General features: G+C 38.8%; 3 protein-coding genes and 4 pseudogenes across 3 annotated transcripts; 3 read left to right on the plus strand and 4 right to left on the minus strand.

The window, feature by feature from the left end:
* The first annotated feature begins 12,750 nt into the window (after nt 1-12,750).
* LOC146722374 (uncharacterized) lies at nt 12,751-14,858 on the plus strand. Its single transcript, XM_085484900.1, is given in 2 exon segments — nt 12,751-13,838; nt 13,840-14,858. Coding segments are annotated over 2 exon segments (1,233 nt in total). The 5' UTR covers nt 12,751-13,056; the 3' UTR covers nt 14,291-14,858.
* A 2,748-nt stretch (nt 14,859-17,606) lies between these two features.
* LOC146722375 (uncharacterized) lies at nt 17,607-19,050 on the plus strand. Its single transcript, XM_085484901.1, has one exon. It carries the CDS (start codon nt 17,607-17,609, stop codon nt 18,906-18,908), a length of 1,302 nt encoding a protein of 433 aa, XP_085341027.1. The 3' UTR covers nt 18,909-19,050.
* Nucleotides 19,051-23,195: 4,145 nt separating this feature from the next.
* On the minus strand, nt 23,196-25,856 carry LOC114944271 (uncharacterized; annotated as a pseudogene).
* A 1,310-nt stretch (nt 25,857-27,166) lies between these two features.
* On the minus strand, nt 27,167-43,124 carry LOC114945632 (uncharacterized; annotated as a pseudogene).
* An 8,123-nt stretch (nt 43,125-51,247) lies between these two features.
* LOC114942241 (uncharacterized) lies at nt 51,248-53,730 on the minus strand (annotated as a pseudogene).
* A 735-nt stretch (nt 53,731-54,465) lies between these two features.
* Nucleotides 54,466-57,089, minus strand: LOC114933937 (uncharacterized; annotated as a pseudogene).
* Nucleotides 57,090-68,508: 11,419 nt separating this feature from the next.
* On the plus strand, nt 68,509-69,036 carry LOC146722376 (uncharacterized). The gene has a single exon (XM_085484898.1). It carries the CDS (start codon nt 68,509-68,511, stop codon nt 69,034-69,036), a length of 528 nt encoding a protein of 175 aa, XP_085341024.1.
* Nucleotides 69,037-72,089: the final 3,053 nt, after the last annotated feature.

Below are 72,089 nucleotides of genomic sequence, written 5' to 3' on the forward strand. Positions count from 1 at the left end.
TAAGGAAAGAGATTCGAGTCTGGATGGAAGATGAGCTTAAAAAAACTATATGTAACACAATAAGGAATGAAATACACGAAGTCGTTAAAAAAACGATGTTGACAGGTAATACGGAATTAACAGTAGGAGGAAAGAAAAGTTATAGTGATATAGTATCTGGCGAGCAAGAGACAGTATTAATCATTAAGCCAAGGGAAGAAGAAACTGGTTTGAGTGAAAATACGAAGAAAGACTTAAAGAAGAAGAAGAACATTAATGTGTCTGAGTTAGGAATAGGAATCACAAAAATGAAAATTATAAGTAATGGAGCAGTTGTTATAGGATGTGAAAATAAAAGTCAGACGATAAAATTGAGAGAGAAGGTCACAGGAAATTTAGGAAATAAATACGAAATAAAAGCTCCAAAACAAAAAAATGGAAATTAAAAATTTTTGGTGTTGAGAGTGAGGATTGCGAGAATGAGCAAGATTTCTGGAAAAAGTTGGAAGAGCAAAACAAAATAAAGAAGGATAGTATAAATGGAAAAATATTGCATACAATAAGGAATACAGAAAACCAGCGAATGACGGTCATTGCTGAGATGAATGAAGAGTCACATAAGCGGATGCAAGACGCAGGAAAAGTCAAAATGGGCTGGAATATTTGTAGAGTACAGGATTACATAGGGATTGTGAGATGTTATAAATGTTGTGGATTTTATCACTTTGCCAAAGAATGCTAAAAGGAAGAAGTATGTGGTAACTGTGCAGAGAAGCATAAAACAAAAGACTGCGTTGATGTTCGAAAAAAATGTATAAATTGTATGGAAAAAAGTAAAACTTTTAGACTGAGTAATGTTAATTTGGATCACTCAGCGTTTGATGCGGACTGTCCTTGTTATAAAAGAGAGACGGAAATAATAAAAAATAGAAGAAGAAGTAGTTTATAGCAATTAAACAATAAAAAATTAAATATTAATGAAAAAAATGGGATAGTCTGCTTAAACGCTCAGGGATTTTTGTATCACAAGGATGAATTGGAAAATGTCTTAATAGATAGTTATAAGCCAAGTATAGTGGGTTTCACTAAAACGCACGTTACGCGAGAGGTGGAAGATCACGAGCTGCAAATACAGGGATACACATGTGTGAGGGGTGATTCAGAATCCAGTAGAACGGGGAGTGTACTGTTGTATGTTGATAAAAAGGTGAAATTTAAAACAGTAGCTATAGATATTGTTATGTCCGTGTCCCGCCCGTTTGACGATACATCCCTGTATTATACGATCGTCAAGATTTTCTATTAGGATCTTCTATCAGGGTCTTCTATCAGGGTCTTCTATCAGGATCTTCTATCGTCGCTAAGAAGCTGTTTATGTCTATCGATGCGTTTTGTTCTGGTCTAGCTGTCGTGCGGTGAGGACGTATCCTCTGACAGCTGATCGGCGGATATATTTGCATTAGGATTAATGCACGTAATATTATATTGTATCGCTACGGTTTATTGGCTTCTAATATTAAAGTTTATTGCTTTATTACGCGAGTGTATTCATTTCCGGCGTGTGAGAGTTTGAGTGCGCGCGACATTTCTTCGAGATAATCCGGAGGGTGGTCGCGGACGTAACATTTTGGGGGCTCGTCCGGGATCGTTCAGACGTAACACGAGCCACGAGCCGTAGTGAAAAAGACAAATATTTCGTGTGTGTGTGCGGTGAAAAGGTTACGATGTCTTTGGTGCATTCTCCGAGGATTACTCGTTCGCAAGCTTCGTCACGAGCAATGATCGGCGAAGAACAACAGTCGACTCCACTTCGAGCGATTAACAGCGAGGAAACTTCCGAGCGCGTGGACGCTTTACAGGAGGCGTTAGAACAAATTAGAGAATTGCGAGAGGAACGCTCACAACAGCAGGCTCAATTTTTGACGATGCTGCAACAGCGGGACGAGGAACTGCACCGATTACAGGAAAGACTCGCCTCATCGGAAAATAACCAGCTAAGTCACACACATAATAGAATTCCGAACAACACCACACGTAGAAATAGCGAATTGAACAATGTTTTACACAATAATTTTGAGCTCGGATATAAGCTCAAACCCGAGAATTTTGACGGGAGTGTACCCTTGCGCGAATTTATTGCCCAGTTCGATTTTATAGCGCGAGCTAATGGTTGGAATTCGTTTCAAAAGACCTTGGCTCTTGCCGCTTGTTTAAGAGGGAAAGCGCGGACCGTTTTGGATGGAATTTCGGAGATTGAAAATTTAGAGTTCGCGGATTTAAAGTCAAAATTAGAATTACGTTTCGGTGAAGGGCATTCGGCTCACAAGGGACATGTCACAACTGTCCGGAACCGATTTGATTCTCCTTGAAATATGTTGTTAAATACACAAATCTAAAAGACACGTATTTTTTTATACGTGCGCAATTTGAGTTTTAAGGGGTGAAACACCCCTTTAAAGAATAACGGTATTTTTCTTTAGGATCAAATATCTGCTAAACTATAAGAGATATAAAGAAAAAACGTACAACAAATTTTAATGGCTTGAAGAGTACTTTAAAGTTATATGAACAAAAATTTTTTTTTTTTTTTTTTTTTTTTAAAAAACCCTCACCACCTAATTTTTTTTTTCAAAATTAAAAATTTTGTTTTACCTAATTTAAAGCTTATTTTTTTCCAAATTCAACCATGTGTAATAAAGTTATGTTACGAAATATCATTTTCGAAAATTAATTATAAACGCTCCCGTATATACGCTCATCCGTGCTATGTGCGTAAGTAATTACCGTCGAACAATAAAATATATAAAAAATGTTTTTGTATAATTCTTATTTATGTTTTCTATGTATTTATAACTGTGTATTGTGTATATTTAGATTTTTTTAAAAATGTATTTGCATTTTATATTATTCACTCATTATACACATTACAATAATGATATTCGACAAAAAAATGTTTCAAACATAATGACTTCTTGCACCAAGAACATCTTACTACAGCTATATTATTGCAACCTTCGATATCACATTTTGTTAAAGTTTCGTCTAAACTAAAGTGTACTGGATTTTCGAATTCGTCTGGTCTTTCATTCGTATAACCACTTTTAAACCACGAATATTTAAATAAGTTTTGATATCGTGGGGATGACAATTGATTATGTATCAAAGATTGCAATTTTATTATATTATTTCGTTCATGTAAGTTTATATTACTTTCCAACAGTAAAACCGCATCTGAAAATCTTTTAGCAAAATTTTTCCAAATTCTGAATCCATAAACATCTAATGGTTGTATTTTCCCTGTAGTTCCTTTCGGTATTATCATAGTAGTAATATGTGTTCCAGGAGGTGTTAAATCCGAAATCATATTGGGGCAATGTCCAGTCCATGAATCGATAAGAAGAACGCTATTAGGACCAATGTTTGCGAAATAAGCTTCTTCTAACCACATTTTAAAATGATCTGTACAAAATATAAATGTTAATTTAATAGTTTTTTTATGACTCTTATTAAATTGTTAAATAAAATAAGGTTGTTAAAAAAAGTAATTATAAAAGGAAAATACCTGATGTCATTTTACCAGATTTCGATGCTTTTACAATAACATTTTCTGCTTTAAATAAATTTTCTTGTACTCTTGGTCCAAATTTACCATTAGCTTCTTTTAATACAATAAATAAAGGGGACAACAAATTGCCATTACAGGATATTATTGGTTGTATCGTATATGAATGGGTTGTTGATGATATGGATTGCACGACACGTTCTACTTTCTTTTCTCCCTGGTTAGACAATGATCTTCCAGAGTGAAGTTCCAATTGGAAACCACTTTGATCTGAATTGTAAATATTTTCAGATCCAAACTGTTCAATAAGAGGTTTTACTGTTTCCAGAAAATCATCAGCTGATTTTTGCAAATCAGCAGAATCTTCTAATGTTCTTCTAGTGACAAACTTCGTAACTTTTCTTGAAACAATTCGGTGAGACTTCTTAAATCTTGCTATCCAACTGTGAGATGCTTTAAATATAGGATTTAAATTTCCTATTTCTTCTTGAGCTTGTAAAGCCCATCTTTTTAAATCAATATCATGAACCATGAATCCTGATTCGACAGCTGCAGTAAATTTATCATGTGTAAATTTGGAGATGTAAGATAATTTTTCTGTACGACTTCCACCTGATTGTATTTGTTCTTCCCATCGCCTTAACTGACGTTCAGATGAAACTCTTCTAAATTTATTTTGTACTACTCTTAGAGGACGATTCCTTTTTCTGTCATTACTGTTTTCATCAGTGTCCCGAAATCGCCAATACTCAACAGCTCGTCTTTTATAAGAACTATCAAAATTTGTATCATCATTTGAACAATGAGGATGAGAATTTAAACTATCTTCATGCCATGCTTCTTCGTCATCTTCAATTATTTCAAAACTATGTAATTTATAAGGTTCTTCATAATCGAGATATATTTCTTCCGTTACTTCCACCCCATTATAATGAAAAACGCTATCCAGTAATATTTTTTTAATGTTTTCCTTTAATTCCACTTCTGCTTCAGTTACTGGCGTTTCTGTTAAATATATTGAATTTATTGACACCAATAAAAGTCTAACAACGTTAAGCGGATTGATAATCATATTCAAAGATGTTATATTTTGCTTTCTATTGCAATAAAAGAACAGTTTACACAGATATTATTACAACGAAAAGACTACACCGACTGTGAGAATTATGCTGCTACATGAACAATTTATATTAACTTATCAGAAATACGTCATCACATAATCTTATTTTATTATTTATTTTAACGTATTAAAGATTTTATTGTAAAAATTATAACTTATCTGGAACACGTACACATAATCTTATCTTATGATTCATTTAACGTAAGATATAAAATTTGTTTATGCCAAATATTGCGACATTGGTATTCGCAAGATTCAATTAAAAAATAATTTTATTATAAAATATAATTGTTTTTAATTTTTATAGAAGAAATTAAATATTAAAGAAATAATAAGAAAGCAGGGGGTATATTTAAAAAATTCTTATTAATTATATTTAAAAATTTTTTTTTAAATCTAAATATACACAATACGCAGTTATAAATACATAGAAAACATAAATAAGAATTATACAAAAACATTTTTTATATATTTTATTGTTCGACGGTAATTACTTACGCACATAGCACGGATGAGCGTATATACGGGAGCGTTTATAATTAATTTTCGAAAATGATATTTCGTAACATAACTTTATTACACATGGTTGAATTTGGAAAAAAATAAGCTTTAAATTAGGTAAAACAAAATTTTTAATTTTGAAAAAAAAATTAGGTGGTGAGGGTTTTTTAAAAAAAAAAAAAAAAAAAAAAATTTTTGTTCATATAACTTTAAAGTACTCTTCAAGCCATTAAAATTTGTTGTACGTTTTTTCTTTATATCTCTTATAGTTTAGCAGATATTTGATCCTAAAGAAAAATACCGTTATTCTTTAAAGGGGTGTTTCACCCCTTAAAACTCAAATTGCGCACGTATAAAAAAATACGTGTCTTTTAGATTTGTGTATTTAACAACATATTTCAAGGAGAATCAAATCGGTTCCGGACAGTTGTGACATGTCCCTTGTCAGTCTTATTACGCGCAATTTACGAATCGTAGACAAAAGAGTTCGGAAGATTTGGCTTCTCTTGGCGCGGATTTAGACAGATTGTCGCGATTAGCCTATCCTGAGTGTTCTCATGAAGTTAGAGATAAAATTGCTTGCGCACAATTTATTACTGCAATATCAGACGGCCTTTTGAAGAGAACTCTTCAATTAGAAAGCGTTATTTCATTAAAATCTGCCATAGAGAGAGCAATGGCAGTAAAAGTTATTCAAGAAAATAGTTTTCAAAAAAATAAAAATTTCCCAAATCAAAATTTTGAAAAATATAACAAATATAATAAATATAATAAATTTAATAAATTTGAGAACAAAGAGAAAAACGAGGAAACAAAAGAGAAACATAACGAGAAAGGGAAGTCGTATAATAATAAATATTTTCAAAGGAACGGTCCGAAGGCGAAAAAGGAATGTTGGCATTGCGGCGCTGAGGGGCACTTCCGTTCTGAATGTCCGTCATTTACGGAAAACAAGGTTTAGTCGAACTTCGCGGGACAGGTTCGGCTAATTGCGTGATAGCCCCAAATGTTTTACAATGTGCTAGAATAAGTAGAACTAGAAATAATTTTTATTATAAAGGAAAATTGGACGGAAAGATTTGTCGATTTAAAATAGATACGGGTTCCGATGTTTCTATTCTTAGAGACGGATTTTTGAAAGAATCGAAAGAATATTTGGAAATAAACAATTGTTATCTTAAATATCCTACAGGGGAATTAATTGAAGTTAAATATAAAGTTAACGTTTTGATTGAATTAGGAAAACATGAAGTAGAGATTCCTATAATTGTTGCTAACATTTCTGATGATTGCATTCTTGGGATAGATTTTCTTGAAAAAATAAATCTAGAAAAAGTTTTTGAATCCCAATTTGGAAATATTGAAGAGAATAATAGAAATGAATTTTCTTGTTTTCGAATTATTAAAGGGAAAGTCCCTGATTTTCTTGAGACATTTTTCGGGGAAAATTCTAAAAATTTGAATTCCTCTCAAAAAGATATTTTTGCCAATTTCTTATTAGAATTTCAGGATGTATTTTCTCAGGATTTGATTGCAGGGAACTGTGGAATTTTAAAACACGATATTAAGGTTACGGATTCTAGGCCGATTAAAAAAGCTCCACGTAGAGTTCCGATTCATTTAAGAGAGGAAGTCAATAAAATCATTAAAGAAATGAAGTCTCAGGGAGTTATTGAAGAATCTAAAAGTCCGTGGGTCTCTCCTGTCGTAATGGTAAAGAAAAAAGATGGATCATTAAGATTTTGCGTCGACTATAGGAAGCTGAATTCTGTCACGGTGAAAGATTCATATCCATTGCCTCGAATTGAAGATATTTTGGATCAACTTTCAGGAAATTCTTGGTTCTCTACTCTGGATCTGAAGAGCGGGTATTGGCAAGTAAAGCTGAACTCCAAAGACAAGGAGAAGACGGCTTTCTCTGTGGGAAATGGATTATGGCAATTTACTGTCATGCCATTTGGACTTTGCAATGCCCCCGCTACTTTTGAACGGTTGATGGAGAAAGTTCTTCAAGATGTTTTATCGAAGATCTGTTTAGTTTATCTTGACGATGTGATTGTTTTCAGTGAAACATTCGAGGGGATGATGGAAAATTTGAGGAAAGTCTTTCTTCGCTTTCGCTCAGCAAATTTGAAATTGAACCCTAAGAAGTGTTCGCTTTTTGGAAGAGAAGTAAAATATCTTGGTCATGTTATCTCTGAACATGGAATTACGACGGATCCTGAGAAGATTTCTGCCGTCAGAAATTGGCCTGTTCCTCAGAATAGGAAACAAATTCGAAGTTTTCTAGGATTTTGTTCTTATTATAGGAAATTTATTAAAGGCTTCTCTTTGATAGCCAAACCGTTATTTGTTCTTACAGAAAATCAAGTAAAATTTGAATGGAATTCATCTTGTGAAAAGGCATTCAATGAATTGAAAGAGAGATTAGTTTCTTCGCCAATTTTATCTTTTCCGAAGGAACACGGACAATTCATTTTGGATACGGATGCTTCGAATCATGGGATAGGAGCGGTATTATCGCAAGTTCAGAATGGTTCAGAAAAAGTCATCGCTTATTTCAGTCGAGTCTTGAATAAAGCAGAAAGGAATTATTGCATTACACGAAGGGAATTATTAGCAATTGTGGCATCAATGAAGTCTTTTCATCATTATCTATATGGAAGGAAATTCCAAATTCGAACGGATCATATTTCTTTGAGATGGCTTTTGTCATTCAAAGATTTAGAAGGACAATTAGCTCGATGGCTAGAGAGATTGCAACAGTACGAGTTCGAAATAATTCATCGAAAAGGACGACTGCATCAGAATGCTGATGGTTTGTCAAGACGCCCTTGTTCAGAACTCGGTTGTGTTTATTGTGCCAAAGTAGAATTGAAAGAAAATTCTGTTGCTAGAATTATTCTTGGAGAAAATAGTTCAGAGAAATGGCGGAATAAACAATTAGAAGATCCTATTATTTCAATGTTCCTTCAAGGGAAAGAAATTAATAGACGTCCTGATTTACAAGAAATTAATAGAGATATTTCTGCGAAAGTTTATTGGTCCTACTAGGATGCTTTGGTTATTAGAGATGGAATTTTATATAAAAGATGGGAATCCCCTAACCTTAAATCAGAAATTTTCCAGATTATTGTTCCTAAGAACTTCATCAATCAAGTTTTGGAGGAGGCTCATGATTCTGCGTCTGGTGGCCATTTTGGTGTAAATAAGACGTTAGAGAAGATCCGAAAGCGTTTTTATTGGGCTACATGTAAGAATGATGTGGAGGATTGGTGCCGTTCCTGTAAGGTTTGTGTAGCAAGGAGAGGTCCATCAGGAAAAGGGAAGTCACCTCTTCAAGTGTTTGATGCTGGATTTCCATTTGAGAGGGTACAAATGGATATACTTGGCCCTCTTCCGACTACCACAGCTGGAAATCGATATTTGTTAGTGATTATTGATTGTTTTACCAAGTGGGTAGAGGCATTTGCTTTAAAAAATATTAAAGTAAAAACGGTAGCTGATGTTTTCGTGAAACAATTTGTTTCTCGACATGGAGTTCCGTTGGAAGTGCATACCGATCAAGGTAAAAATTTTGAATCTAAAATTTTTCAAGAGGTAACACATCTTTTAGGGATTAGGAAGACGAGGACTACTGCTCTACATCCTCAGTCAGATGGGCAGGTAGAACGTCATCACCAAACGATTCTTAATTACTTGGCTAAATTTGTTTCAGAAGATCAGAAGGATTGGGATGACTGGATTCATATGTACTTGTTGGCATATCGTTCTTCGAAACATGAAGCTACGGGTGCTTCCCCTGCTGAATTGTATTTCGCACGAGACTTAAGACTACCTTTGGATTTATTACGAGGGAGTCCTCCAGTAGATAAAAAAGATAATTCTTCCGAAGAATATGTACACAGATTGAGGGAAAAGTTGGACAATATTCACAGAAGTGCTAGTCAGCGTTTGAATCTTCAATCTCTTCGTTCTAAAATACGACATGATCGTAGAGCTAGGAAGATTAATTTTAATATTGGTCAAGAAGTATGGTTTTATAATCCTCATAGAGTAAAAGGCAAATCTCCTAAATTACAAAGTAATTGGGAGGGGCCTTATAAAATAATCAAAAAGCTTAGCGATGTGGTTTTTGGAATCATAAGGTCAAATAAGCACAAATGTAAAATTGTGCATTCGGATAGATTAGCTCCTTTTTATAGTCGAAACTTGCATTAGAATCGGAACCCACGATAGGTTACTTGTACTTTTAATAAAATTGTGTATTCTTCAATTTTTCTGCCGTAAGATTTGTTTTTCAGGAAAATCTTATTTGGCAACAAAAAGAAAAAGGACCTGATGAAGATGAGAGAGATAAAAGAGATGAAGACTACCTCACAAAAAAGGGACGAAGACTGCCTCACCCCGTGGTTATTTTGATCCGTGGTTTTTCCCGGGGGCTTTGGGCAAATGCCGAGGCAGAGGCTTGAGGAGTCCTTTAAAAGGGCGTTGGGCCCACGGAATGTTACCCCTCTCTTGCCTGAAGAATTTTTGGGACTTTGAGGAAAATTCCTGGAATCAATGAAGTCGATTGGACCCAAGATGGTGTGCAGTTTGTTGTACCTGGAACAGCAGTTCGGGGAGAACATGGAGTCACATCGGGGACTGTAATTCGGCGAGGTTCCTGTAAGGAATTGTTCTGGATCTGTCCTATTGAATTAATTGTCGGGACGACAATTTTGAAGAGGAGGGGGCAAGTGTTATGTCCGTGTCCCGCCCGTTTGACGATACATCCCTGTATTATACGATCGTCAAGATTTTCTATTAGGATCTTCTATCAGGGTCTTCTATCAGGGTCTTCTATCAGGATCTTCTATCGTCGCTAAGAAGCTGTTTATGTCTATCGATGCGTTTTGTTCTGGTCTAGCTGTCGTGCGGTGAGGACGTATCCTCTGACAGCTGATCGGCGGATATATTTGCATTAGGATTAATGCACGTAATATTATATTGTATCGCTACGGTTTATTGGCTTCTAATATTAAAGTTTATTGCTTTATTACGCGAGTGTATTCATTTCCGGCGTGTGAGAGTTTGAGTGCGCGCGACATTTCTTCGAGATAATCCGGAGGGTGGTCGCGGACGTAACAATATAAACGAGAGAAATTGGTGGACAGTCAAAATTCAAATTTGTGAAATGGACTGTAAATTTTTACTTATGTTAATATATCGTTCACCGAACAGCAGTGACTCTGGATTCTTGGATTTCCTCGAAGATTCTTGTAATGACGATTTACTTAACGAAAATGTTATAATAATGGGTGATTTCAACATTGATATGAAAGTAAACAATTATTGTCAGAACAGATTAATTAAAATAACAAATGCAGCGGGGTTGAGGCAATTAGTCGATGAGCCGACAAGAATCACAGTTGATTCGGAATCTATTATTGATTTAATCTTTACAAACTTAGATGTAGAGGTAGAGATAAAGCATGAACCTAAAATAACAGATCATTCGGCATTAATATTGTATTACAAATGCACTAGGAAACAAGATGCGACTAGGTTACTAACGTTCAGAAATTATAAACAAATGGATAAAGAGGAATTTGCGCGATTAATTGAGTATAAATTTAAAATGTTAAATAATAGTAATGACTGTAATGTTAGTGATTTAGCTAACTTGGCTATAGATAAGATTGTCTATTGTCTTGATTTAACTGCGCCAATAAAAAGTATTAAAATAAAACAATGTAAGCAGAGGAACAGCTGGTTTACGGAGGATATCTATTGTCTTATTAGACTAAGAGATGAGGCACATAGGATGGCTCGCATAACTAAGAGTACGGATGACTGGGAAATGTTTCGTCAGTTATTGCAATGGGTAGTCTTGGAATGGAAAAGAACAATAGGGGAAGGGAAAGTCATAGGAGTTATCTTTCTTGACTTGAGAAGAGCCTTCGAGGTAGTGGATAGAAACATACTATTAAAAAAATTAGAACGATATGGTATTAACGGGTCAGTTCTGAAATAGTTTAGATTATTTAGATATTTTAGTTGCTATCTGCGTAATAGAACTCAAAAAGTGAAATTTAATGGTGTATTATCCGATCCGATTGATGTAAAATTAGGTGTACCGCAGGGTTCAGTATTGGGACCAACATTATTTCTGTTATATATTAACGATATAATCAAATATAAGAGAGAGAATTGTGAAATACGGTTATTCGCGGATAACGCGTTGATTTATACAACGGGATTGTATTGGGACCAACATTATTTCTGTTATATATTAACGATATAATCAAATATAAGAGAGAGAATTGTGAAATACGGTTATTCGCGGATGACGCGTTGATTTACACAACGGGATATTCAAGCTCTGATATAAATGAAATTATGACCGGTCAAATGCAAGATATTGAATTATGGTTAGAAGTTAATAGGCTACAATTGAATGTAAATAAAAGGAAGGATATGATAATAAAAGGAATAAGAAAGAAAGTGGAGGAGAGTAACCTCAAAATTATATTGGCAAATAAAGTAATTAAAGTAGTTGATGAAATAAAATATTTAGGTGTCATTATTGACAAAAACTTAAGATTTTCGGCGCATGTGAACTATATGGGGAAAAAGGTCGGCTCAAAATTAGGAGTTTTACGAAGAATTAGTGGGGATCTGACTCCATATACAAGATGTACGATATGTAGAACGATTGTAGCGCCGCATTTCGAATATTGTTCGTCATTGATGATCGGTATTTATGATCACGATCTGAGTTTCTTGCAAAAACTCCAGAATCGAGGTATGCGAATCATACTAAGGTGCAATAAACGAACTAAAATTGGTGCTATGCTAGAAGCGTTGCAGTTCATGTCGATTAAGCAAAGAATTATTTATAATATATATATGTTGGTTTTTAAAATGATAAATGAGATGTGTCCAAGTTATCTTGTAAAATATGTACAAGTAGTGCAAAGAGAGGGGATGGTGACTCGGCAAAGTAATAATTTATACATAAGAAGATGTAAAACGAGTGATGAACAAAAAATGTTACTGTATGAGGGATTTCTGATGTACAACAGACTACCGCAGTATATAAAAAGTGTAACCGAACTATGCAGTTTCAGGAGACTAATTATAAAGTTTCTCAGAAATGAAAAGCGGGAAGAAGTGTGATAAAAATCGATGTGTGTATATACATGTAGCCGAACTATACAGTTACAGGAGACCAATTATAAAGTTTCTCAGAAATGAAAAGCGGGAAGAAGTGAGATAAATGATTGATGTGTGTATATAAATGTATTTAGTATTGCTAAATTGTACTACTGTTATCTATTGTATTGAAAGTGTAGCTACAGAAGCTAATAAACTCTCTCTCTCTCTCTCTCTCTCTCTCTCTCTCTCTCTCTCTCTCTCTCTCTCTCTCTTTCTCTCCCTCTCCCTCCCTTCCTCCCTCCCCCCTTTCTCTCTCTCCCTCTCTTTCCCTCTCTCTCCCTTTCCCCCCTCTCTCTCTCTTCCTCTCTTTCTCTCTCACCCTCTCTTTCCCGCTCTCTCCCTCTTTCTCACTCTCTCTCCCTTTCTCTCTCCCTCTCTCTCTCTCTCTGAAGTGGAGAAGACGTGTGTCACATCGCTCCGTCAAAATACTGAGTTTTCACCGGTAAACAGTGGAAAAGAAGTATAATAAGTTATTCAAGTTACGCTGCCATAAAAAGGGGATAGCTATGAAAGTTATCTAGCCGGGATATGGCGATCTGTGACTGTGAGCAGTGAATTTATTCTTCGGGGCATTGAAGTCTCGTAAGACAAGTAGACATTATACGTGGACACAATAGTGCTGACGTGTGAAAGTGGATCACAGGTGAGTGATCGATTAGGCTGATATTAGCGGTTTCGGCCGGTAATTATCGGCATGGACGATGAATATGCAGAGTATCGATGCTCGGCATGTAGGAAGGCAATAAAGAATAAAGTCGTCAAATGCAAAACTTGTATAAATAAGCTTTTTTACCATCCAGGATGTGTAATTAAGCATAAAATTCTGGACAGTAGACAAGAATTAGTGCCGTGTAAAGGCCCATTTGAGGAGTTTTTGATTGATAGTAAAGAAACAAACATGAAGACGGCAGGAAGAGATAGGACATCGTCTACAGGATCCGTGGGATCTGCAGGATCGTTCACAAGTAAAGGATCAGGCATTGATGTAAAAGTAGACTGGATCATAAAAACTGTAAAGGAAATAAAAAATGAAACAGCCTGTAAAAATGAAATTAAACTAATGATTAAAGAAGTAGTTCAAGAAGAATTAGTAAATGTTAAGCAAGAACTGGAAAACTTGAAGAAAATGATACAGGGAGTAACATGTGTATCAAAGGAAGAATCGCAGATAAGCTACAGTGAAGCGGTTAAAGGGAAGAAGAAAGAAAACGTTATAATTGTTAAGCCAAAAATGCAACAAGAGAGTGAAGCCACTAAAAAATTGATAAAAGAAAAGGTGGATATTAAGAGTATGGCTATGGGAATAACGAAATTAAGGAAAGGTAGCAAAGGAACAGTAATCGTGGGTTGTGAAACCGGCGAGGAGGTGAAAAAATTGAAGGAGACAGTTCAAACTAAGCTGGGAGAAAATTATAAAGTGATAGAGTCGCCTCAATCAAAACCAAAGATAAAAATTATTAATATAGGTGTAGAAGAGAGATACAGCAAATATGCGAATTGTGAAGAGAATGATCAAAGAAAGGAGAAATAATCAATCTGAAAGAAAAGGAAATGAAGAAGGGTCAATAATAATAGAAGCAGATGAAGAGACACATGAGCTGATACTGAAGAAAGGAAAGCTAAGTGTAGGATGGAAGAAGTGTCCGGTATTTAATCACATCAATGTTAAAAGATGTTTCAAATGCTGGGGATATTATCATATTGCAAAAAATTGTACGCGAGAGGAAGCATGCTATAAATGTGCAGGAAGTCATAACTCGCGTGATTGTACAGCGACAAAGAAGAAATGTGTGAATTGTATGTTCAAAAATCGAACATACAATCTGAATATAAGCGATGACCATGACGCCCTTAGTCCGGAATGTCCGACCTTTAAGAGGGCGCTACGGGAGGAGAAGAGGAGAGCAGGCTGGGAGGACGCTAAATAGCAACCACAGGAAGAAGCGGAGATAATACTATATACAAATGCGCAAAGTTTAATTGCGCACAGAGATGAGATACAACATCAGATCATGAAGAAAATAAATCCTGCGTTCTTAGCATTATCGGAGACCAGAGTGACTGAGGATATCGAAGACAGTGAAGTGAACGTTCCGGGTTATAGTATAGTTAGATGTAATGCTGAGAATAGGAATACGGGAGGAGTTATTTTATACGTTAGAAGCGATATTAAATATGAAATAGTATTAGAGGGAAAAAAAAAATTAGAATCGAATTGTTGGTGTGTTGCGGTAGAAGTAAAAGATAAATTATATAAAGGAGTGATAATGGTAATATATCACTCACCGAGCGCATCGCACGGAGATTTCTTGAGATTTTTCGAGGATATAGTAGAAGAGTTTATAATAAAGGGAGAATGCATGGTAATAGGAGATTTTAATATAGATCTTATGAGAGATTCGTTTTATGCGAATAAACTGCAAACGACAATGCTAAGCTTAGGTATGAAACAATATGTTAACGAACCGACGAGAATTACGAAAGACAGTCAGACAATTATAGATTTGATCTTTGCTAATAACAATAAAATAGTACAGGTAATTTATGAACCTAAAATTACGGATCACGCGTGGCTGAAAGTTGAGCTGAGTGTTAGTAAAACTGAAAGTAAATATAGAGAATTTAGTGCTAGGAATTATAAAAAGTTTGATGAAAATAAATTTGCTATATTAGTGAAAAATAAATTACAAGAAAGCCAGGAATGTCAGTGTGAATGTATGGGTGTCAGTGAGAGGGCGAAAAAACTTGTCGATAGTATAGTGGGTGCGTTAGATGTAATGGCGCCGAGGAAAAAATTTAGAATTCCGAAAGTTTGGGAAGGGAAGAAATGGTTTTCAGACGAAATAAAAGAGGCTGCGGATAGAAGGGATAAGGCATATAGAAGAGCATTGTATGACGATACCGAACAAAATTGGTCGCAGTATAAAATTGAAAGAAATACAGTAGTAAAATTAATTAGGGAGAAGAAAAAAGAATATTATGAAAATATGATAGATCTTAATAAAGAAAATCCTACGTCTATGTGGAAAACCTTGAAAGAAATAATTAGAGGCGAGCCAGTAGGCATAAAAGAGGTAGGAAATATAGATTTTGAAATTTTAGGCGATATCGAAGAGTGCAATATAGCTGATAAATTTAATTTATATTATATACAAAGTATTAATAGTATAATAAACTCTATAAAGGTCGTTAGATCCGGTGATATAATCGATCATTGGATGAATATAAATAAGAAAATTATTTATATTATCGAAAATAAAGGATTTATGGAAAATTTCGTGACTATTAAACTAGAGCAGTTAGAAAAAATTGTTATGGGATTGCCGAAAAAGAAAGGTACGGAAGAGGGAATAACTAGCGATATATTGAGGACAACTTTTTCTGTAATAAAAGAGGAATTTGCGAATATAATAAACAATTCTTTAAGAGAAGGTCTCTGTCCGGAAGGTTGGAAAACCTCTACGATAATACCGATTCCAAAGATAGATAAAGCGAAAAAAGCGAGCGATTATAGGCCTATAAATATGTTACCAATATTTGAAAAAGTGTTAGAATTAGTAGTAAAAGAACAACTTGAAATGTATTTGGAAACTAACGATATTATAACAGAACATCAGTCGGGGTCTAGAAAATATTACTCGTGTGAAACAGCGATTCAAACTGTCATTGACGAATGGAAATTAATAGTAAGCGAAGGAAAAATGGTAGGTGTAATTTTCATGGATCTTAAGAGAGCGTTTGAAACAATAGACAGAGAAAGATTATTAGGAAAAATGTATTATTATGGAATTAGAGGAATGGCCTTAGAATGGTTCAAATCATATTTAAATAATAGGAAACAGCAAGTGCGTTTCAATCATACATGGTCTAAATTATTGACAACAGAATACGGAGTGCCACAAGGCTCGGTACTAGGACCTTTACTATTTATAATATATATAAATGATATAATCGAAGGCTGTCCAGAAGGGTGCAATATAAAAATGTTTGCAGACGACACGCTTATATATGTAAGTGGAGAAAGTAGCACGGATATAGAGATAAAATTGAACACGGCTTTTAATATAATCGAACGTTGGATGAATATAAATAAGTTAAAAATGAATGCAAGTAAAACGAAGTATATGATAGTTAGAAGTATTCGAAAAGAATTGAGAGGTAATACTATTTTGAAATGTCTGGACGGAATTGAAATAGAGCGTGTAGAGACTATGAAATATCTAGGTATAATTATCGATGACAGACTTCGATTTCAAGATCACTGTGATTATATGTTAAAAAAAATAGGTAAAAAAACGAGTTTCTTAAATAGAGTAGGTAATTACATATCAGTGTATACTAGATGCATTATATATAAGACAATCATAGCTCCTCATTTTGAGTATTGCGCGACGATATTAATAGGCATGGGGGAGACGCAGATAACCCAACTGCAGAAGGTACAAAACAGAGCTATGAGGATAATACTTCAATGTGATAGATACACCAAAGTGGAAGACATGCTAGAGGCGTTGCAATTTATGTCAGTAAGACAAAGATTACAATATAATATATGTATATTTATTTTCAAGATATTGAATAACCTGTTACCAATTCAGTTAAGAGATAAGTTACAAATAGTAGGGAACAAATGCGATAGGGAAACAAGACAAGCGGGTAATATCGAAATTCAATTTCGAAAAACAAGGAGTGCACAGAAAAGTTTGTTTTATGAAGGAAGTATATTGTATAACGTCCTGCCAGTAGAAATTAAAACTTGCGATAGGCTCGAATTATTTAAAAGAAGATTAAAAGCGCATATCTTACATATGTAAATGTTAAAACTGTATAAGAAAATAGCTGAGAAAGCTAAATAAAAGCTCATCAATCAATCAATCTCTCGTTCCCTCTCCCTTCCTCTCTCTCCCTCTCTCCCCTTTTCCCCCTCTCTCTCTCTCTCTCTCTGAGTAGACGTGTGTCACATCGCTCCGTCAAAATTCTAAGTTTTTGTTAGTAAATAGAGAGAGAAGAAGGTAAATAAGTTGCTCAAGTTACGCCGCTATAGACCGAGGATAACTATGAGGGTTATCTAGCCGGGATGTCGCGATATGTGAATGTGAGCAGTAAATATATTGTGGAACAGAGAAGTTTTCGCAAGACAGGTAGACATTTTTTGCATTATACGTGGTCATTAGTGCTGACGTGTGTAAGTGGATCACAGGTCTGCGAACGCTTAGATAGCGCTCTCGGCCGGTAATTATCGAGATGGACGATAAATATGCAGAGTATAGATGCTCGGCATGTAAAAAGGCAATAAAGAGTAAAGTTGTTAAATGTAATACTTGTTCAAAGCTTTTTTACCATCCAGGATGTGTAAGTAAGCATAAAATTCTAGATAGAAATCAAGAATACGTGCTGTGTAAAGGACCATTTGTGGAGTTTTTGATCGATAGTGAGAAAGAAACAATCATGAAGAAAACACCGGCGACGGGAGGAAAAGATAGAACATCATCTACAGGATCTACAGGACCGTCCACAAGCGGTGGTATTCAAGGGTTAGGCATTGATGTAAAAGTAGACTGGATCATTAAAGCTGTAAAAGAAATAAAAAATGAAACGACCTGTAAAAATGAAATTAAAAGTATGATTAAAGAAGCACTTCATGAAGAACTAGGAAGTATTAAACAAGAAATAGAAAATTTGAAGAAGATGATGCAAGAAGTAGCAGGTGGCTCAAAGGAAGGATTGCAGACGAACTACAGTGAAGCGGTAAAAAATAAGAAGAAAGAAAACATTATAATTGTGCAACCGAAGAGGGAACAGGAAAGTGAAACTACCAAAAAATTGGTGAAAGAGAAGATAGATATAAAGAAGCTGGAAGTGGGAATATCAAAGTTGAAGAAAGGAAATAAAGGATCGATTATTCTTGGATGTGAGAGCGAGGGAGAAATGGAAAAGCTGAGGGATACAGTACGTGAGAAGCTAGGTGACGATTTCAAGGTCACAGAACCGAAAGGAGTAAAACCAAAAATAAAGGCTGTAATTGTTGGAGAAGAAGAAATGCAGCTGGATGATGAAGCCTTAATTGACACAATCAAAAAACAAAATAAAATTGACGAAGAACTCCACATAAAAATAGTAAAGAGAATGGCCAAAGGTAACGAAAATTCTCGTGCTGGAAGTGGAAGAAAAGAAGACGGTTCCTTAATAATGGAGGTAGATGAAATTGCCCATGAGCTGATGCTGAAAAAAGAAAAAATAAATATCGGATGGAGGAAATGTCCTGTGTTTGAACATTACAGTGTTAAGAGATGCTTTAAATGTTGGGGTTACTATCATATTGCTAAAAATTGTAAGCGAGAAGAAACATGTCATAAATGTGCTGGAAATCATAAAGCAAGTGACTGTAAGGTAACGAAGATGAGGTGTGTAAATTGTATGTACAAAAGTAAAACGTACAACTTAAAGATAAATGACGAACATGATGCGTTAAGCAGAAAATGTCCGACTTTCACCAGAGCACTAGAGGAGGAGAAAAAAAGAGCGGGCTGGGAGTCCACTAAGTAGCAATCATGGATGGAATCAATTGTATACACGAACTCGCAGAGTGTGATGGCGCACAAAGATGAAATTCAAGACTATATGAAGAGGATGAATCTTGCAGTCGTGGCGTTGTCGGAGACTAGGCTCATTGCGGAAATAGAAGACAGTGAAGTGAATACGCCGGGATATAGTTTAGTTAGATGCGATGAGGAAAATAGAAACACAGGAGGCGTAATGACTTACATAAGAAATGATATCAAATATGAGGTAATAGTTAAAGAAAAAATAGTATCTAACTGTTGGTGTGTAGCGATCGAAATGCGAGATAATATATATAAAGGAGTAATTATAGTAGTGTACCATTCACCGAGCGCGTCGGATGGTGATTTCTTAAGATTTATAGAGGATGTAGTGGACCGTTTAGTAGCGAAAGGGCAATGCATCATGTTGGGTGATTTTAATATAAACTTAATGACGGAAGTGTTTTATGCTAAAAAGCTAGTAAATGAGATGTTGTGTTTGGGCATGAAACAATACGTAGATAAACCAACTAGGATTACAGAAAATAGTCAATCTTTGATAGATTTAGTTTTTGCAAATACTAAGGTAAACTGTATCGTATATGATAAGCCGAGGATAACAGATCATTTATGGATAAGCGTTGAACTTAATAGAAGTAATATTGAAGAAAAATATAGAGAATTCATTGGTAGAGATTACAGCAAATTTCAAATAGATGATTTTCTATATGCAATAGAGGAAGGATTAGAAAGTAGAATTAATTTAGGGGTAAATAAAAGAGCAGAGAAATTTGTGCAGAATATGGTAGCGGCGTTAGATAGGGTAGCACCAAAGAAAAAATTTAAAATTCCAAAGATATGACAAGGAAAAAAATGGTATACGGATGATATAAGATTAGCTACAAATGCAAGGGATGAGGCGTATGCAAGAGCGGTATATACGGGTGAAGAACAAGATTGGTTACAGTTTAAAACTGAGAGAAATACGGCAGTCAAAATAATTAGAAAAAAAAGAAAGAATATTATGAGAACATGATAGATGATAATAAAAATGATCCTGTATTAATGTGGAAAACTCTAAAGGAAGTCATAAGAGGAGAGACTAGGGGTTCGAAAGAAATTAATAACATAGACTTTGAAATATTAAAGAATGTAGAAGAATGTACGTTAGTGAATAATTTTAATATATTTTATATACAGAGCATTAACGATATAATAGAATCTATAGAAAAAAGAGACAGTAAAAATACAAAAACCATTTATGTTGTAAATAGTAGTGATAAAATGGAATATTTTAAGTTGATAAATTTAAGGAAACTTGAACAAATTGTTATGGCTTTGCCAAAGAAAAAAGGAACAGATGAGGGAATATCTAGTGATATATTAAAAATGAGCTTTCACGTAATAAAAAATGAACTATTGAAGATAATAAATGATTCATTAATAAAAGGAGTGTGTCCGGAGGGATGGAAAACATCTACTATTGTACCAATTCCTAAGGTAGAGAAACCAAAGAAAGCAAGTGAATTTAGACCAATTAATATATTACCAATTTATGAGAAAGTCTTAGAATTAGTCGTAAAGGAACAAATAGATGAATATTTACATAATAATGATATTATATCAGAGCATCAATCAGGATTTAGAAAATACCATTCGTGCGAAACAGCGATACAAAGCGTCATTGATGATTGGAAGTTAACAATTAGTGAAGGGGAAATAGTAGGAGTAATATTCCTAGACTTAAAACGGGCATTTGAAACGGTGGATAGGACAAGATTGTTAAAAAAATTAGAGCAATATGGAATGAGAGGAATAGTGCTAGAATGGTTTAGAACATATCTAAACAACAGAACGCAACAAGTCAAATTTAACAATCAGCGGTCAGAACGTCTTAGAACGGAATACGGAGTGCCACAAGGTTCGGTACTAGGACCTCTACTATTTATAATATATATAAATGATATAATCGAAGTATGTCCGGAAGGATGCAATATAAAAATGTTTGCAGACGATACGCTTATATATGTAAGTGGAGAAAGTAGCGCAGATATAGAGATAAAAATGAATATGGTTTATAATATAATTGACGCTGGATGAATATAAATAAATTAAAAATGAATGCGGATAAAACGAAATATATGGTAGTTAGAAGTATTCGAAAAGAATTGAGAGGCAATACTATTTTGAAATGTTTGGATGGAACTAAAATAGAACGTGTGGAAACTATAAAATATTTAGGTATAATTATTGATGGCAGACTACGATTTCAAGATCATTGCGATTATATGCTTAAGAAAATAGGGAAAAAGACTAGTTTTTTAAACAGAATAGGTAACTTCGTGTCAGCCTACACTAGATGTATTGTATATAAATCCATAATAGCGCCTCATTTTGAGTATTGTGCCACTCTATCAGTCGGGATGGGAGAAGCGCAGTTGAATAAACTGCAGGTAGCTCAAAACCGTGCCATGAGAGTCATATTGCAATGTAATAGATATACCAAAGTTGAGGACATGCTGCAGGCGCTGCAGTTTATGTCCGTAAGGAAACGATTATATTATAATGTAGGTGTATTTATTTTTAAAATACTAAATAACATGGCATCGGTGGCGTTAAGTAATAAAATAGAAATAGTGGGAAAAGAATGTGATAGACAAACGAGGCAGGCCGGAAACATAGTACTAACATTGCGTAAAACGAGAAGTGCGCAAAAAAGCCTGTTTTACGAAGGAATAAAAATGTATAATGCGTTACCCACCGAGATAAAACAATGTGAAGAATTAATATTATATAAGAGACTGTTAAAAGAATATGTGTTAAATAATGTATAGTAATTATGTATATGTAATAGCTGTGAAAGCTAATAAAGATCAATCAATCAATCAATCAATCAATCTCTCTCTCTCTCTCTCTCTCTCTCTCTCTCTCTCTCTCTCCCTCCCCCCTTTTCTCTCTCCCTTCTTCTTTCCCTCTCTCCCCCTTTCTCTCTCTCCCCCCCTTCTTTCTCTCTTTGTCTCTCACTCCCTTGGCGTTTCTACTTCTTCTTCAACTTTGAGTAAAGCAGAACAAAAGGGACGGAGTAACTCAGCTATTCCAGCGATTGCTCCAACAAATATTAGTTACAATTAAGTCATATCAGGAGTTTACAAATTATTGTCAAATTAAAACATTATAAATCTTTATGCTACCAGTCAGAAATAAAAAAGACTAGAGACAGCATTGAACATATTACGGTAACGATCGTCAACAGAATGGTAAAAATTTTGTCAGTAAGGATATTTTATACGATCTTAATTATTTTGTTATAGATGTCATTTAAACGCTCTGTATTTTTTTGTGAGTTTTTTGTGTGTATAATCGTTCTATTCCCACATTTTTTATTCGAATACATATCCGAAAGATTGCAAAAATAGCTGATAATATGCAAGAACCCCCTTTTTCTCAAATTCCCTTTTCCCTGTACATAATAATATACTTACACAATTTCACGCATTGTGTGTGTTATACAAATTACAAGTCATAATCACAAGCTATTTCTTCATGCATCTTTGTTTTGGACGATCGATCCATGAAATTGTTTTGCGTTTCCCTCAGCACACAAACCTATTCTCCAAGATATAAATAGCATTAAAAACCTCGAAGTGTAACGTAAATGAACACAAAAATATGACTTACCATTTTTTTGAATTCTGAACAGGAAGGGAAAGAAAAAGAGAGAAGCAGTACATCAATGCAACATAAAGAGAAAAATATTACATGCATAAAAGACAAGTGGACTTATATATACTTTTTACTTGCCGGTCTTTCCTTTCGTGTCCACATTTTTGTAATTTCTTATTATTTTTCTCTCCAAAGACCTATTATATATCTCTTTTTAATCAGTATTATGTATATAAATAAATTTTCAGAGGCGATTCTTAGTAAATGCATTGGATAATTTAACTTACGAAAATTTTGTTTCTTTTGACACAATCAAAAATAAAAAAATAAATAAATAAATATAGCAAATGGATATGAAAAAATAAGATAGTTGATACAGATTAACAGCATAATTTATAGTTTTCAAAAATCAAATCCATCGACTTTAACATTACATATGAGATATATCATTGTTGAACTGTGAATTTTAAAATATGCATAAACACATGATTTATGGACTCATCGTCAGTCTGATTTTCATTTTTAGGAAGACAATGAGACAAAATATAAAAAAAAATTTTATGTGTAATAACATTATATTAAAAATAATTATGTATAATTAACGACTATTTCTCTCAATATGATAACATTAATTCTGGAAAGAACGTAGTACCGTAAAATAAGACATCGATGTTTTCAAAACCTTTAAAAAATATCAAACTTCTCGTCATATATTCTTTAACATAATTACAAAATAATTTTTCGTGCTTTGGCTCTGTTGGCCGATTTAGAAAACATCATATTTATATTCTTTATATTGAGAGCCGATAAAAATATTTATTTCTGCGTGATAATTACAAAATGTTATGTATATATCTAATTGTACAATATATACAAATGTACAATTTTACTTTACCGTTCCAAAATTTTCAATTGATAAGGGCATGATGTTGCCAGCAGTTACTTTGCAGGGCGACATAGTTCTGCTTAAAATTAGAAGAAAGATCTTTCTACATCTTCGAGAAGTATAGTACCATCTTCTTTTGCAACTATAATGCAAAATGAGATTCATATTATTTTAGATATAAAAACTAGCAATAAAACTTATATTTATAAGCGTTATGCTTCGCAATGAAGGACACAAGAGGATTTTCTGATAATTTAACAAAAATGAACTGAATCGTGACGTAAGTGTTCGCGCCTTACGAAAAAATATGAATTAAAAATAATTGACGATAAACGCATTCAAAGATATTCAAAGAAATTTTAACATAGACTTATACGGAATATCGCTGTAATCCAATAGAAATTGAGCCTGCCAGAATTATAGATAGAGATGGAAGAATTGTGCAAAATAGAAAGACACAGGTGCTACAATACTGTCTCCATTGTCTAAATTCACCATCACCTGGAAGACAAATTTAAGTTTTTAGAAAAATCAAAGTTTTTTTGTCTTCGACTTTAATTAAGGTTAATTAATTTTAAAAGACACATATGCAATGTTATAATAAAATTATGTTCCAAATTAAAATACTGTCTTTTTCCTTTTTTAACAGCTGTTGATATGTTCTTTTTGTTGCTGCAAAGATAAAGGTCAAGTCATACCTGTATACCGGATACAGTGCTAGAAAGTATCATTGAATAAAAACAGACCAGAAACATATTTGCAAATAAGAACTCGATCTATTCGACAAATCTGCAAAATCACGAATCTCAATGTGTTACAAGTAATTTACAAGTAATAATGAAAAATTCTCATTTGGAGCAAACATTATTTGTTTAATTAATAATTAAGATTAGGAAGATGAAAAGAGGGAAAGAGAGAGAAAAAGAAAAGAAGATTAAGCGATTAACATGTACTCTACTACATGAAGATGCCTACGTAGGCAGTCCAGTGCGGCGTCATAATTGTTATCATCGATTCTTTGTACCTCTAGACGAAAATTGGCGTCATTATTTTTGCCAATGTTCTCCAGCACGTGTCTAGAAGCGTGTTCAAGTGTTGGCGCAAGATACTCTTGTTTCAATTTTGCAATATCGAGTCGTCATTTGATTCTGAATATTCTTACCCAATAATTGCGAACATTCCGCAAGCATGTTGGATCAAAGCATAATAGAAGCTATCAACAGCGACAGCAATCAAGGAATGAGACAATACAGCTAGAGAACTGTGAAGCATTAAGAAATAAAAGTGCTGCTCCATTTTCGCGTTGTACTCAAGTTGATAGGACAATTTCGACAACGGTGGCATTGTTACGTTCTCTATATTTTTTTCCATTATCGTCAGTATGGTAGGTTTAAGAATGAAACTCAATGGCGTTAAAAAGAGGATTACTATAAATTTATATAAGCAACATATATTAAAGGAATGAGAATTGCCTATGATATAAATGACTAAAGTTAATACAATAAATTAAATACAAATTGTTACATTCTTTCAACTTTTTTTAAAAGAGTGGATATGTAATAAAAATAAGAATGGAAAGAGTTTTTGAGTTTCTTTCATATTTCGAAATTTCTATAATTAATAACATTTAATGAGCATCTGTATAAAAATGCATAAAGCATAAAAGCATTTTCCCAAAAATGTAATTTTTTCAGTTACATAATTTGTAATATCTTTATGAATTTTTCCCGATTCTACCAATACATACTCGCATAAACTTTCGTCAGATATTGTCCGTATTTAGTATGCCGTTGTAAAATAGTTTTTTCAGTCTCCGTGTTCAGCAAAAGCCAGTCCTCTTCCATTGTCTTAAAACAGGTTCTTACCTATATAAATATACATTTCCTGCGTTTTTTTTCTTATGTAAAACCACATCAAGTGCAATACGACGTTAATTGCACGACTAAATTTGCATGCAATCTCAATCTACCTACTTTTTCACTGTATATCGTCATAAATACTACTTGATAACTAGTTAGTAGAATGATCATCAACGACGGCACACCTTCGAATATGTTGTTGATGTCGGTCGCATGTAATAGATATAGCGTCTATGTTTAAATAAATATCGCGGATTATATCGACAAAATTGGGATATGAAAAAAAATGTGCAATTAATTTTCTCTATACATGATTTTTAATAACTTTTTATGTGTAACAAGAGCGCTTTGAACGCCATACGCCATATACTAAAGGTGCAATGAGAAGTATCTGGGGTACAACAATACTAAAAGAGAACGTAAATACTGCCACGAAGATCAGACACTTAATACCGATCGTATGATATGACCATATTCCAGCCAATATCATAAACACCTTGGAAAACGCGTAATAGCGACTTTGCCAACAGTCCTTTTGTGCCATCGTCGGAACTACTAGACGCACGAACAATGATTCTTTGTAAATTCACCGAAAAGTTCGGAAACATTAACAATTCTTTGTGCTACTTCTATGACTATAGTTCTTGTCATTATAATAATGAGAGTGCAATTATTTTTGTATAGCGTGTAACCCTGTATTCTCCCTCGTTTCCTTCCCCTCATTATCTAAAGCCTTTTTTAAGAACAAATTAACACTTTTCCTGTAGCAATAATAGATACAACAGTCTGTTCAACAAACCAAATTTCTAAGTAACGACTATGAAAATTTTCTCCTTGGATAGTTGCGAAATAAGCGTTTTCTAATGGCAATTGCGAATTTGTAACGAAAGATATGACATCTACCTGTCATATATTCTCGGTAATTTTAAATTAATTCCAAATTGATGGCAAAAACTGTGTCGATATAAAATCATGTATAATAAATTTTAAAATTTTATTAATAAGCTGCATCGCACAGATGATAAATAATCGAAGTGTATAAAGATTGTGAACGAAGACATCTGTAAAAGCGACCGTTTTGTTTATTATTGAGAGAAAATGATTTTGACATCTTCTCAAAGTGCAATATCAATTTGCTCTGTTATTATATAATATCTATAATATCAATTTGTTCTGCAAATATATTAACAGACATAATTAGGGATTATAACAAATAATAAAAAATCTAAAAAAATATTTAAATGTACATTTATTATACATTTTTATTTTGTCATCCAAAAAAGCAGGATATGTGAAATTTTTATTTATTTTGCAATATGTTCATGAAATATATATGAACAAATTGCGATAAAAGAAGAATTAATAAAGGAGAGAAAGAATCCAAGTGCAAGTTATATGCGCGTATCAGTACAGAGTAATATGAATTGATTTTCAGTTTTTCACGGTTCCTAGTAAACGCACCGAATAATTTTACTTTTGAAAATTTTATGCTTTTTTTGAAACAATCAGTAGAAAATAAATAAAAAATAATACAAATAGATATTAAAATATGAAATAGTTATAGAGATGTAAAAACATGAGATGCATTACTAATAGATAATTTGGATAGTCTCCGAAATTTACATCCATCGAATTTAACATCAGAAAATACATAATATGAGGTGCGTCATTTGTTGAGCTGTGATTTTTAGAATATTTATAAAAACATGATTTATGAACTATGTCTGATCGGCAACCTAATTTTTATTTTTAGAAGGACGAGAAAAAAAGAAAAAGGAAAAATTTTATGTATAATGTTATTTTATTAAAAAAGTTTATTAAGCATTGACTATTTTTGAAGATGATAAATCATCATCACTGGAAGGAACGTAACATCGTAAAATAAGACATCGATGTTTTCAAAACCTTTAAAAAATAACAAGTCTCTCGCATATATTCTTTAACATAATTGCAAAGTGTTATGTATATAAATAATTGTACAATTATAATACAAATGTACAATTTTACTTTACCGCTCCGTAATTTTCAATTGATAAGGTCATGAGATTGCCAGCAGTTATTTTGCAGGGTGTCATCGTTCTGTTCAAAATTAGAAGAAGGATCTTTCTACATCTTCGAGAAGTATAGTACCATCTTCCTTTGCAACTATAATGCAAAAAGATTCATATTATTTTGAATATAAATAGTAATAAAAATTATATTTTTTTAAGCGTTATGCTTTTTCAATGCAAAGAATACAAGAAAATTTTCTGATAATTTAACAAAAAATACTAAATTATGGCGTAACTGTTCGCGCATTACGAAAAAAATTGATTAGAAATGATTTACAATAAATAATTTAAATAAATTCAAAGAAATTCTAACATAGATTTATATGGAATTTCGCTGGAATCCAAAAGAAATTGGACCTGCCAAAATTGTAGAAAGAGATGGATGAATTTGCCCGATATAAACAGACAAAGGTGATGCAACAGCGATCGTATGTAAATTCATTAATATCTGGAAGACAAATTTAACTAATCAAATCGAATTTTATTTTGTCTCTAATTCAAGGATTAAATGATTTTAGAGGATGTACTCGTATATGCAATGTTACAATTAAGTTATACTCAAAATTGCTTATGATATATTCCTGTTGTTGCTGCAAAGAAAAATATCATTGTTCATACCTGTATACCGGATATAGTGCTAGAAAGTATCACTGCATAAATAGTGAACAGAAACATATTTGCAAATAAGGACTCGAGCAGTTTGGCAAATCTGCAAAATCACAAATATCAATGTGTTACAAATAATTTACAAGTAATCATGGAAAATACTCATTTGGAGCAAACATTAGTTGTTTAGTTAATAATAAACCATTAGGAAGATAGAAAGAGGGAAAGAAAGAGAAAGAGAAAAGAAGATTAAGCATTTAACATGTACTCTGCTAAATGAAGATGCCTACGTAGGCAGTCCAGTGCGAAGTCATAATTGTCATCATCGATTTTTTTTACTTCCAGACGAAAATTGGCGTCATTATTTTTGCCAATGTTCTCTAGCATGTGTCTAGAAGCGTATTCAAGTGTTGGCACAAGATACTCTTGTTTCAATTTTTTAATATCGAGCCATTATTTGATGTCGAATATCCTTACCCAATAGTCGCGAACATTCCGCAATTTAATAATATTATCAAGTTTGTTGAGACATCTATATCCTACAATACACTCTGTATTTTTTACCGAGGAAACAATCATTTCTGAGATCTTACTTATATATGGAATAACAAAGAATTTTTTATTAACTGAGTCCTTTTCTATAATTTCGGTTCTTTCTATGTTGGCCTGTCTCTTTATAATGCTTTTTTTAGATATGATGTGTTCTATCCGCCGATTAATTTTGTTAAAGATCAGATCAAGAGGGTAACCACTGCTTATGAGTATATTAATGATTAACTCCAAATTTTTATTAAAATATTGTGGGTGTGATAACAACAGACTTCTATCTACAAGGTTGTATATTATTCCAATTTTATGGCATAATGGGTGGTTTGAATAAAATGATAAAGTCCTTCCTGAGAAGGTTTCTTTTTGATACCAGTCTATGTATATTGTGCTATTAATCATTTTAAGTGATGAATCTAAGAAATTCAAGCTACGATTAACCTCTTGTTCCACCGTGAATTTAAGTCTATCGTGATAGTTATTAAAATTATTAACTATCTGAGTCATATTAATCATAGAAGTGGCCAGTATTATGTCATCCACATAACGGAAATAAAACAAACATTTTAAATGTAACGCTTTAAGAACTGTATCCTCAAGATCTTGCATAACCAAGTCAGCTATAATTGGTGATAACGGAGACCCCATAGGGGTCCCAAAAGTCTGTTTGTAAATTATGTCATTAAATGTAAAATATGTAGAGGTCAATATGAATTTTATACCACATAAAAATTCGCTTTTCGGTATTCTAGTATTTATTTCAATGTGATCCCATCTATCGTTAATACCGTTAATCGCAAGATTCAGAGGTACGTTCGTAAATAAAGAAACCACATCTAAAGAAAACATCCTATCGTTCTCATCAATCTTTTTATCAGACAACATGCTGTACAACTCAAAACTATTATTGATATGACTTTTCGCTTTGGGTAGGCTGGTTTGTAAGATGTTTTGTAAAAAAGAAGCCAGCGAGTGTAAAGCTGTATCAACCGATGAAACTATGATTCTAACTGGTGCAACGTCTTTTCCTGTGCCGAAACGCCAAGTTCGGACAGGGGAGCGTTCAATTTAAAGATTCTCCAAGATTAACTAATAAACGGAAAAAAATCGGTATCAGAAGAGTTAATTCTACGCCCTTAGGGGCGTTCATTAACTCGCGGTAAAGTTGGGCGCCAGGCGCGTGTGAACGCGCCACGATAATACTGTGAACGGTACTTAACGTCTCTTTTCCAAAAGTCATACAGAGTCGCGGGTCTATAGGAGTGATGGGTCTATGGTCGAGAGAGAGGTATAAGAGACATACCGTGGTGTTAGAGTTTGACAGATAATATATTTGACATTTAGGATTTACAATTTGACATCGGATACATACAATCGGACAATAAAATTATGTAACAAACAGTAAGATATAACTTGCGGTATTGAAACGAAAAAAATATAATATCATAAGATATACGGGTAACGGTATTTTCGGAATTGACTTATAACATCAGAATTAATTATACACGGTGAAAACATATCTATCAGTTCACCTTAACCGGATAATGCTAAAAAATCAACGTAGATGTGAACTAAACTATTTCAAGGCCGAGCAGTGGCAAATGCAAGATCACAAATACATGGTTAGAAAGATTAAAGTAATCAAGAAAATACTATGAGCAGACGAGATTGTTTAGTTCTACTACCATAGGAATAGACGAGGCGAGAAAAAAAAGAAATTGCATTTAAACTCGAATACGTCCTGCAAATAAGCACCCGAGAATCATTCGAGTCATAATAGCTATCTGAATTTTTTCTTCAACAAAATTGGACGTCATTAATTTTCGCCATCTCTAGCATGTCGTCGCATTGTAAGGTCTCTTTGCAAAGATACTCTGTTTCAATTCTCATATCGCCTTATTATGCAATATCCTAACCAATAGTAGCGAAACCGCTCTAAAATATTACAAGTTGTTAGAAATATGACAATCGTCTGTATTTTACCGAGGAACTATCAATCTACTATAGGAAACAAAGATAACTAGCCCTTTCTAATTCGGTTCTTTCTAGGTTGGCATGATCTGTAATCTTTTTGATTGGTGTTCTACGCCGACCTCATTTTGTAGACCACGAAATAGAGGGACACTGCTTCTCGGTACTTTTTACCTCCATTTTTTAAATTGGGGTGATAAGCACTGCTAGTCTACACGGTGTTTTCCACTTTAGCCATTGGTGGTTTGAGTAATTATAAAGCCTTCTGGAATGTTTCTTTTTGATACAGTGATTTCCTCGGGTTCTTCGCGCTTCTTTCATGACCTCTAAGAATCAACACGGATAGCCTGGCTGGCCCTCCGCTGATTAAGTCAGCCTGTGGTTTATTTAGTCCGGATATTACTATCTAGTATATTCATACAATGTCCAGTGGATATTCAATTAATACGGAAATAAATGCAACATTTCGATGTACGCCTTTAGAACTTCTCCTCAAGATCTTGCTACCTCATGCTCACTTTGGTGCGGACCCTACGGGTCCCCAATCTTCTCTTGCTGGCAACTCGTCCATACTCTAAATATGTAGTCATTAATAAGTTTCTCCGCAATCGCTTTCGTATCTAGTTTTATTCATGTATCCCACTATCGTGAACCGTCGATCGCAGATCAGGGTACGTTTGAAGCAATTACCCACAAAGAAAACACATGTATAAATCTCGATCGCACCTGCCCGAAAACTCAAAACGCTTATGATTCGCCTTCCGCTTGGGTAGGCTTCGCTTTAGTGTGAACGAGCCCAGTGGATTTTAGGTAATCCGTACGCTTTTGTAAGGAGAGAATCACTACAACGTAATTTATAATATTCCTTTTTTGAGATGTAATCTTCCTTAAGCCATTTCTTCAACAACTCATTCAATTCATTTTCTATTATTTTGCACGGATTTTTTTAAACAATAGTGTATGTGTTGACATCTTTTAATACGTTTTCCATTTTACTAGTATAATAAGATCTCTCCATTGCAACCGTAGCGTTACCCTTGTCCGCGCGTGTGAATAGAATATTCGGATTATCTTCGAAGCAAAATTGCGATTTTTAAGAACTTGTAAAAATAACGATATTTTTCCTACACATTTGGAAAGATTTTGCCACATAAAATTTAATGTTTTTCATCACAGATCGATCAAAAGACTAGAGAACATGTTGTACAAATTCAAAACAAATGCGATGAACATTGAAATCTTTGATTTGCATAGATAGGTAGAATCATTACATAATAGGATTTTTAATCTCACCAACAAATTATTTAATCTGTATGTGATTGTTAGTGCAAGCTCACGCTTATTTAAATTAATGATTGATTTAATTATGCTTCATTATTTCACTTTATTTTGTTCGTCAAGATTATAATATTTGCTGATAATCGATTCGGCGTGCAGATTACAACTGACTCATTTCTTCAGTGTCGGCTTATGCCCTATTACAATTTCTCGCATTTCCCACCTTCTCGTTACTTCCGTACATATGCCCGTCACGTGTAAACGGTCCTAGTCAAACCTATACATCCCGCCCACCAATTAATGTTAATTAATTTCGTCAATTGTCATCAGAAATCGGTAACTTACACAATTTGCCAATAGCTCTCTTATATGTTCCGTTTGCAGTTTTTAATGTAACTACGCGTATGATGGGTTTCGACTACCCTACCTAACTTCCATTTTAACGGCGCGGCATTGTTGTCTTGAATTAAAACAATATCGTTCACTACTATGTTCAACTTTTCATGTCTCCACTTGATTCTACTTTGTAAGGAAGTTAAATATTTCTTACTCCATCGACTTCAAAAATCTCGCGTGATCTTTTGCACTAGCTGCCAACGATCGAGACGGTTGATTGGCACGTCACTTGTGTCAATGTCTACAAGACTAGTCAACGGTTCTCCGATAAGAAAATGCCCTGGTGTGAGCGGCTGGAGATCTGCGGGTGTGGAAGGCAATTGGCAAATAGGGCGCGAATTTAAGCATGCCTCGATTTGAATTAACGCTGTCGATAATTCTTCGAACGTTAATAACCTTTCACCGATGATGCGTTTCAAGTTGAAATTTGCAAGACTTCACGCCTGCTTCCCAAATTCCCCCCATATGAGGTGACGATGGTGGGATAAATTTCCACTCGATATTGTTAGGATTGCATATTTCCGTATTTATATCTTGAGCTCTTTCTTTGACGAGTTGTTACATTTCGTTGATTTCATTTTTTGCACTCACAAAATTTGTCGCGTTGTCACTATAAATGCGTTGTGGACAACCTCGACGACCGATAAATCGTCTGAGTGCTGCGATGAACGACGCAGAGCTCAAATCACTAACTGCCTCCAAATGTATTGCCTTTGTTGTGAAGCAAATAAATAACGATATGTAGGATTTGATAGTTTTCCTACCGCGACCCTTGATAGCTAACGTTTTAATTGGCCCAGCAAAATCAACTCCGGTCACCAAGAATGGACGCTTTGGAATTACGCGATCTGCGGGTAACTGTCTCATCAATTGTGATAATGCCCTTGGTTTATTCCGAAAGCAGATCACGCAATTGTGGACAGTTTTCTTCGCGACATTCTTCCCTCCAATCGTCCAATACCTTTGACGAGTGGAGTATAGTAATGCTTGTGGGCCAGCATGTAGCAATCTGAGATGCCCACGTTGGAATAGCAATTTCGTGAAATTGTTCTTTGAAGGCAATAAGATAGGATGCCTTTTATTAAAAGTTATTAACGCGTTTTTGAGTCTACCGCCCACCCTGAGAATACCTTTTTCGTCAAAAAACGGGTCAAGTGGAAGCAGTCTACTATTTGATTCAACACGTCCTCCTTTTATTATACTTGATAATTCATTTGCAAAATGAATTTGTTGAATTGATATAATTAAGGCTCGATGAGCATTGCAAATCTCACCTATCGTCAAATAACCACGCTTACGTTCCGTGTGATTACTTAATTTCGCGTTAAAAACAAATCGGAAAATCCATGCTATTATGCGTTCAATTGTTGATAGCGACGAATGATTGTTCAGTAACGTCTGAATTGTTTGTCTTGAATTATTCGTATGCAACGTTACTCGTGATTCCGACAGTTCTTCGGAGTGAATGACCGTTATTTCCTCCGGCGAAAGGTTTGCCAATTGCGTTCCACACAGTGAATAATTATCAACATCTGATAATTATTCAGAGCCTTCCCACCAGAGCTTACATAGTTTTAAGTTATTGAGTCCCGTACCGCGTGAAATTAAATCGGCCGGGTTTTCGGCGCCACTGACATGACGCCATTGGATAGCGGGAACGACTGAATCTCGGCCGTTCTGTTCGAGACAAATGTTTTTTGGCGCGACGGATTGCCGGAAATCCATGCAAGAGTTATTGTAGAGTCGCTCCATGCGTATATTCCATCTAATTCAATTTTTAAAGCTTGTGTAACATTTTTAATTAATCGAGTCAAGACTACGGCTCCGCAAAGCTCCAATTTTGGTATCGTAATTGTCTTATTTTTCACGGGTGCCACTCGCGATTTTGAGCACAATAGATGTGAGACACAGTTATTGTCATTATCAATAGTTTGTAGATAGACGCATGCTCCGTATGCTTTCAACGAGGCGTCGCAGAATGCATGTAAATAAAATTGATTCGCATTGGAGCACAAGATGACTCTACGCGGGATTTCGATTGCATGTATTTTCTTTAGATCGTCCGCATACGCATCCCACGCTTGTTGAATCTCGTGCGTCAGCTGATCATCCCAATTTAAGTTCGAGGACCATGTCCCTTGCATGATCAACTTAGCACAAATTGAAATAGGACTAATTAAACCTAACGGATCGAACAGTTTTGAGATTGCCGATAGTACTTCGCGTTTTGTTTTAATAGAATTGTTTATCAGTTGACTGGAAAAGTGAAAGATATCGCGTTCAGGATTTCAATTTAATCCCAATGTTTTTATGGTATCTACAGTGATCGTGACCGACGACGATTCTTCGTCCGAATCAATCGTTGCAAATTTATTTACGATTTCTTTGCAATTCGAATGTAATTTATGAAGTTCGAATCCGTCGCTATTTAGCAAATTCTTTAATTGTGCAATTAAATTGATTGCGTCAGTCGTGCACTTGACGCCTGTCAAAATATCGTCGACATATAAATCATTTAATAGTACATGTGACGCTTCGCTAAAGTCACTGATTGCATCGCCAGCCAATTGTCTAACGCACCGTATCGCTAAAAAAGGCGCGCACGCTAGTCCGTATGTTACGGTGTTTAATTGAAATTCTTGTATAGGATCGCTCGAAGAGAATCGCTACACGATTCTTTGATAGTTTCTATCTTTTTTGTGTACCAAAATTTGTCTGTACATTTTTCTAAGATCGGCTGTGATTGCTATTGCGTGCAATCTAAATCGTAAAATTATGTCGATTATGTTGTCTTGCAAAGTTGCTCCCATCATTAGTGTATCGTTTAATGAAATTCCTGATGTAGTTTTGGCAGATCCGTCAAAGACTACTCGCAATTTAGTTGTAGTGCTTAATTCGCGGAGCACGCCATGATGTGGCAGATATGTCCGTAAATTCGTATCGCAGCAATCGGTAATCCTTGACATATGATTCAGTTTGATATATTCTCGCATGAAATTTGAATATTGTCTGTGAAATTACTGATTGCGTTAGAATTTGCGTTCTAAATAACATAATCGCTTTATTGCTATTTCTCGCGACTTGCCTAATTGAGCCTCGTTTGTTCAGAAAGGCAGTCTAACAATAAATCGTTTTGACGTGTCTCGAATTTGTGTATTTATGAAATGATTTTCACACGCTTGCTCTTTTGTTGACAATTTTGTATTCTGGTTATCTTGGTATTCCTCTAACTCCCAGAATTTAAGCAGCGTATTGTTGATGGTTTCATTCCTGACAAATAAACACGTATGGGCATTCGAAGGTTGACGATTTATCGATCAACTAACGACGAAATTCTCCGAAATTGAACCTGATATAATCCAACCTAATTTGCTGTTCTGTAACGTTGGTAGATCTTTACCGAGCTCAATTTTCCCAGTTTGCAATAGAGACATAAAAAATTCTGCACCTATTAGTACGCCGATCTTGCCGAGACTAACAAAGAACGGATCCGCCATTTTAAGATTTTCAGGAATTGATAATTGCGACGTTTGAATAGAAAATGATGGTAAATTTTTTGTTATTTTGGGAACAACTAAACAACACACATTTACATTGTGATTTTGGTTAGACTACTTATAATAATTATTTTTGAATCACGGGGATTACGATTGACCGGGTTGGTCAAGAGTCAGGCTGGCCGAGCTGTAGGCATTTTTATATATTTTATTTTATCGCGAAGTACATTTAGCCGTGTATAAGAAAAAGGAAAACGAGAGAGACGTTGATTTATTTTATTTATATTTTCGTCTACTTGTCCTTCGACCGGTTTAATTTAATGTGTTATTACATTTTTATTTATTTGTGCGACCGTAAACCGAATCTCTCTCGTTCGCCAAAGTTATTGTTTTTTGTGAAGACTAAACGATTTAAGCTGTTTAAATGAAAACTGCTCCGATTGGTCCTATACTTTGGGGTGGGAATACTTTTTGGACAACGCGTATAAATATGGAGATCTTCGAGAGAAAAGAGAATCATAATCATAGTCATCATTCTGGCGGCGTTAACTACAGCGAAATCTCCGGCGTCTGTAACGACTCTACGATATATATATAGAGGATCGCAATAAATACATTTTTTAACTGGAACATAATACATATATATATCACTAATCTTTAATCCACATCCTGATTGAATTAATAATCTGAGCAATATTCATCTGTGTAGAATCTGAGGACCGAGCATCTGTCGACGACGATATAAAGGCCATCGCCAACATCTGCAACCGTGTTTTATTACGCAATTCATGTCGTTCAAACCATTAATAGACTCATGAATATCTTCTAATTTTAAATTTAATTTTTTACACGCTTCCATCGTTATAAAGTTAGTTTCGCTCGCGCTATCTAATAAAATTCGTAATTGTCCTTTACCTCCTCGAACGTTTACAATCGCAGTCGACATTAAAACTTCCTTCCGTTCTCGCTCAGTAAATGACACACGGACGCACCGCTCGTTGAATCGCTGACCCTCGCCTCTCGATCAGACCCGACCGCTCCACCTGCAGCGCCCGACGACTTTTCCGCATTTCCCATCGCCTTCTTGGTTGAATTCGTTGTGGAACTCGCGCCTTCGCTGATCGGATGACAGCGTATTGCGTCGCTCTCCGCATTTACGACACGAACTCGCCCTGCACTCCTTGACGAGATGGTCGTTTCGAAGGCAATCGATGCATAGTTTCCTCCGTCTCACTTCTTGAAGTCTGTCTTCGGTAGGTAAGCGCAAAAACTCGCTGCACGTGTAAATTAGATGTTGTCCCTGGCACCAATAGCACCTTCCTCCTTGAATAGTTGTCGATAACGAGGTTTTAGGCTGCGATTTTGCATGGAACAAACTTTGTTTATTTCCGTCGTTCCTCTCGTGACCATGAGTCTTCCTGTTCGTCAAGTCTTTGACTTCGTTCAACGATGCCCGCTTTAACACTTAACATCGTCGTTGTAAAAAGTCTGTCATTGTAGTCGTTGTAATATCCGTCATTTCTTCGATGTGTTCCTCCCAACGTCCCCTTGTGCTGCTGTCCAAGTTTTTCTCAATTAAATAGATTATTAGTTCTCCCCACGCTTCCGTCGGAAATTTCATTGATTGCAAAACCCGTAAATGCTTGTGAACGTGATCCAACAATTCTTGAATTGCAATAGTTGATTCTCGATGAACTCGTGGTAATTTAAATAAGCATTGAATATGCCGTTTGCGAATCGCTCTCTCGTCTTCGTATCGTTTCTTCAGCAACTTCCAGGCAATCTCATAATTCTGATCGGATATATCAATCGACTCGATTATTTTTGCTGCAGAACCGCTCAACGATCTGACTAAGTATTGATGTTTCTGCACATTGGATAGTTCGCTCTCGTGTATCAAGTTTTTGAATGTATCAGCGTACCGTTTCCATTCTTCGATGGTTCCGTCGAATGTCGGTAACTTGATGATTGGCAGTTTAACGTGAGGTTCTCGCACCGAACCTGATTGCACACTTAAACGCTCCAAAATTCGCATTTGTTGTTCTAATATCTGTGATAGCGTACTTCCACCACTCGTCTCATTAGATTGTTCCGACAACTGTCTTATAATAATGGCTTGCTGCTCCAAGACCTGTGATAGCGTACCGTCGTTTTCTTGATTTCCATTACTGGATATCGATGCGGGAGATTCCGGTTTAAATTTCTCGATGACTTGTAACAGCAATGCCTTGACGGAAAAATATTGCTCGTCAAAATCCATTTCCTCTGTCAAATCTCTAGTTTCACAGTCTTCTTCCGGCACTATCACAATCAATTGTTGTACAATGGTCTGAAATTTTACGTACGCTTCCTCCAAATTCCGAAGACGTGACTCGACTTCTTCTCGCGTTGTTCTGCACTCATTTTGTCCACTAATTATTGCTTCATCACGGTCACAATCGTTAAATTGAATTTCGATCTCAAAATGATCAAAAAACGGCTCAACAACACAAACTTTAGTCTCACCTCAATAGACTGAGAAATGTCAAGGATACGACGACACCAACGGTCGTCACTCAACGTTTCGCTGATTTGTATCGAATGGAATGTTACAGCGATCAATAGAATGGAATATTATTGCAAATCAGCTAACAAATAGTATGATAGCACAAATAGTTTAATTGTTAATAACAATTGTTAATAGCACAGAATTGTCTCAATATTAATCACGCGCACACGCGTGATCCGGCTCGAAGGACCATATAAAATGTATGTGATTGTTAGTGCAAGCTCACGCTTATTTAAATTAATGATTGATTTAATTATGCTTCACCATTTCACTTTATTTTGTTTGTCAAGATTATAATATTTGCTGATAATCGATTCGGCGTGCAGATGACTCATTTCTTCAGTGTCGGCTTATGCCCTACCACAATTTCTCGCATTCCCCACCTTCTCGTTACTTCCGTTTCTACATATGCCCGTCACGTGTAAACGGTCCTAGTCAAACCTATACATAATCGTTTACCTGTGCACGCGTGGAATAGAATCTTTGAACATCACAATATTGCCTTTAAAAATTGTCATAACAGATTGTTTACTGCACACGAAAAGAAATTTAATTGGCTTAAGAGAAAACAACATTACAAGTATATCAACAACATCAAACCCATAGATATATATTGTTTTTTACACTATGAAACCTCACAACCGACAAAAATATCAAAAAATTCTCCTAGGGCAATCACTAATGATGCTGGGGAGATTAGTATACACATAGAAGCCAATAAATTTCTTAATGATATAATTCATCTTTTGGAAAATACAAATAAAAAATAGTTTATCAATCTGTCCAATATAGATATTCCTCCTAACGTCTCTAATCTGTTGCAAATGAGTGATAATTTCTGCCTCCCAAACATTAATAAAAAAATAGCGATACACGAATTTATCAAAGACATAGAGAGTAATCATAAACGGAATAATATTAATAATCTCACAACTATTAGAAATATCGCGATTCCAAAATTTGCACAACTTCTCAACACTAATGATAAAAATGACTTAATTAAAAAAAAACTACTTTGTTCACACAGAGATTCAATAAAATTTTGCAAAGATAATCCGAATATTCTATTCACACGCGCGGACAAGGGTAACGCTACGGTTGCAATGGAGAGATCTTATTATACTAGTAAAATGGAAAACGTATTAAAAGATGTCAACACATACACTATTGTTAAAAAAAATCCGTGCAAAAAAATAGAAAATGAATTGAATGAGTTGTTGAAGAAATGGCTTAAGGAAGATTACATCTCAAAAAATGAATATTATAAATTACGTTGTAGTGATTCTCTCCTTCCAAAAGCGTACGGATTACCTAAAATCCATAAGGAAAACTATCCAGTTAGAATCATAGTTTCATCGGTTAATACAGCTTTATACTCGCTGGCTTCGTTTTTACAAAACATCTTATAAACCAGCCTACCCAAAGCGAAAAGTCATATCAATAATAGTTTTGAGTTGTACAGCATGTTGTCTGATAAAAAGATTGATGAGAACGATAGGATGTTTTCTTTAGATGTGGTTTATTTATTTACAAACGTACCTCTGAATCTTGCGATTAACGGTATTAACGATAGATGGGATTACATTGAAATAAATACTAGAATACCGAAAAGCGAATTTTTATGTGGTATAAAATTCATATTGACCTCTACATATTTTACATTTAATGACATAATTTACAAACAGACTTTTGGGACCCCTATGGGGTCTCCGTTATCACCAATTATAGCTGACTTGGTTATGCAAGATCTTGAGGATACAGTTCTTAAAGCGTTACATTTAAAATGTTTGTTTTATTTCCGTTATGTGGATGACATAATACTGGCCACTTCTATGATTAATATGACTCAGATAGTTAATAATTTTAATAACTATCATGATAGACTTAAATTCACGGTGGAACAAGAGGTTAATCGTAGCTTGAATTTCTTAGATTCATCACTTAAAATGATTAATAGCACAATATACATAGACTAGTATCAAAAAGAAACCTTCTCAGGAAGGACTTTATCATTTTATTCAAACCACCCATTATGCCATAAAATTGGAATAATATATAATCTTGTAGACAGATGTCTGTTGTTATCACACCCACAATTTTTTAATAAAAATTTGGAGCTAATCATTAATATACTCATAAGCAATGGTTACTCTCTTGATCTAATCTTTAACAAAATTAATTGTCGGATAGAACACATCATATCTAAAAAAAGCATTATAGAGAGACAAGCTAACATAGAAAGAACCGAAATTATAGAAAAGGACTCAGTTAACAAAAAATTCTTTGTCATTCCGTATATAAATAGGATCTCAGAAATGATTGTTTCCTCGGTAAAAAATACAGAGTGTATTGTAGGATATAGATGTCTCAACAAACTTGATAATATTATTAAAGCACAGAAAGATAAAACTAAACATCCATGCAATTCGAATGTGGTTTATAAGATCAGTTGCAATAATTGTAATGCATCTTATGTAGGCCAAACGAAGAGGCAATTACAGACGAGACTAAAAGAACATAAAAATAATATCAGGTTGGACTCAACGAAATATTCAGTAATTTCTGAACACATAAGAAATGAACACCATACATTTAATTGGGATAATATAAAGATTCTGGACAACGAAAATAATTATTATAAAAGACTCATTTCTGAGATGCTACATATTAAAGAACAAAAAAATGGGCTAAATTTAAACAAAGATACTGAGTTACTTAGCGAGTCATATTTTGATATTTTGGATAAATTAGCGAACAATAAATAATAATAAGACAAATAGGACATTACGGTTTAAACATAGGTATTAGATCATGTATAAACACTCACACTCTCTGATCAAGTAGAGTTTAAAATGAGCTGTCTTTTTATATTGTTGGTTTGTCTTGTGTCATCTTCAATAACTTTTTAAGACGTTAAAATTGTCAAGAAGGACGATGTTAGGTAAGCATATTGCTAATTGTTGGGGATATATATTGTAATTTCGACATACGTTAATCGTTAATTTTTTATTAATCGCAGCGCCTACGGAACGTTTTAATTTCTCGCTTATTAACGACGAAACTTTTCGAGATCTGAATAAAATCAAAGATCATATCGAGGCGAACATTGGTTCGACATTTTTCCTACACATGATGGATTGAAACACGCGTTAACTGCTCATAAACTCTCGACTCTGAAGAACTAAAATTAAATTTCGACATTATATGAATTTTTTTATGATTTTATATCTTAATAATATACTGAAGACCGCGTGCGGTTGAAACGTTTATTTTAGAATGACTGTATTTTTGCGTTAGTTTTAATATTCAATGATTGTAGCTAAATAATTTATACATGAAATAAATGTTATTTGATTGAACAACTTGAATAATTGCTCGATAGTTGGCCTTGCATTTATCACTTTTTGTTTAAAAATATTGATTTAGAATAAATATTATTTGTAAATAATTAACCATTGGAGGAGTGGAAAGAGAGAGAAAAGAAAAATGTACTCTGATACGTGAAGATGCCGACGTAGGCAGTTTAGTGCAATGTCATAATTGTCATCTTGTATTTTTTTTATGTCTAGATGAAAATTGGTTTCATCATTTTTGCCGATGTTCTCTAATATGTATCTAGAAGCGTGTTAATGTGTTGACGCAAGATACTTTTGTTTCAATTTTTTAATATCGAGCTATCATTTGATACCGAATATCCTTACCCAATAATTGAGAACATTCTGCAAATATGCTGGATCACAGTATAAAATAAGCTATCAACAGCAACTATGATAATGAAATGAGAGTACATTGCTAGAGAACATTAACAAGTTCTTCAACATTAGTGGAACATTAACAAATAAAAATGCTGATTCCATTTTTTTGCCGTATTCAACATTATAAGGCAAACTCGATATTTTTGATGAAGATGATTTTGTTGTATTTTCGATACCATTTTCTCACTAGCACCATGATGACAGGCTTCAATAAGTGTGATAATCCCGCAAAAAAAATGAATACTATAGAAATTGATAACAACACATATCTTACAAATGAGAATTCCTATAATAAATAATTAAAATTAATACAATAAATTAAATACAAATTGTTACACATTTTCTCTATTTTTTAAAAAAGAACAAATATATTGAAACGTCTACTATATGTAAAGAAAAAAATCTACAGGGCATAAAAGCGATATCCCAAAATTGTAATTTTATCAGTTACATTTTTGAACTACAATATCTTCCTAAATCCTTCCCGATATTAATACATACCCGAATAAATTTTCGTCATAGATTGTCCGTATTTAGTATGTCGTTGCGAAATAGTCTTCTCAATCTCTGTGTTCAGCGAAAGCCAATCTCCTTCTATCTTTTTAAAACAGGTCTTTATCTATAAATATATACTCACAATTTGTTTTTGTATAGGACTACATCAAATATTGATAATTTTATGATTAATCACATTATTAATAACATATTAATTACACCACTGAATTTGTGTGACTTAATATATCTACTTTCTCACTGTGTATTATCATGATTATTAACTGAACGCTGCATACTATAGTGAGAACTATGGCCGGCACAGACTCGAATACATCGTCAATGTCGATTGAATCGTTTAGCAGATATAATCCCTATATTTAAATAAATATATCGTGAAAATTGGGAGAGAAGGACAACGTATAATTAATTTCCTCTATACAAGAAGTGACTTTAATAAATTCTTTATGCGTGACAAACGCTTTAAGAGGACGCGATATATTAAAGGTGCAATGAGGTACCTGGGGTATAACTATACTGAAGGAGAACATAAATCGTAAAGCGCAGACAGTTTTTGCCGATCGTTTGATATGGCCATAATCTTATCAATGTCGTGAATATCCTAGGTAACGCGTAATAACGACTTTGCGAAATGCTTTTTTGTGCGGCCATCGTCCAGAAATACTAGGCGCACGAGCAACGATTCTTTATAAATTCACTAAAAAGTCCAGACTTTTCCCCCCGGGGACATTAACAATTCCTTATGTTCCGCGTATGACCGTACTTCTTCTGTCATTACAATAATAAGGATGCAATTATTTTTCTATAGCGTGTAATTATATATTCTCTCTCTTCTTTTCCCTCTCATTATTATGTCTAAAGCCTTGCCTAAGAATGTAACGGCGTGGCCGTTACTAACGCCTCGCGGGCCGATCACCCGCCCGCCACTTGAGGCTATGGCGCCTAAGGCGCCCCTAAGCACAAAAACATAACTGATACACGGGTCACCCTACCCCAGGGGCGCCCCACTACAACCCCCAGAGGCGCCCCACTACGACGCCGGCGTTACCCCCACCACAGCCTCGATATAGAGTGGGGGAACCGCCGGCAGGGTATATAAGCCGGCTCGACGGATGAGCCGGCACCAGTCCTGTTCCGGACCTCCTAGCCAGGCAACGGGCTTCTCGTTGTTACGCCGGGTTTCCCGGTTTCTGGCCTCCTACCTTTAGTATCGGGCAACGGGTTTCTCGTTGTTACGCCGGGTTTCCCGGTTTCCGGTCTCTTCCTGCTACACGCCGGGCAACGGGTTTCTCGTTGTTACGCCGGGTTTCCCGGTTTCCGGTCTCTTCCTGCTATACACCGGGTGACGGGTTTCTCGTCATTACGCCGGGTTTCCCGGTTTCCGGTCTCTTCCTGCTACACGCCGGGCAACGGGTTTCTCGTTGTTACGCCGGGTTTCCCGGTTTCCGGTCTCTTCCTGCTATACACCGGGTGACGGGTTTCTCGTCATTACGCCGGGTTTCCCGGTTTCCGGTCTCTTCCTGCTACACGCCGGGCAACGGGTTTCTCGTTGTTACGCCGGGTTTCCCGGTTTCCGGTCTCTTCCTGCTACACGCCGGGCAACGGGTTTTTCGTTGTTACGCCGGGTTTCCCGGTTTCTGGTCTCTTCCTGCTACACGCCGGGCAACGGGTTTCTCGTTGTTACGCCGGGTTTCCCGGTTTCCGGTCTCTTCCTGCTACACGCCGGGCAACGGGTTTCTCGTTGTTACGCCGGGTTTCCCGGTTTCCGGTCTCTTCCTGCTATACACCGGGTGACGGGTTTCTCGTCATTACGCCGGGTTTCCCGGTTTCCGGTCTCTTCCTGCTACACGCCGGGCAACGGGTTTCTCGTTGTTACGCCGGGTTTCCCGGTTTCCGGTCTCTTCCTGCTACACGCCGGGCAACGGGTTTTTCGTTGTTACGCCGGGTTTCCCGGTTTCCGGTCTCTTCCTGCTACACGCCGGGCAACGGGTTTCTCGTTGTTACGCCGGGTTTCCCGGTTTCCGGTCTCTTCCTGCTACACGCCGGGCAACGGGTTTCTCGTTGTTACGCCGGGTTTCCCGGTTTCCGGTCTCTTCCTGCTATACACCGGGTGACGGGTTTCTCGTCATTACGCCGGGTTTCCCGGTTTCCGGTTTCTTCCTGCTATAAGCTATACGCCTCCGTACACCATATCTCTAAGTTATACCGGGTAATTTGTAAATCTTTTCCGGACACCGCTACAGGCTACACGCCTCCGCATTTTGTTTATACCGGGTAGTCAATAAGTTTCTCTATTTAAAGCTTTATGCCAACAAACATTTTGTTTATACCGAGTAGTCAATAAGTTTCTCTATTTAGGCTTTATGCCAACAAACATTTTGTTTATTTGTTTCTTTTTGAATAAACCAAAGCATTGTTAATAAGGAATGAGCGAGTCTGAATCTCCCCCTTCCTCCCGAATCCTGGAACCGGCGAGCCGATCCGCGGCGTCGGGAAAGGTGAACCGTTACATGGCGCCCGAACAGGGACCTGCCCAGTGGAGATCCCGACTCGCTTAATTTTATCCAGATGCCCGCTAGGGTAAATCAATTATCAAAATCCGAAGCTATTGCCTTGGCCAAAAGACACGGAATCGATAGCCAAGGAACTTTAGACGAGGTCCGCCGACGCCTCCGCCGATTTGTCGGGCAAAACCCCGCGCTATTTCGAACTGACCTACCTGTGCCCACTATCAACGTCGAAATGGCCACCGGAAGCCCAACCAAAGACGAAGAAGCTACCACCCCGACACCTGTTGAACCGGCCAGGATCATGGATCAGATCCGAAAATGGGGGTGCCACTTCGAGGGCAAGGACCCCCTGGCATTCCTTGAGCGTACGGAAGAGCTGTGCCTGGGCTACAGCTACACCGACGCCCAGATGCTGTTAGGGCTACCCGAACTCTTACGGGGAGACGCCCTGCTGTGGTATCGCAACATCCGCGATACCATAGCCAGCTGGGCCGACTTTCGCCAAGCTGTCCGCCAGCAATACCTGCCAAGCGGGTATGAGAGACAGATGAAAAGGACGATCCAGGGACGTCAACAACGCCCTAAAGAGTCCTTCCAAAAGTACGCCACCGAGGTCCTGACCATGATGCGGCGCGCCGGGGGATATTCACCCCTAAACCAACTGGAACAGCTCTACGAAAACATGGATCCGGAGTACCAATTGTACATCCGTCGGGCGGACGTGCTCAGCGTCGGGGATCTGAGCATCCGAGCCACCGAATACGAAGAGGCCGACCGCCGGAGACAGGAACGACGAAGGGACGTGCCGCAAAGCCACACCCCGGTCGTAGCTTCCGCGGTCTACAGTCGGGAGGAATGTTGCTGGAGGTGCAAGCAACGAGGACATACACGCCTGCACTGCCAGCGACCTCCGAAGAAATTCTGCTCGAGATGTGGCAAGGACGGGGTCCTCACCCGTGACTGTCACCCCCCGACGGGAAACGGGGTGCGGGCCGGAGACGTCGCGGCCGTCGTCCAGCCCGACTCGGCCTAAAATACAACCCGAGACCGCACCTCCGGATCCAGATCGCCGGACAACATTTGTGGGGCCTCCTCGATTCCGGCTCAGAGATCTCATTCGTAAACGCTGAAACGGCCCGCCGAATCAACCGCACACCGTCTAGCCCAGATCTCAAGGCAGCCCAGATACGCCTGGCCGACGGGACGCAAGTCCCCATTGCCGAGACCATCGAAGCAACGGTCAGGTTACGAGGAAAATCGTACCGCCACCGCTTCTCCGTACTACCACAACTAGACAACGCCGTACTAATAGGCATAGACCTCTGGGCGAAATTAGGAGTCGAGCTGCGCCCGCCGCCCAGACCTGTCACCGAGACAACAACCAAAGATGGAATCGCGACAGCCAGTATCAGCCCAGGAACTACCACGAGGCGCTAAGGCTACAGGCCTTTCTAAATAACGAACTTCCAAAATTCGAATCGGTCCACGGCCCGACCGACAAAGCCACGCACCAAATTCGGCTAAAACCGGGGCCACCCATTAAACAACGATATCGGCCCCGTAATCCGGCCATGCAAGCCGTGATCGACCAAGAGGTCCAAAAGATGGAAGCCGAAGGAGTCATCGAGCCCTCCACCAGCGCCTGGAGCTCTCCGATAGTGCTGGCAAAGAAGAAAGACGGGACCTACCGATTTTGTATAGACTTCCGCCGATTAAACGCGGCCTCCGAGAAAGATGCATACCCGCTGCCTCACATTGCCGCCACCTTGGATAAGCTACGAGGCGCACACTACTTGTCCACGTTGGACCTACGCAGCGGGTATTGGCAAGTGCCACTAACTCCGGAGAGCCGCCCCGCAACCGCCTTCACGGTGCCAGGGAGAGGGCTGATGCAGTTCCGCGTCATGCCATTCGGACTGCATTCAGCACCGGCCACCTTCCAACGGCTGCTCGACACCGTGCTAGGACCCGAATTAGAGCCACACGTCCTCGTCTACTTGGACGACATAGTTGTCGCATCCCGTACATTCGAGGAGCACCTAGGCCACTTGGCCGAAGTCTTTCGCCGCCTCCGTGACGCCCGACTCCGTCTCAACCCAGAAAAGTGTCACTTCTGCCGGCCAAGTCTCCGGTACCTCGGACACGTTATCGATCGGCACGGAATCCGGACGGACCCAGAGAAAGTGCGAGCCATTACCGATTGGCCTGCCCCCACGACCCTCCGCAGGGTTCGGCAATTTCTGGGGGTAGCGTCATGGTACCGCCGATTCATCGCTAACTTCTCCACTATCGCCGCCCCTCTCACTCGACTCACTAAAAAGAGAGCGCGCTGGACCTGGGCAAAAGAAGAAGAAACCGCGTTCCGGAAACTAAAACAGGCCTTAACCACCGCACCTGTCCTCGCCTGTCCAGATTTTGCGCGACCATTTCTACTACAAACCGACGCCAGCGCCCACGGGTTAGGGGCCGTATTAACCCAACACCTCGGCGAAGGAGAGCGGGTTATCGCGTACGCCAGCCGGACCCTCAACGCAGCCGAGAAGAATTATAGCGCTACCGAACTAGAGTGCTTGGCTGTCGTGTGGGGTATACGCCGGATGCGGGATTACCTCGAGGGCTACCGATTCACCGTCGTGACCGACCACCAAGCTTTAAAGTGGTTACAACACATCGAGGCCCCTACCGGACGACTAGCCCGCTGGATGTTCGAATTACAACAACATGATTTCGACATCCAGTACCGGCGCGGGACACTTAACCAGGTGGCAGATGCCCTCTCCCGCCTCCCGGAAGCTTTGGCGGTGACCCGGCCGAAATGCCGGTGGTACCACCGTAAACTAGCCGAAGTACGGAGACATCCGACCGATCACCCGGACTATAAAATCCAGGATCAACGATTGTACAGGCATGTACTCCACGATCTGGACTTCCGGGAAACACCAGCCGAGGAGCAATGGAAGCAGTGCGTGCCTACAGACCAACGACCCGCCCTGCTTCAGCGAATGCACGACGACCCGGCCGCCGGGCACCTAGGCATTTCCAAAACATTGGCTCGGGTGGCCCAGCTATATTACTGGCCCGGCATGTTTCGGGAAATTGCCCGGTACGTCCGAGGGTGCGCTAATTGTGCGCGGCACAAAGCCAGTCAACAACGACCGGCTGGACGGATGATGGCCACCTCCGTCCGCGCACCATGGGAACAAGCCGCCGTAGACCTGATCGGTCCCCTGCCTCGATCCACTAGCGGCCATACCTGGCTATTAACCATACAAGACCGGTTCAGTAAGTGGATCGAGATGGTCCCGCTTAGAAAAGCCACCGCCGTAGCCGTAGCCCGAGCACTCACCGACCGCCTGATATACTGGCACGGGTGTCCGGTCGCCCTGGTGTCCGATAACGGGACTCAGTTCGTCGCGCAACGCATTAAGGCCTTGCTAGCCTCCTACGGGATACAACATCGGACATCCCCCGTGTACACTCCGCAATGCAATCCGGTAGAGCGAGCGAACCGTACGGTTAAAACAATGATCAGCCAGTACGTAGGCCGGCGGCACAAAGACTGGGACGAGCGAATCCCCGCCTTACAGTTCGCCATCAACACCGCCCGACATGAGGCCACCGGATACACTCCGGCCTACATCCTGCACGGCCGAGAGCTCGCCCGCCCACATCCAGAGGATCGACCAGGAACCGCACCAGCACCAGGACCAAGCACCCGCCAGACCCAGTTGGAGGACGCCTACAAGGTGGTCCGAATCCACCTCGCCCGGGCCTTCCAGCGGCAAGAGAAGCCGTACAACCTGAGGCGACGAGACTGGCGACCGCAACTGGGCGAACGCGTCTGGAAACGCGACCGCCCCCTGTCCAGCAAGGCCAACGCGTTCAACGCCAAGCTGGCCCCGAAGTACAGCGGACCGATGACTGTCCGGAGGATCGTATCCCCCGTAATCGTTGACCTCAAGGACGCCCGAGGACGATGGCACCGCCACATCCATGTGCAGGACCTCAAGGCGGCATCTGAGGAAGAGGACGAGGAAACCATCGGGGCGTAGGACCGGGCCAGCCGCCGTGATTCCTCCAGCGCCATACCGCCCACGCCACTCGGAAGTTCCGAGCCACCTCCCCTACTGGACGGTGGATAATACGGTTCGACCGTTTCGGCCGACCACGTACGATCCGCCGTCTAGAGAGGGGGTAGTGTAACGGCGTGGCCGTTACTAACGCCTCGCGGGCCGATCACCCGCCCGCCACTTGAGGCTATGGCGCCTAAGGCGCCCCTAAGCACAAAAACATAACTGATACACGGGTCACCCTACCCCAGGGGCGCCCCACTACAACCCCCAGAGGCGCCCCACTACGACGCCGGCGTTACCCCCACCACAGCCTCGATATAGAGTGGGGGAACCGCCGACAGGGTATATAAGCCGGCTCGACGGATGAGCCGGCACCAGTCCTGTTCCGGACCTCCTAGCCAGGCAACGGGCTTCTCGTTGTTACGCCGGGTTTCCCGGTTTCTGGCCTCCTACCTTTAGTATCGGGCAACGGGTTTCTCGTTGTTACGCCGGGTTTCCCGGTTTCCGGTCTCTTCCTGCTACACGCCGGGCAACGGGTTTCTCGTTGTTACGCCGGGTTTCCCGGTTTCCGGTCTCTTCCTGCTATACACCGGGTGACGGGTTTCTCGTCATTACGCCGGGTTTCCCGGTTTCCGGTCTCTTCCTGCTACACGCCGGGCAACGGGTTTCTCGTTGTTACGCCGGGTTTCCCGGTTTCCGGTCTTTTCCTGCTATACACCGGGTGACGGGTTTCTCGTCATTACGCCGGGTTTCCCGGTTTCCGGTCTCTTCCTGCTACACGCCGGGCAACGGGTTTCTCGTTGTTACGCCGGGTTTCCCGGTTTCCGGTCTCTTCCTGCTATACACCGGGTGACGGGTTTCTCGTCATTACGCCGGGTTTCCCGGTTTCCGGTCTCTTCCTGCTACACGCCGGGCAACGGGTTTCTCGTTGTTACGCCGGGTTTCCCGGTTTCCGGTCTCTTCCTGCTACACGCCGGGCAACGGGTTTTTCGTTGTTACGCCGGGTTTCCCGGTTTCCGGTCTCTTCCTGCTACACGCCGGGCAACGGGTTTCTCGTTGTTACGCCGGGTTTCCCGGTTTCCGGTCTCTTCCTGCTACACGCCGGGCAACGGGTTTCTCGTTGTTACGCCGGGTTTCCCGGTTTCCGGTCTCTTCCTGCTATACACCGGGTGACGGGTTTCTCGTCATTACGCCGGGTTTCCCGGTTTCCGGTCTCTTCCTGCTACACGCCGGGCAACGGGTTTCTCGTTGTTACGCCGGGTTTCCCGGTTTCCGGTCTCTTCCTGCTACACGCCGGGCAACGGGTTTTTCGTTGTTACGCCGGGTTTCCCGGTTTCCGGTCTCTTCCTGCTACACGCCGGGCAACGGGTTTCTCGTTGTTACGCCGGGTTTCCCGGTTTCCGGTCTCTTCCTGCTACACGCCGGGCAACGGGTTTCTCGTTGTTACGCCGGGTTTCCCGGTTTCCGGTCTCTTCCTGCTATACACCGGGTGACGGGTTTCTCGTCATTACGCCGGGTTTCCCGGTTTCCGGTTTCTTCCTGCTATAAGCTATACGCCTCCGTACACCATATCTCTAAGTTATACCGGGTAATTTGTAAATCTTTTCCGGACACCGCTACAGGCTACACGCCTCCGCATTTTGTTTATACCGGGTAGTCAATAAGTTTCTCTATTTAAAGCTTTATGCCAACAAACATTTTGTTTATACCGAGTAGTCAATAAGTTTCTCTATTTAGGCTTTATGCCAACAAACATTTTGTTTATTTGTTTCTTTTTGAATAAACCAAAGCATTGTTAATAAGGAATAAGCGAGTCTGAATCTCCCCCTTCCTCCCGAATCCTGGAACCGGCGAGCCGATCCGCGGCGTCGGGAAAGGTGAACCGTTACAAGAACAATAATTAATTTTTTCCGTAATAGAAATACAACAGTCTGTTCAACAAGCTGTATTTCTAAAAAGTAGCGACTATAAAGATTTTCTTCTCGGACAGTTAAGTCGTGAAATAATAATGTTTTTTAATGGCTATTAGGAATTTGTAATGAGAATTATAACATCTATTAAAACTTTCTATATATCATATATTTTCGGTATCTTTAAATTAATTCTATATTGATAGCAGAAATTATTACAATAAATTCATGTGTAAATTTTATAATTTAACAAACTGCTCGCACAGATGATGTCGTTATAATTAATTGAAGGAGCGCAGCATTGTGAAATACGACATTGATGTTTTTAAAACCTTGGAGGAATAAAATTATCATTAATTTTTTTTAGCAAAATATATTTATCATAAGATATTTTGAAAGTAAAGCCGGAAATATTAACATAATTTTGCTTACCGTGCCAAAGCTTTCGATGGACAGAGACACAATCTTGCCAGCAGTTATTTTACAAGGTAACACGCTTCTGTTTATGATTAAGAAGAAAAGTTTTCGACATCTTCCCGAAGTGTAATACCAATTTGATTTGCAACTGCAATTCAAAATAAGATTAATGACAATTCTGGAAAAGAGTAAAAAAATAATAAAAATGAAAAATTTGTAGCCCCGTAGTTATTGTGTCTGTAATTTGTGATTAAAAAATGAAAACAAGATTTTATCATAAATGTATAAAGAAAAATAAAGATATAAAAGAATTATATATTTTTTGATATATCATAATACAATCTTATGATAAATTTTATCGTAATATAAGCTAAATTAGGAGAGGAAGTGTATTCTTACATTGATTGGTAAGGAACGATACTATAATCTAACAGAAATTGAGCCGGCCAAAACTATAAGAAAAGATGAATAAGTTGAGCGATATAGATAGCGAGAGGACCTACGATATCTTTCGCGTCGTTTAAATTCAGGATCACCTAAAATATATGTATGACTACTGTCTATTTCCAATTTTTCATAAAGACTGTCGAATTAGCTATTATTTTTCTTGTCAAGTATTTTTGTCAAATATGTACATATTAATGATTAATAAGCTACTGAAACCTTCTTCGTCAAAAAATTTTATCGCAAAATTTATAATATATAAATATATACATATACACACATATCTATACCTGTATACCGATCATACTTCCACTGATCATATTCAGACAAACACTGACTAGGAAAATGTTCGAGAACGTGGACTCGATCAGCTCCGCAAATCTGCGAAATTGAACGCGATTAAAAGTAATTAAAAAAAAAAATACGATTGTATATAATAATAAGATTCACGTTCAGAAACATTAATGTTAACGCAACTGTATCACATGCAGATGTTTGCGTAAGCAATCCAGAGCTTTGCTGTAATTGTTATCCTTAGTCTTGTCGGGTTTCAGTTCAAAATTGCTGTCGCTATCATTGCTGATATGTTCCAGGTTGTTTTTGGAAAAATCTCAAATGATAACACTCCTCCTGACGAAGATCGAAACCGAGTTTATTCGAGACCAGCTCGAAATTTGACGAAAACTCGAGCAGTTTAGCATGGGCATCCACAGGATTTTTTCGAGGAGGGAGCATAATTACATAAATTTGTTTTCTTAATTTTTATAATTTACTTTTTTTGTTATTTTGTTTTATTGTTTCTTGTTATTTTATTTTCATTCTTTATAAAATATTAAATATTCAATAAATTTCAGTGTTTATTCAAAGAGAGAGCAAACGCTGAATTTTGTAATTGATTCCTAGGGGGACAAATATCTCGATTTGATTTGCTTATCTATCCTCACCCAACAATCGCGAACATCCCGCACGCGTGTCGTACTAGAGCAATATAGAAGGCGTCGACCACGATTGTAATACTGATATGAGCGAATACGGCCAAGTAACAGTGTATCGTCATTGGATAGAGGAATTGACCGAATTTCTCGCCGTATTCCACGCGAAACGGCAGCTTCGATTCCGCTGCAAGGGAAGTTATTGTCGCCTCGGACGTGTCTTCTAACAGTATCACAATGAGCGACTTAAATATGAGAAGAATTCCCAGAAACTGCATAAAGACTGGATGGAAATTGATATGATCGAAAGAGAGATTTTTCTGCCGAAAATTCCCGAAATTGTTCTGTCCTTCTCAAGACGTACCTCCGTATGTCACCGTGACATACTGTCCGTGCGCGCTATGTCGTCGTAAAATAGCTCTTTCCGCATCCGTATTTAGGGACGACCAATCGTCTTCTATCGTCTCAAGACAAGTCCTCAACTAGAAATATAAGTATATTTTCCGCGACATTGACTATCTTTTATTATATTTATTATATGGAATTCACAAGCGCGATCATCACATACTTTCTTGTTGTTCATCATCAAACTCCATAATTTGAAGCTAAATATTATGGTGATCCACATCGACAGGGTACACGAGAATACATCGTCAAGATTTGCCGCGGTAATTAGCAGATACATTAACTATATGTCAAAATTAATATATATATATTAAATTATTTTTAAATGACTGGTATTATGTAAAATTATGACAAGAAAAGATAATGTGTAATTAATCTTCTAAATTTCCAAATCGATAATTTGCAGGTACCTGAGGTATAAGGATGGTGAGAAAGAACGCAAACATCGGTACGAAAAGTAAGCATCTGTCGCGAAAAGTATGATACGGCCATATTCCTATCAAGCTCATATATACTCTGGGAATCGTGTAACAACGACTTTGCCAAATGTCTCTTCGCTCGGCCATCTCCGAGAATAACTAAGACTACGAACTATCAACGATTCCTTGTGAACGCCACTTGGCGAAATATGATTATTAATTCTCTGTGTATCGCGGCATTATGCATGTCCCCTTGTGACATACACAGTTACGCCATTACGAAATTAATACGCAATTATTTTCCCCGCAAAACTACCCTGTCTCATGTGTCACTCTTCCCGTTTTTCATTCAGTCTTTGCTCGCGGCTTTGTTAAAAGTAACTAATCATTTGTCAATATACTGTTCGCGAATAAATTGCACAAATTAAACTTTTAAATGATAATTGTTCTTATGAAAAAGGTGCTGTCATAAGAAAAAAGATTAACTTCCGACAATGATTATACGCCTAGTTGGGCGAAGCCGCGATTCCTTAGAATATTGATGACTCTAACAAATTAGCTAAACAAGTTTTAATTTTTACTGTTGTGTGCATAAATGGGTCATGAAAAATTCCTTTTGCTTATTTTTTTAAAGATTTATAACTGATCAAAAAAGTTGTTTTTTTAAAAAGTTTAGAGTTGCTGCATGCATATGGACTTCATGTTGCTTCTTTAACATTTGATGGTGTTTCTGTGAATATGTCTGTGATGAAAGACTAACTGGTTTTTAGATGAGTAATTTTCAGACATACTTTCTATATCCCGTCACTGAAGACAAATATAACGATGATGATAAAAAGTAAATTTGTAAATTGGTCTAAAATGTTTTATATATTTTTTTGGTACACTTTTAACAATTAAACACTCTACATCTACCGCTGCGTGAAATCATTATAATACATTGTAAATATGATTTTCAAAATTTTCTTATCAGATTCCTCGCATTAAAATTGTTAATGGAAGGAACGCAGCATCGTGAAATAAGACATCGAAGTTTTCAGAACCTTAGGAGAGAAATGGATTCGCCATCATCATTTTAAATATATTACAGCCGTAAAGTAAGAGATAAAGAAAATATACTCACTACGCCAAAACTTTCAATAGATAAAGTCACAACTTTGCCAGCAGTTATTCTACACGGTAATACCGTTCTGTTCATAATCAAAAGTAGCAATTTTCTACATCTCATCGAAGTGTAATACCAATTTGCCTTGCAACTGTAAGATAAAATATATTGATATGCAGATAAAAACGGAAAATATTCATTTACATTTGCTATATCTGTACTTTAAAACCAAACAAAAATAGCGTTCCAAAAAAATACACGTGCTTTTAATTAAATTTAGAAGAATTAATTTCTTACATTGACTCGTATGGAAGAACGCTGTAATCAAGTAAAAATTGAGCCTGCCAAAATTGTAAGAATAGATGAGTGAGTTGAGCGATGTAGATAGCGAGAGGTGCTATTATACCATATCTTTCGCATCATTATTTAAATTCATCAACACCTAAAAAAAGAATTTTTAAAGATTTTAAAATCATTTCATACACCATTAATTTTGTTAGAAGTGCGCCAATAAAATTTTAAAGCAAAATGTCTGTGTCAAATTTAACAAAAATTTTTTCTTGTAGTGTTGAGACAGTTTTCATAGTGAAATATAAAAAAAATAATGCATACTTGTATACCGCATATGCTGCCACCGACCATATTTAAACTAATGCTGACTAGAAATATATTCGCGAATGTGGACTCGATCATTTCCGCGAATCTGTTAAATCGCAAAATTTAACGTAATTAAAAAAAATTACACTTATATAGTATATTTTTATTGAAAACATTAACACACTCTATCACGTGTAGATGCTTGCGTAGACACTCTAAAACCTTGTTATAATTAACATCCCTGATCTTGTCTTTAGATCGAAATTATCGTCGCTATCTTTTCCGATACGTTCCAACGAATGTTTGAAAACCGCTAAAATAGTAACACTCTTGGAAAATTATATATTTTCAGATCTCAGAAAAAATTTTATAAAATCGTCGATTTCATTTTTCAAGCTGAATCGGAAGGATCGAAAACTCTCGAATGGGAAATAATGTGCTTTCAATGACGTTAGTCACGCGACTTTTGTTCGAATTATCTAAATTCGTGAAACATCATTCTTGATCGATGATTAGTTTACCCGACAACCGAAAACATTCCGCAAGCATGCTGAATTAAGGTAAAATACAAGGTATCAGTCGCGACTGTGGCGGTCACGTGAGAGCACACGATCAGATAATTATGGACCAGTATGAGATAGAAATACTGATCTATTTTTTGACCGTATTCCACGCGAAATGGTAATTTCGTTACGGCCAGTTTGGTAGAGTTTGAGGAATCCTCTATCAGTATCAACACGACCGACTTAATTATGTAGAGGAATCCTGTCAGCAGCATTAAACCTATAGAAATGTACAGAAAAATACGCTAGAAAAGATTCGACTAAATGATGAGAAAACAATTTTATCTCTGGCCGAAAAGATTTTCTATCGAAATTTTTATCTTTTTGTTCTCTTAACGCACCTGCGTAAAATATTGTCAGATATCGGCCATATGCAGCCTGTCGTTGCAGAATAGCCTTTTCGTTATCCGTAATTAATAACAATCAATCATCCTGTACCGTTTTAAGACAGGTTTTTATCTACAAATATATATTTTTGTAAGAAACAAAAATATTTTTTACGATATCGATGTTATTTATTTATCAAATATCAATCGATAAAATATCAAAAGTTTATTAGGATACAAGTTTAAGTGCAATTAGCGAGATGTCAATTATCGTTACTTACTTTCTTACTATTTGCCATCAAGCTCGCTAATTTAAAACTAAATATGATTGTGATCAACATGGTTGGAATACATTCAAAGAGATCATCGAGATCTGTCAAAGCGATGTGCACATATAATACCTATATTATACAAAATAATACAATAAATGTTATAAATATTAATAGTAACGCAATGTCAGTATATTCGTAGAAATTAGCTTTACAATATTTGCACAAAAAAACATGTATACAAATGATTGTATTTAGACAAAAACTGTGTTAAACTTAATAAAATATTATCATTTTTAATATATTTTGATAATGTACCCGATGTATTGTAAGGATTATATATGTGTATATAAATTTGATTATGTACCTGGGGTATAAAAATAATAAAACAGACTGTAAATGTCGGCACAAAATGTAGATATCTATCGCGAATCGAATGATACGGCCATAATCCTGCTAAAGTCATATAGAATCTAGGAATCGTATAATATCGACTTTGCAAAATATCCTTTCCCTCAGCCATTTTCAGAAATACTAAGAACGCGAAAGTAGCTTGTAAATTCTCGCTAAGCGACGCATGGGAACAATATTAGCAATTCCTTGTGCACAGCTATAATTATGTTATCATGGCATAGAGCGCAATTATTTGCACAATGCAACCCTCTTTATTGCTGCTTTTCATCGTAATACTTTGATAATAGACTCTTTCACAGTAGAGCACAGTAATAGCACATTCTGTTGTTTGAATGATTCGCAAGTTTATTCGTACAATGTGCAATGAAAGATAGTGTTTGTGTGTTCGTGAAATATAATGAAGTAACATATCGTGAACAGAAAATCAAGAAATAACATATATATTGTTATATACAAAATGTATCATTAATATATAATATTGTGATATAAATTTGATTGGTAAAAAAATTTAATTTGTACCAATAAGTCGTATTTAAATTTTTTGTACCGCTAGATGTGTAATGTCATATTATATTGCACAGGAATTTAAAATGAATTCAATTTTTATAAGATATAAGTTTTTTTAGTAACAATGCACTTTCATGTTAACAATAAAAATAACTAAATAAAATTATTATTAATTGATTCAATACATACTTATGTTAATGTATTTAAGCTGATATGTTATATTTAACATATATAAATATAATTATTATCTTATGATGTTTCACGATTCTTACGCAAATATTGACGAAATAATTGGAGAAGAAGACGATACAGAAATATATTTGTAATATATAATATAAAATTCTATATATGTATATATATATATATAATATATAAAATTTATATATAATTTATAACAGCTCTTTACAAAATTTTTGATCAACAAATAAAAGGCAATAAAAGCTAGATAAGTTCTATAATAGAAATATATTGGTGAAAAGATTTATAACATAAATTATTAATAAAAAACCACTCCTCAACGTTTAAAGTCGACCAGACTGGCGATAATTTATTATAAATAATTATTTGAAATACAACGTTTCGGATGTCATTGCAGCCCTTTTCAAGTACATCTATAAAAAGTTCCATCAAAATAATTATAATTTAATACACTTATTCGCAACAAATAATTATAAATTTAAAAACAAAAATGTGTTACATACCAAATTTAAAACAGTAAATCAACTTCTATGCAAACAACCGACAATGTTAACGCTTGTTTTGATGAACAATGCAAGACTGACAGAATGTGCGAATTGCGATTCGGCGTATATTGGACAGACAAAGAGACATTTAGAAACGCGCATTAAAGAACATAGAAATAACATAAAATAAGACACGACATTGCATTCTGTCGTTAGTTTGCATCGGACTTGCAACAATCATGAGTTCCGTTGGGATTCTCCGGTGATTCTGCATGAAGAAAAACAAACAAGAAAAAGAGAAATTGCAGAAATGTTTTACATAAAAAAACAAGGAAAAAATATTAATTTACAGAAAGATACGGAGAATTTTAGTGGGATTTATGATCGTGTTCTTGACGTTATTTAAGTTGTTTTTATTTTTACTTTTATTTTTATTTTTATATCGACCTATTTATTTATTTTTATTTATTTGACTTTATTATGACGATTTAAATTGCGAAAGACACATTTAGTTTCGTCTCTATTTTCTTAACGCTTAGTGACTAAGATTCTTGCGAACAGTTAACATCTATTTATTTTGTGCTTACTTCTGTCAGTCTTGCATTGTTCATCAAAACAAGCGTTAACATTGTCGGTTGTTTGCATAGAAGTTGATTTACTGTTTTAAATTTGGTATGTAACACATTTTTGTTTTTAAATTTATAATTATTTGTTGCGAATAAGTGTATTAAATTATAATTATTTTGATGGAACTTTTTATAGATGTACTTGAAAAGGGCTGCAATGACAGCTGAAACGTTGTATTTCAAATAATTATTTATAATAAATTATCGCCAGTCTGGTCGACTTTAAACGTTGAGGAGTGGTTTTTTATTAATTATTACTGGCAACCTTAAGGATTATTATTTATAAATTATTAAATATTATACAAAAGTAAATTCGATTCGTCGTACGTTTCGGTTGTCTTTTTCAACCTTCTTCAGCGAATATATTAAAAATTAAAATATTAGTATAAATAGCAATAAATTATTCATCAATGTCATTATAATAAAAATATACGGAGTCAATTTATATGTTAACACCTGAGATCAACGCATTTATAAAGCAAGAGCATTTTTTAGTATATATTCTATTCCTCACAACGTCATTATATGTAATTGTCGCGAAACAGATCTCTCGCTAATTGTTCTGTTAGGAGGTCGGTTGCGAATCTCAATAACAGCCATTGTTAATATGTCTATAAAATCATAAGTATACGAAAAAAGTTAACATTGAAGATAAGTAAATTAATGAAAATGGACTTACAGTTAAATCGAGTAAGATGTATTGTGACTTGGAGGCTTACAGATGTTAATAGCTCGAGGTAACAATAACGTATGATTTTTAACTCTCAGAGAGACGACCGCACAACTAAGAAAATAGTTAGTTGTTTATGTTTTTTAACTTTCAAATCTTTGGTAGTCTATGTATAATGTCGTCATAGATTACTGGCAAGCCATCAATATCTGTTTTTAAATTGAGACTATTAATTTGCCTTTTTATAAATATCGAAACAGCGATATCTAAATTTTCTCCGAAAATCCAAGATAAGATAAGATAATTCTGCGAATTATTAAGAACAAAAGGTTTGCCGACAATCAAGCGGGTTGATCCATACAGGTTGCGACATGTTTGCGCGACGTGTCAATCCGACGGGGTGAAATGAAAGGTAACGGGCGGCCTTATCTATGTATTTCTAATAATTATCAGCGGGTAGATATCGCACTAATATTTCTCGCGAATTAACAATTGCATCATCATCATCCCACGAACAAAGGGATGATCGGGATATATAATGAGGACCGATGCAGCTGCCGGGCCATAGTACCACTGGTGAGCGCACGCTTCATTCAGAATGTTTGTTGTGATAGCAAGTGCTTACGATATTCTCGAGCTTACTGTTGAGCAGTTAAAGTGTATTCCTAAGAGTGTTTTACTGCAAAAGTGTGGACAATTTGTAGAGCATTTGTGGGAAAAACTGCCGGAGCACATTAAGGTGGATCCTGAGGTTCAAACCTATCGACGCTGTCGTGAACATTACAATCAACCGTGGCAGGAAACGCACATTGACGGTCCAACACCCATGATAAAGGATTGCTGCGAATGTCAGCGAAAATAAACTGAGGTTACAAGTGTAACACGTGTGAAAAAGTGATAGACATCGAAAAAATGGAGAGCGCACCGCAAAATCATGCAGAGTGTCATGAGAAGGGGTGTTATAAGACTGCCGAGAGATGGTATAGACATCTCGAGGTATGCTGTCACAATAAAAAAAAAGATAACCCGTTTTGTAATAAACGTGAAGCGGCGACTTCAATTGTACAATATGTCCGAAATCGCGAACTTGGTGTGCGAAAACCGCATACAAGACGTGTAGCCCAGTTCCTGGAAACGCATGAAGACATTGTAAGAGTGGCTGGTGATTTATCTAAATGCACCAGAACGTCTAAGCGACACAAACGAGTCGCATGTTATCAACGTCGATACAAAAATTGTGTCGATTATTTCACTGTGGACAACTATGATTTTGGCTACATGGACATGCCTTCACCATCGGTGTCATGCAAAACACAATCATCCGAAAATGATTCTGACCAAGAAATGGAGGAGGAGTCAGATAGGAGAGAACCGTCATCATCATCATCGCCAGATTTCTTGTCGGCAGCCTATTTATCTTTTCTGTGATAAAATAGGTGTACAACATATGTGATATCAACGTGTTCTGAGAGAGTAGATATGTCTTCGCGGAAGGTGTAAACATGTTGATAGACAACTACTGAGCAGCCGCTATTTTTGTTTCGTCGGAGATCATCTTTCGGAGATAATTGCATTATTGCATGAACAAAGGGATGACCGGGATATATAATAAGGACCGATGTCACTGCCGGGTCATAGTACGGTGACATTTCGATGTAACACGTGTGAAAAAATGAATTGTTTTTTACAATAAAAATGGAGAACGCGGAGAATGGTGAGCGAGACTTGGTGATCTCTGATGACGAGATGGAAGTGGTCGTCGTCCCGGATGACGAGATGGAGGTCATAACCATCTCCGACGACGACAGCGAGAGCGACAGTGATGGTGCGATGTACGACCCTGTGTACGACAGGGAGGTGAACAACGTCCTGGATGACATTGAGGAGATGGAGGTCGATATCGTACTCATTGATGAAGACGGCGATGATGATAACGATGACGATGACGATGACGATGACGATGAAGATGAAGATGAAGATGAAGATGACGATGGGTACGATAGTGACAACGCTGTTCGGGAGTCGTGCAGCTCCCGCATGTATGGCATACGCGCCACTGCATCCCTCGACGAGACAGCGAGGGTATGCACTGTGGCGTCGTATGTCATGGCATTCGTCGCACCATGGGGGTCGATCAGGATCTGCTTTCGCTGTTTCATGAGAAACAGGGGCAGATTCCTGAGCATCACAACCATCGAGGGACACACTACATCGCGGTACACAGCTGTACCCGAACTGCGTTGCGAGGATTGCCAGGAAAGACTATACGTGTTCTACCTGGCCAACGCTTGTCCCACCTGTCAAGGACGTGAGTATATATATATAATATGTCAAAAAATATATATAAAATATTAAATTATTATATTTCTATGTGCAGATGCCGAGTCCGATGACAGCGACGGTTGATGCGACCCCTTCTCTCACTGTCCCGTCAGGGCTGTAAGTATATTAAAATACCAAAAAAAAAATCTATAAAATATTAAATTATTATTACAATAAAAATAAAATCTCGACGGCAATCGGAGCCTATGCGGATGACATGCACAAAATTAATAAATTAAAATGAGATCTCAAGTCAAACTCATTTATTAAATTCTAAACGTTTCGACCCACTTCGGGTCTTCTTCAGTAGCTGCAAAATACAAAGAAACAAAAATAGAAGATAATCGGTACAATCAGAAAATTATAAAACTCGTATACATACAATCCGCAAATAAATTAAATATCATTCTCCTCCCTATTCAAACCGTCCGGCCGTCGGAGTGTCTCCCTAACGGTGACCATCGTCAGGAAGGAAGCGGAGCAGTGACTCCCTTACCAACACTAATCAACATGGTATAAATTAAACGTAGAACAATTCACAAGAATTAAAAATTAAGAACCGGGAAGAACACTCACCCCGACAGCAAAAACAGAGAGAAGACGATGCTACACGTGACACATCACTCTAACGACTGTGCGGTATTCTACCTCGACACAGTCGATACATATATACGCAAAAAACAAATATAAAAATAAAATATGAAAATAAAAATAAAAATAAAAACAACTAAACTAATCGGCACTCATGTCAAAAGTCTAACAAAAAAACCCGGCTATGTAAAATCACAAAGCTAGATTTTGGTAAATTTTTCTATTAACAGATCAATATTCTCGTTTAATTTATCAGTGTCGCTATTTAAATTTAAACTATTCCTCTGACGTTTTATGTGGATCATTTCGGATATCAAACGTTTACCTAAAAAAGGCTCCTCGTCTAAGACTTTTACATCCTCCCAATTAAATTCATGGTTCAATAATCTATGTTCCGATATGACTGATAATTGTGACGCGTTTCTTTTTATGTTGTTGCGATGTTCTTTCATCCTAGTTTTCAACAATCTACCCGTCTGCCCTACGTACGACGCATCACAATCCATACAATCAATTTTATAAACTACATTATTATGGAGTTCTCTTGGTAACTTATCCTTGTGTACTTTAATGAATTTACGGAGACTGTTAATTGCTGTATATGATGGAATGACATCCAAATCACGTGTAATGTCCTCGATTCTCTTCGATACATTATTAATATACGGAATATTAAAGTACGAAACTTTTTTCTGCGTTAGAATCTTGTCATTGCATACATTTGCTCTATTGTTATGCAACTTATTATTATAGCGGAAGAACAACTTTTTTAACCGCGCTTGTAATGTATGAAATATCAAATTGAGAGGATAATTATTAGACAAAAGAACTCCAATCATAGACTCAAAGTTAACTTTATGGAATTTCGGATGAGATAGCCAAAAAACTCTATCTATGAGGCTGATAATGGTGCCTTTTTTATAACAGAGAGGATGCTGCGATTCAAAATTTAAATATCTACCTGAATACGTCGGCTTATGAAACAAATCAAACTCAATGCTCCCATTATTTATAATAATGGTGACATCTAAAAAATTCAATCGGTTGTCAACCCCCTCCTCCATGGTGAACTGCAATCTAGGATGGAAAGAATTGAAAGTGTTTAAAACTATTTTAAGCATGGAGGGTGGGGCCGCCAACGCGATATCGTCAACATATCTAAAATAAAATGGAAATGACAATGGAATCGCAGCAATCGCTCTACTCTCCAAATCTTGCAACGTGATATCCGCAATAATCGGTGAGAGGGGGGAACCCATAGGCGTGCCAAAAGTCTGTTGATAACATACATTGTAACGGCGTGGCCGTTACTAACGCCTCGCGGGCCGATCACCCGCCCGCCACTTGAGGCTATGGCGCCTAAGGCGCCCCTAAACACAAAAACATAAGCGATACACGGGTCACCCTACCCCAGGGGCGCCCCACTACAACCCCCAGAGGCGCCCCACTACGACGCCGGCGTTACTTCCACCACAGCCTCGATGTAGAGTGGGGGAACCGCCGGCAGGGTATATAAGCCGGCTCGACGGATGAGCCGACACCAGTCCTGTTCCGGACCTCCTAGCCAGGCAACGGGTTTCTCGTTGTTACGCCGGGTTTCCCGGTTTCCGGTCTCTTCCTGCTACACGCCGGGCAACGGGTTTCTCGTTGTTACGCCGGGTTTCCCGGTTTTCGGTCTCTTCCTGCTACACGCCGGGCAACGGGTTTCTCGTTGTTACGCCGGGTTTCCCGGTTTCCGGTCTCTTCCTGCTACACGCCGGGCAACGGGTTTCTCGTTGTTACGCCGGGTTTCCCGGTTTCCGGTCTCTTCCTGCTACACGCCGGGCAACGGGTTTCTCGTTGTTACGCCGGGTTTCCCGGTTTCCGGTCTCTTCCTGCTATACACCGGGTGACGGGTTTCTCGTCATTACGCCGGGTTTCCCGGTTTCTGGTTTTTTCCTGCTATAGGCTATACACCTCCGTACACCGTATCACTAAGTTATACCGGGTAATTTGTAAATCTTTTCCGGACACCGCTACAGGCTATACGCCTCCGCATTTTTGTTTATACCGAGTAGTCAATAAGTTTCTCCATTTAAGGCTTTATGCCAACAAACATTTTTGTTTATACCGAGTAGTCAATAAGTTTCTCTATTTAGGTCTTATGCCAACAAATATTTTGTTTATTTGTTTCTTTTTGAATAAACCAAAGCATTGTTAATAAGGAATAAGCGAGTCTGAATCTCCCCCTTCCTTCCGAATCCTGGAACCGGCGAGCCGATCCGCGGCGTCGGGAAAGGTGAACCGTTACATGGCGCCCGAACAGGGACCTGCCCAGTGGAGATCCCGACTCGCTTAAGCCTATCCAGATGCCCGCGTGGGTAAATCAATTATCAAAATCCGAAGCTATTGCCTTGGCCAAAAGACACGGAATCGATAGCCAAGGAACTTTAGGCGAGGTCCGCCGACGCCTTCGCCGATTTGTCGGGCAAAACCCCGCGCTATTTCGAACTTACCTATCTGTGCCCACTATCAACGTCGAAATGGCCACCGGAAGCCCAACCAAAGACGAAGAAGCTACCACCCCGACACCTGTTGAACCGGCCAGGATCATGGATCAGATCCGAAAATGGGGGTGCCACTTCGAGGGCAAGGACCCCCTGGCATTCCTCGAGCGTACGGAAGAGCTGTGCCTGGGCTACGGCTACACCGACGCCCAGATGCTGTTAGGGCTACCCGAACTCTTACGGGGAGACGCCCTGCTGTGGTATCGCAACATCCGCGATACCATAGCCAGCTGGGCCGACTTTCGCCAAGCTGTCCGCCAGCAATACCTGCCAAGCGGGTATGAGAGACAGATGAAAAGGACGATCCAGGGACGTCAACAACGCCCTAAAGCAGTGCTCGGAATTAGTTGCTCTTTTCGAGCCGATTTCGCGAGCGACGGGGTGGATCCCCCCACTACCGTCGAGGCTCGACGGCGGAGTCGTCGTTACTTCGGGCAACGCTATATCTCAGGAGCGTCGCTAAACATGTTAAGTTGTACCTTCCGCCAAATCGTCATTATTATTACATAATTTATATTTTTTGTTAAACAATAACTAAATATTAAGTTAATATTCAGTTATTATTTAACAAAAATATAAATTATGTAATAATAATGACGATTTGGCGGAAGGTACAACTTAACATGTTTAGCGACGCTCCTGAGATATAGCGTTGCCCGGAGTAACGACGACTCCGCGGTCGAGCCTCGACAGTAGTGGGGGGATCTACCCCGTCGCTCGCGAAATCGGCTCAAAAAGAGCAACTAATTCCGAGCACTGCCCTAAAGAGTCCTTCCAAAAGTACGCCACCGAGGTCCTGACCATGATGCGGCGCGCCGGGGGATATTCACCCCTAGACCAACTGGAACAGCTCTACGAAAACATGGATCCGGAGTACCAATTGTACATCCGTCGGGCGGACGTGCTCAGCGTCGGGGATCTGAGCATCCGAGCCACCGAATACGAAGAGGCCGACCGCCGGAGACAGGAACGACGAAGGGACGTGCCGCAAAGCCACACCCCGGTCGTAGCTTCCGCGGTCTACAGTCGGGAGGAATGTTGCTGGAGGTGCAAGCAACGAGGACATACACGCCTGCACTGCCAGCGACCTCCGAAGAAATTCTGCTCGAGATGTGGCAAGGACGAGGTCCTCACCCGTGACTGCCACCCCCCGACGGGAAACGGGGTGCGGGCCGGAGACGTTGCGGCCGTCGTCCAGCCCGACTCGGCCTAAAATACAACCCGAGACCGCACCTCCGGATCCAGATCGCCGGACAACATTTGTGGGGCCTCCTCGATTCCGGCTCAGAGATCTCATTCGTAAACGCTGAAACGGCCCGCCGAATCAACCGCACACCGTCTAGCCCAGATCTCAAGGCAGCCCAGATACGCCTGGCCGACGGGACGCAAGTCCCCATTGTCGAGACCATCGAAGCAACGATCAGGTTACGAGGAAAATCGTACCGCCACCGCTTCTCCGTACTACCACAACTAGACAACGCCGTACTAATAGGCATAGACCTCTGGGCGAAATTAGGAGTCGAGCTGCGCCCGCCGCCCAGACCTGTCACCGAGACAACAACCAAAGATGGAATCGCGACAGCCAGTATCAGCCCAGGAACTACCAGCGAGGCGCTAAGGCTACAGGCCTTTCTAAATAACGAACTTCCAAAGTTCGAATCGGTCCGCGGCCCGACCGACAAAGCCACGCACCAAATTCGGCTAAAACCGGGGCCGCCCATTAAACAACGATATCGGCCCCGTAATCCGGCCATGCAAGCCGTGATCGACCAAGAGGTCCAAAAGATGGAAGCCGAAGGAGTTTACGAGCCCTCCACCAGCGCCTGGAGCTCTCCGATAGTGCTGGCAAAGAAGAAAGACGGGACCTACCGATTTTGTATAGACTTCCGCCGATTAAACGCGGCCTCCGAGAAAGATGCATACCCGCTGCCTCACATTGCCGCCACCTTGGATAAGCTACGAGGCGCACACTACTTGTCCACGTTGGACCTACGCAGCGGGTATTGGCAAGTGCCACTAACTCCGGAGAGCCGCCCCGCAACCGCCTTCACGGTGCCAGGGAGAGGGCTGATGCAGTTCCGCGTCATGCCATTCGGACTGCATTCAGCACCGGCCACCTTCCAACGGCTGCTCGACACCGTGCTAGGACCCGAGTTAGAACCACACGTCCTCGTCTACTTGGACGACATAGTTGTCGCATCCCGTACTTTCGAGGAGCCCCTAGGCCACTTGGCCGAAGTCTTTCGCCGCCTCCGTGACGCCCGACTCCGCCTCAACCCAGAAAAGTGTCACTTCTGCCGGCCAAGTCTTCGGTACCTCGGACACGTTATTGATCGGCATGGAATCCGGACGGACCCAGAGAAAGTGCGAGCCATTACCGATTGGCCTGCCCCCACGACCCTCCGCAGGGTTCGGCAATTTCTGGGGGTAGCGTCATGGTACCGCCGATTCATCGCTGACTTCTCCACTATCGCCGCCCCTCTCACTCGACTCACTAAAAGGAGAGCGCGCTGGACCTGGGCAAAAGAAGAAGAAACCGCGTTCCGGAAACTAAAACAGGCCTTAACCACCGCACCTGTCCTCGCCTGTCCAGATTTTGCGCGACCATTTCTACTACAAACCGACGCCAGTGCCCACGGGTTAGGGGCCGTATTAACCCAACACCTCGGCGAAGGAGAGCGGGTTATCGCGTACGCCAGCCGGACCCTCAACGCAGCCGAGAAGAATTATAGCGCTACCGAACTAGAGTGCTTGGCTGTCGTGTGGGGTATACGCCGGATGCGGGATTACCTCGAGGGCTACCGATTCACCGTCGTGACCGACCACCAAGCTTTAAAGTGGTTACAACACATCGAGGCCCCTACCGGACGACTAGCCCGCTGGATGTTCGAATTACAACAACATGATTTCGACATCCAGTACCGGCGCGGGACACTTAACCAGGTGGCAGATGCCCTCTCCCGCCTCCCGGAAGCTTTGGCGGTGACCCGGCCGAAATGCCGGTGGTACCACCGTAAACTAGCCGAAGTACGGAGACATCCGACCGATCACCCGGACTATAAAATCCAGGATCAACGATTGTACAGGCATATACTCCACGATCTGGACTTCCGGGAAACACCAGCCAAAGAGCAATGGAAGCAGTGCGTGCCTACAGACCAACGACCCGCCCTGCTTCAGCGAATGCACGACGACCCGGCCGCCGGGCACCTAGGCATTTCCAAAACATTGGCTCGGGTGGCCCAGCTATATTACTGGCCCGGCATGTTTCGGGAAATTGCCCGGTACGTCCGAGGGTGCGCTAATTGTGCGCGGCACAAGACCAGTCAACAACGACCGGCTGGTCGGATGATGGCCACCTCCGTCCGCGCACCATGGGAACAAGCCGCCGTAGACCTGATCGGTCCCCTGCCTCGATCCACTAGCGGCCATACCTGGCTATTAACCATACAAGACCGGTTCAGTAAGTGGATCGAGATGGTCCCGCTTAGAAAAGCCACCGCCGTAGCCGTAGCCCGAGCACTCACCGACCGCCTGATATACCGGCACGGGTGTCCGGTCGCCCTGGTGTCCGATAACGGAACTCAGTTCGTCGCGCAACGCATTAAGGCCTTGCTAGCTTCCTACGGGATACAACATCGGACATCCCCCGTGTACACTCCGCAATGCAATCCGGTAGAGCGAAGCGAACCGTACGGTTAAAACAATGATCAGCCAGTACGTAGGCCGGCGGCACAAAGACTGGGACGAGCGAATCCCCGCCTTACAATTCGCCATCAACACCGCCCGACATGAGGCCACCGGATACACTCCGGCCTACATCCTGCACGGCCGAGAGCTCGCCCGCCCACATCTAGAGGATCGACCAGGAACCGCACCAGCACCAGGACCAAGCACCCGCCAGACCCAGTTGGAGGACGCCTACAAGGTGGTCCGAATCCACCTCGCCCGGGCCTTCCAGCGGCAAGAGAAGCCGTACAACCTGAAGCGACGAGACTGGCGACCGCAGCTGGGCGAACGCGTCTGGAAACGCGACCGCCCCCTGTCCAGCAAGGCCAACGCGTTCAACGCCAAGCTGGCCCCGAAGTACAGCGGACCGATGACTGTCCGGAGGATCGTATCCCCCGTAATCGTTGACCTCAAGGACGCCCGAGGACGATGGCACCGCCACATCCATGTGCAGGACCTCAAGGCGGCATCCGAGGAAGAGGACGAGAAAACCATCGGGGCGTAGGACCGGGCCAGCCGCCGTGATTCCTCCAGCGCCATACCGCCCACGCCACTCGGAAGTTCCGAGCCACCTCCCCTACTGGACGGTGGACCGATACGGTTTGACCGATTCGGCCGACCACGTGCGATCTGCCGTCTAGAGAAGGGGTAGTGTAACGGCATGGCCGTTACTAACGCCTTGCGGGCCGATCACCCGCCCGCCACTTGAGGCTATGGCGCCTAAGGCGCCCCTAAACACAAAAACATAAGCGATACACGGGTCACCCTACCCCAGGGGCGCCCCACTACAACCTCCAGAGGCGCCCCACTACGACGACGGCGTTACCCCCACCACAGCCTCGATGTAGAGTGGGGGAACCGCCGGCAGGGTATATAAGCCGGCTCGACGGATGAGCCGACACCAGTCCTGTTCCGGACCTCCTAGCCAGGCAACGGGCTTCTCGTTGTTACGCCGGGTTTCTCGGTTTCTGGCCTCCTACCTTTAGTATCGGGCAACGGGTTTCTCGTTGTTACGCCGGGTTTTCCGGTTTTCGGTCTCTTCCTGCTACACGCCGGGCAACGGGCTTCTCGTTGTTACGCCGGGTTTCCCGGTTTCCGGTCTCTTACTGCTACACGCCAGGCAACGGGTTTCTCGTTGTTACGCCGGGTTTCCCGGTTTCCGGTCTCTTCCTGCTACACGCCGGGCAACGGGTTTCTCGTTGTTACGCCGGGTTTCCCGGTTTCCGGTCTCTTTCTGCTACACGCCGGGCAACGGGTTTCTCGTTGTTACGCCGGGTTTCCCGGTTTCCGGTCTCTTCCTGCTATACACCGGGTGACGGGTTTCTCGTCATTACGCCGGGTTTCCCGGTTTCTGGTTTCTTCCTGCTATAGGCTATACACCTCCGTACACCGTATCACTAAGTTATACCGGGTAATTTGTAAATCTTTTCCGGACACCGCTACAGGCTATACGCCTCCGCATTTTTTTTATACCGAGTAGTTAATAAGTTTCTCCATTTAAGGCTTTATGCCAACAAACATTTTTGTTTATACCGAGTAGTCAATAAGTTTCTCCATTTAAGGCTTTATGCCAACAAACATTTTTGTTTATACCGAGTAGTCAATAAGTTTCTCTATTTAGGCCTTATGCCAACAAATATTTTGTTTATTTGTTTCTTTTTGAATAAACCAAAGCATTGTTAATAAGGAATAAGCGAGTCTGAATCTCCCCCTTCCTCCCGAATCCTGGAACCGGCGAGCCGATCCGCGGCGTCGGGAAAGGTGAACCGTTACAACATTATTAAACATAAAAAAAGTCGAGTTCATAATAAAACGAATTGCCAATAAAAATTCATCTCGTGGAATAATACACTCTTTTTCAATATACCCCCATCTGTTAATTAAACTATCAATAGCCATATCCAATGGTACGTTGGTGAACAATGATGTAACATCTAGTGAAACTAGCTTCACATCACTATCCACACATAAACCATTTAATTTGTTCACTAATTGGAAACTATCAGAAATAGCCGAATCAGGTTTCGGAATTGCCTTATATATTATCTTATGTAAAAATTTTGCCAAGTAATAAAGAGGTGTATTCCTAGATGACACGATGACACGTAAAGGGCAATTCGGTTTATGCACCTTCGGCAGACCATACGCTCTCGGTAAAACCCCATCCGTGCAGTTCAGGGATTTATATGTTGTTGAAGAAATGTAATTCTTCGTTTTCCATCTCATTAAAATTCCGTGTAATTGATTAATTAGGTTCCTAGTCGGATCTTTTTTAACAACAGTATAAGTATCCCGGTCAGCCAGCAAATCACACATTTTGTCCATGTACATATCTCTGTTCATCGCAACCGTGATATTACCCTTATCCGCCTTCATAAATAAAATATCGGGATTGTCTTGGATGAATTTACCCGTCAATTTGTAAGCCTTACAAAAACTATTTTTTGTGTGAGCTTTTTCTGACATGGAAATATGGAATTTATTTATTATGGGAAAGGCTCTACTTCTGACTGCAGATCGTTTTTCCACAGGGAGTTTAAAAATATTTTGTTCCATATTTTTCAACAACTCTATGGTGGTTTTATCTTTGTCAAATACTGGCAGACAGAAATTCTCTCCTAACCGCAACAAATCTCGAATTTCATACGGTATCGGAATTTCATACGGTACGGGTAGGGTGACCCGTGTATCGCTTATGTTTTTGTGTTTAGGGGCGCCTTAGGCGCCATAGCCTCAAGTGGCGGGCGGGTGATCGGCCCGCGAGGCGTTAGTAACGGCCACGCCGTTACAATGTATGTTATCAACAGACTTTTGGCACGCCTATGGGTTCCCCCCTCTCACCGATTATTGCGGATATCACGTTGCAAGATTTGGAGAGTAGAGCGATTGCTGCGATTCCATTGTCATTTCCATTTTATTTTAGATATGTTGACGATATCGCGTTGGCGGCCCCACCCTCCATGCTTAAAATAGTTTTAAACACTTTCAATTCTTTCCATCCTAGATTGCAGTTCACCATGGAGGAGGGGGTTGACAACCGATTGAATTTTTTAGATGTCACCATTATTATAAATAATGGGAGCATTGAGTTTGATTTGTTTCATAAGCCGACGTATTCAGGTAGATATTTAAATTTTGAATCGCAGCATCCTCTCTGTTATAAAAAAGGCACCATTATCAGCCTCATAGATAGAGTTTTTTGGCTATCTCATCCGAAATTCCATAAAGTTAACTTTGAGTCTATGATTGGAGTTCTTTTGTCTAATAATTATCCTCTCAATTTGATATTTCATACATTACAAGCGCGGTTAAAAAAGTTGTTCTTCCGCTATAATAATAAGTTGCATAACAATAGAGCAAATGTATGCAATGACAAGATTCTAACGCAGAAAAAAGTTTCGTACTTTAATATTCCGTATATTAATAATGTATCGAAGAGAATCGAGGACATTACACGTGATTTGGATGTCATTCCATCATATACAGCAATTAACAGTCTCCGTAAATTCATTAAAGTACACAAGGATAAGTTACCAAGAGAACTCCATAATAATGTAG

The sequence above is a fragment of the Nylanderia fulva genome, unplaced genomic scaffold, assembly GCF_048542155.1.
Source record: "Nylanderia fulva isolate GAGA-0341 unplaced genomic scaffold, ASM4854215v1 Scaffold322, whole genome shotgun sequence".
Lineage (NCBI taxonomy): Eukaryota > Metazoa > Arthropoda > Insecta > Hymenoptera > Formicidae > Nylanderia > Nylanderia fulva.

What these genes read in the sequence shown, in the direction of transcription:
- LOC146722376 (XM_085484898.1), top strand. Translation starts at nt 68,509, where the DNA reads ATGATCAGCCAGTACGTAGGCCGGCGGCACAAAGACTGGGACGAGCGA.
- LOC146722375 (XM_085484901.1), top strand. Translation starts at nt 17,607, where the DNA reads ATGGACGATAAATATGCAGAGTATAGATGCTCGGCATGTAAAAAGGCA.